The 72089-nt window shown below is 39.0% G+C and overlaps 1 pseudogene; it reads right to left on the reverse strand.

Moving 5' to 3' along the window:
* Positions 1-24967: 24967 nt before the first annotated feature.
* LOC120247370 lies at positions 24968-33769 on the reverse strand (annotated as a pseudogene).
* Between the last annotated feature and the right edge of the window lie 38320 nt (positions 33770-72089).

A 72089-nucleotide genomic window follows, 5' to 3' on the forward strand; every position in this document is an offset into this window, starting at 1 on the left:
AGGTGCTGGTTTGAACTCTTTTACACTACACAGAAAGCCTTTGTTTTTCTTATTGACTATTTGAAACCCAATTCCTAGAGTCTTCTGTTTCCTCTTCTGAAAGATTAACTGCAAAAGGAATTTCTCTCCTGCCATAAACAACTATAATTGGGAAAAATTATATGAACTAATGACTTCCAGACATTGGGCAACAGGCAATACCGGACTGTGATGCCTTAGAGAAGGGAAATAGACATGGGAAGCCCAATGATTGTCCCAGTTTACTCTCTGAAAAGAGTAGCAGAAACAGGATTGGTGGCCTTACTGAGTTGAAGAGACAGAGACTGAAGTTCAGGGTAGTTGGGGCAGCTAAAATTTGAGGAATAGAGATGAAGGAGTAAGCAAGTGAGAGAGAGAGAGAGAAAGAGAAAGAGAGAATGAGAGACTGAGATCTACAGAGGAGTCTCTCTAATTTTTTTACTAAGTACTAATAGGTACGTGTATGAAAGGAAAATATTTGAGGCTAGGAAAGAACCACTAGAAAGCAATAGGTTGAAAAATTTCTGATGCTCACACAGGACTGAGAATAGTTCATATTTCCACATACCGTAGCTTGTCATTTTGGGCATTTGATAGAATTCTTAGAAGGGTTGTACTTTAGTAGTGGGATTAAATTGGACCAAGGTGACTCTGGATCTGCCATAATAAAATTTAAAGGCAAGGATTGTAAGGATTGAATTTGCTCTTTAAGCACTTAAAAGGGCACTGTATAATGGTTCCCAAAGATATACATGCCTTGATCCTTAGAAACTGTCTAAATACTACCTTATATGAAAAAAGGGACTTTGAAGATATATTAAAGGTCTTGAATGAGAACATTATCCTGGATTATCTAGATGATGCCTAAGAGGGAGATTTCACTTTAGAAGAGGAGAAGGCAAGGTACTGATGGAAGCAGAGATTGGAGTGATGCAGCCACAAACTAAAGAATTCTGGCAGCTACCAGAAACTAGAAGAGGCAAGAAATGGATTCTCTAGGAGGAGCTAGACTTGCCAACACCTTGACTTTAGCTTTGTAAGACTCATTATGGACTCTGTCCGCCAGAACTGTAAGAGAATAAGATTTTGTTGTTGTAGCCACTAAGTTTGTGATGATTTATTATAGCACCAATAGGAAATTAAGGGCTAAAACAAATTTCAACAGTATTTAAGGAACACAACATAATTAAGCACCCAACAATGTAAAAATTTCAGTCTGCCATCTAAAAAAATTACTAGACACGTGAAGGCACATTGATATATGACCCATAATCAGGAAAAAACATCAATCAATAGAAACAATTTTCTAAAATGAGTAGTGGAATTAGACAAAAACTTTAAACCAGCTCTTATAGATATTCTAAATATGCTCAAGGATGTAAACATTTTATCTTATTTTATTTTTTAAAGTTTATAAAAATTCTTTTTATTTATTTTTAAGAGAGAGAGACAGCATGAGCAGGGGAGGGTTAGAGAGAGAGGGAGATACAGAATCTGAGGCAGGCTTCAGGCTCTGAGCCAGCTGTCAGCACAGAGCCCGACGCTGGGCTTGAGCCCACGAACCGTGAGATCATGACCTGAGCAGACGTCAGATGTTTAACCAACTGAGCCACCCAGGCGCCCCAAGTATGTAAACATTTTAAAAGCCTGGGTATGGTGAGCAGAGAAATGAAAGTAATAGAAGAGACACAAATGGAACGTTTAGAGATGAAAATACAATACATAAAATAAAATATTCACTAGATAGGATGAAGAAATTAGGTTAGATATTACAGAAGAAAGTATCAGTGAATTTGAAGACATAGCAAAAAAATGATTTAAACTAAAGCATAATGGGAAAAATGACAAGGGAAAAAGTCTCAGTGGATAGTAGGACAATTTCAGTTTAATTAACATATCTGTTATTGAAGTCTCAGAAGGATTCAAGATCAGAAAAACTATTCATGGAAATGATGGCAAAACATTTCCCAAATTTGATGGAAACTATACACCTGTAGACTCAAGGAACTCAACAAATCCCAAGTAGAAGAAACATAGAGAACTATACCAAGCTACATCATAATCAAATTAAATAAAACCAGTGAAAGAAGAATTTCAAAACAGACAAGGAGAAGGACATATTATATACAGAGATACAAAGATAAAAGTGATAGAGGACCTCTTGTCACAAACATGCAGTGTTGAAAGGAAAAACTGTCACCTAGAATTCTATACCCAGTGACAGATAGCATCTTTATTTTTTTATTTTTTTTTAAGATGCTTCCTTCTCTCTTTTTTTTTTAATGTTTTTTTTTTAATTTATTTCTAGGAGAGAGAGAGAGAGAGAGAGACAGCATGAGCAGGGGAGGGTCAGAGAGAGAGGGAGTCACAGACTGAAACAGGCTCCAGGCTCTGAGCTGGCAGTCAGCACAGAGCCCGATGCGGGGCTCGAACCCACTAACCGCGAGATCATGACCTAAGTGAAAGTCGGACGCTTAACTGACTAAGCCACCCAGGCGCCCCCAGATAGCATCTTTAAAGAATGAAGGCAAATGAATGACTTTGTCAGACCATCAAAATATGAGAAAATTTATTATTAGGTCTATACTACAAAGAAATGTTGAAGTTCTTCAGGCAGAAGGAAAATGAAGACAAATGGAAATCTGTATCTACAGAAAGGAATGAAGTACTAGAAATGGCAGATATATGAGTAAATATTAAAGATATTTTAAAATTATTTAAAAATCTTTCAGAATGATAATTGATTTTAGGACTATGAAACTATTCTGTATGATAATAATGTGGTGGATATACATCATTATATATTTGTCCAAACTCACAGAATGTACAGTACTGAGAGTGAACCCTAAAGTAAACTATGGACTTTGGGTCATTGTGATGTGTTAATATAGATTCATCAATTGTTATCACACGTACCACTCTGAAAGGGGATGTTGATAATAAGGGAGTCTGTGCTTAGGGAAAGGAGATATTTGGGAAATCTCTGTAACTTTTGTTCAATTTTCTATAGACCTGAAACTACTCAAAGTCTATTAAAAGTAAATAAAAAGTTCTGGAAATGGATAGTGATGATGGTTGTACAACAAGATGAATGTAACCTGATACCTGTGTATTTATACACTTACAGTGGTTAAAATAGTAAATTTCACATTATGTATATTTTACCAACATTTAAAAATTTTTAAATATAAAAACAAAAAAATAATTATGAAGTTAAAAACATAAAAACAAAATAAAACAAACCAGAAACAAAACTCTAGCCAACTACCAACTTGAGCAACTTAAGACTATGTTACTAGTACATATCAGCAAGGGAAGGTGGTCTAGCTTGCTCCCCTGGTTGAACCGGCTCAAGGTCAGTAATTATAAAATTGCTATATGAGTTGCGTGTGAGGAGAATTAGGTCCTGCGTTTCCTGGAACCTGTGGTTATTGGGGTCACTACAGTATACCATCAGGTCCATATCTTGATTGGGCTCCTCATCAAAAATCCATTATCTAGTACTTTTCAGCCCCACTTTCTGAACAAGTGGTAGCTGTGATGGCACCATCTCTCTTTGGAAGGCATGGAAGTGGTCATCGGGGTGAGAGAGCACAATGAGAAGTGGTAAGCTGATGAAGACCAGATTGGGATAGCTTGTCTGAGATGAAGTCACTAAACATCACACATGAGCAAGTAAAGGGCAGTTAATAAAAATATAGATTCACAATGGACTTCAAATATGAACTTGGCAGAACTCCTGTTGGGAAGAGTAGATAACTATGGTGACTTTATTTGGTTCCTGTGCTTCAGCTCAGTGCCAGGAGAATTGAGAAGTACACCTTCAGCTCTAGAAATGCAAATTATCTTATGGTGATAGAAAGGAAATGAGTGGTTGCCTGGGGATGGTGGTGGGTGGCAGGGAAATATCAGAGGGAGGGATTTCAAAAGGGCATGAGGAAACCTTTGGGAGAGATGGGTATGTTCATTATCTTGATTGTGGTGATCGTTTCAGAAAAGTATACATTTATCAAAACCCATCAAGTGTACACTGTTAACACATGTAGTTTACAGTATGTTAATCATATGTCAATGAAGCCATTTACTTTGTTATCATAGTTGCTTAACCAATTGATATTGCGGATGTGACTGTTGATGCTTTCATTTCATCTTAATTCTTCTGGAGTTAAACTTGGAAAGTTGCAGGTAGGGAGATCATTTAAATGGCACAAGAGGCAAAACAGTAATTCAATTTAGGAATGTCTCAAGTTTCAAAAGGTAGGGGGACTTTTTTTTTTTTGAGAGAGATAGGGTGCAAGTGTGTGAGGGGCAGAGAGATTGAGAGAGAGAGAGAGAGAGAATCGCACAAGGGGCAGAGAGGGATGGGGAGAGGGAGAGAGAGAGAAGTGGGGCTTACCTGAAGCAGGGCTCGTGCTCAAAGCAAGGCTTGAGCCCACCAGATGTGGGACTTGAACTCACAAACTGTGAGATCATGACTTGAGTCATGACCTGAGCCGAAGTCAGAAGCTTAACCAACTGAGCCAGTCAGGCGCCCTGAAGTTTGATTTGAGTTGCTCACAAGGAAGGCAGCTTCTGTTATCAAATTTTCTGCTTACGTCTCTATCTAGGACTCTGGGCACTCACACTCGTGTTTCTGGCATCTAGCTGGCTGGGTCTCCCCTCCCAGTCTCTACCCTTTGTTGACCTAGAATGAACACATGAAAATCACATGGAAATTAAGAATATTCACACATTTAATTATTTTCCAGTGAAATATGGAGTTGTTTAATTTTTGATAAGACTATTTATTATAGTAATAAAAATTCTCATTCTTGAATTTGAAATTTATTATTTGCCAGAATACTGTCCTTTCATTGAAACATTCATTGAAACAAGGATGGAAAAAATGTTTAAGTTAATATCCCTTGGCCCCTTCAGAACGTGAAACATTGGAAAAGGCAGGGACTTTTAAATCAGACAGAGGTTCAAATCATTCACAGAATAAATTTATAACAGTAGGTAAATTGTTTAAATTTTGTATACTGCAGCTTCCTTCAATATAAAATGGAGATAATAATAGCTTTCTTATAGGTTTTTGTGTGTGTTTGTGAGGTGTAATAATGTTTGTAAAGTGCCTAGCATAATGCCTGAATGAACACTCCATAAACAATAAATAATAGTGGACCACTTTGTAAACACAACCAGATTTCTTTAGTGTTTTGAAGGTCCTTTTTAATGATAAAATTAAGGCCAGGTATTTTGATTCTGTTTTTCACCCTCCACACTCACATCTATATGCATACCTATTTACAATATCCTCAGCTCTTTTTCACTTTGCAAGTGGAACATCAATTTTAGCTTTCCTAAAGTTTCTGGTAAATTCCCCTTGTCCTCCTCCCCCACCCAGGTCTCCTTTTCCTTTGTTTCCAAGCCAAGACAAAAATGTTGGCTATGGGAAATATTTATTGGGTGCCATTTAGACAAATATAAGAAGCTGATTGAATACTCTCCACAACTGTCGGTTGAAGCTAAACATGGAGTTGCCATGGATACTGGTTGCTTGGCCTCTGCTCTAACACATTAGAGCCTTTTTAGTTCAACAATGTGCAAACCACAGATGTTGCCATGCCATTGTATTCATAATCAGCTTGGATCTCTTCGCAGAGGAATATCTTGGTCTGCTTTAGCAGAGAAGGATCTAAATACTCAGAAGGAAATCAGAATGTCCTGTGCCCTTCATTGTGCTTTCGGGATAGGCAGTAACCTCTGCACACGCCATTTTTACCCTTCTCTGCTTCATTAAATCTAAATAGACTATTCCTCTTTTGATATTTATTTGGAAATAAGCATCTCTACTGCATATATTGTGAAACACCACAAGAGCATCTGCTAGGAAAATTTTCCACAGCTTTTGGTATAGGACTAAAAACAAGAAATAATCAAAAGAGAAAGAATACAAGAAATTCCCAGGTTGTATTTCAGAGCTGGAATGGAGACACAGAAGAGAGGTCCCAGGTTGATTCAGAAAGTTTAGGCTTTGCCCCTCACTGGCTCTGTGTCCTTGGCCAACTTTAACAATGTAAACCTTAGTTTCTTCATTTCATGGCCCTTCAACTTGTAAGGACTTTTGTGATTACATTGGGCCCATCTGGATAATCCAGTATAATTCAATATTTTAAGGACAGCTGATTATCAACCTTAATTCCATCTCTACCCTTAATTTCTCTTTGCTGTATAACATATTCACCCACATGCTCTGGGGATCCAAAGATGTGTGTAGATATCTTAGAGAGGGGGACATTATTCAGTAATCCTGTGGTACAAAAGCATTTTTGCTTTCTTTATATCCCATAAATGTCTATATCTTGTTCCTGAATTCCCTTTCCACTGTTAGCAAAAGGAAGCAATTTTAACTATCTGTTTTAGATTTCCCTAGCCTCTTTTTGATAAATATTCAGCTTAATTCCTATCCAGGGCCGTTTGTCTCCCTTCAAAGATTCATTCCTTTCCTCTCTCCCTCTCAAGTTGGTATCTGGGCATGTAAAAGCTTAAGTGATTTCATGATGATGGTGTGGGCATTTGAGTGCCAAAGAAGGCTGGGGAGCACTCTCTACTGCCCTATCTGTGTACAGTCCTCACTATGATCTTTACTCTGCTGAGACTGCCTCCCCTTATTACAACTGAGAAGCATTTTCTCTTCTAATGCATATGGTGTGTAAAAACTACTTTATATTGTTGAGCATCAACTTCTAAAAAATGATTCCAAAAATAATATGCTCTTAGCAACAAGGCATTAGACCCAGAAATATTTTGTGCAAGAAATATTTCCCTTGCCCACTCCCATCCAGATGGAATTTGATGTCTACAGTCCAAAATTACAGTCTTGTCCGAAGCCTGCTCTAAATCACTAGACGTGGCATAGCGAAAACAATGATAAGATTTTCCACCTTGTTGAGGCAGTAGACAATTAGGCAAATAGAATTCCAAACTGAACAGTATTTACAGTAAAAACTGATTGCTCTCCTGAAGAAATATTTGTGGTTATTATAAGGAGAAGGGACAGCCAGTTCCCTTCACTGAAGTCAAGTGGTCACAAGCATACTGGAAACAACATGATCCAAACATCTTCTTTTTCCACAAATTTCTGGTTGTCAAGAATAATTACAAATAAAAGAGTTGCCTCAATAGCACTGTGAGCCACTTTCATTTGATTTTTCTTCCCCATCAAGCTGCCTCACAGTGAATAGTGCATCATTTCTTGTTAGCCATAGGCAGAGCTCATTGTTGAGGAGAGGTAAATAAATCCAATTTGTAAGTAAGCCCTGGGTAAAATATGTGGTGAGCCAAGTTTTGTGATTAGTGACTCAGGCTCTCCTAATCTGGTCCCCCACAATGATGAGACAATGGTATAATTTGAAGAAAATGTAATTGTCGATTTCAGCCTTAGGACAGTGTGGCAGAGACGATGTTGAAGATAGAGGGGAAAGGAAAACGGGAGCTGACTTTGAACCCTGAGAGGGTAATGTGCTAGATTCTTTCACAGAAAAGCTTTAATTTCCCCTACAACTCTGTGAGTTGGTAGTACCATTATGGATACAGAGATAGTAACTGACTCTCTTTTTCATACTCCCCACACTCATCCATTGCACATTTTTAAAAGTTTATTTACTTATTTTGAGAGAGAGAGGGAGAGAGTCAGGGAAGGGCAGAGAGAGAGTTGAGTGCTGTCAGCACAGAGCCCAATGAGAGCTTGATATTACATAGTGTGAGATCATGACCTGAGCTGAAATCAAGAGCCCGATGCTCAGCCACCTGAGCCACCCAGGCACCCCTCATCCATTGCAAGTTTTAATGATTTCTGTCCATTTCTACTTTACCATTGTAGTCCAAGCCGCCATTAACTCTTGTCTGGATATCTGTAACTACTCTTCCAACAGTTCTCTCTCCCTTTGCTGCTCTTCTTTGCTCTTTCAAAACATTTTCACATTTTAAAAAGTGTACGTTGGGGCTCCTGGGTGGCTCAGTCAGTTGAGTGTCTGACTCCCGATTTTGGTTCATGTCATGATCTCACAGTTTGTGAGGTTGAGCCCTGCATTGGACTCTGTGCTGAGCATGACTCTTGCCTGGGATTCTGTCTTCCTCCCTCTCTCCCTGCCTTTCCCCTGCTCACAAGTGCTCTTTCTTTCTCAAAATAAATAAACACTAAAAAACATACATTATTGTCATGTCAACCCCAGATTAAATCCCCATGATGTCTTTTCAGATATCTTAGAATAAAATATTTCATCAATCAATATGGGTTAATCTCTTGTGTGGTAACAAAAATAGCATTTATTTTCTTGCATGTTGCATATCCATCGTGAGTCTGTATTGTGGACTGAATTGTGTCCCCCCAAATTCATATGTTGAAGTCCTAAAGATGGGGCCTTTGAGAGGTAATTAGGTTTAGATGAAGATCATGAAAATTAGACTCCATGATAAAATTAATAGCATTATAGGAAGAGACACCAGAGGGCTTGCTTCCTCTCTCTCTCTCTCCCCACACCATTTAAGAAACGGTGAGAAAGTGGCCATCTACAGGCCAGGAAGAGCTGTGTGGAAACCTTGATCTTGGACTTTGCAGCCTTCAAATGCTGAGAAAGAAGTATCTGGTGGTTAAGTCACTCAGTGTATTCACTAGTCTGTGGTATTTTGTTAAGGCAGCCTGAGCAGATTAATACAGTCTGCTTAGGGGCTTTGGATATCAGAGGCTGACAGAGTCTCTGTTTTATCCTGGGCTTCCATAATCATGGAGGCAAGGCAAAAAGATGCATTTAATCCTATGCTGGTTCTTTATATTTCCATGGAGAAGTGACCCTTTTCTTTGGCCCCTCAACTTTTATGGGTCAGAGCAAGTAATATGGCCTTTCTTGCATTCAACTGGGTAGAGAACAGCTATTGTATCACATTTCACTGAATGAGAGAACCGAACATTTCAAGCAGTCCCAATGACCACCACAGATAGAAACCTTTATCGGTATTGATAGGGTTTTGTTTGATTTGATGCTCATCACTTCTTGGATATCATCTCTGTTTATCATTTTTGTTCTTGCTATGTGTTGAAGTATTTGCACAGCTCTTTCTTCTTTTCCTCTGCTTAGGTGCCCTTCTCCTCAATGGTTTGCTTAGTTGTCTCTTACTGCTCATTAAAATATCAGTCAAAATGTTCATTTTTAGATGATCCAATCTTAACAGAGCTTTCTTTCCTTTGTCTAAATTTTTGCCACTGTGTTACTAGTTTTGTTTTCTTTCTGTAAATTTCCTTTTACTTAATTAATGAGTTAACTTATTTATGTATTTATGTATGTATTAATTTTTTTAGCAATGTGGACTTTTAGGATTCCTCAAGTCTTGTATCCTTTTGTTAGCTTGTTCACTCATTTATTTATTTCAGTTTCTGGAGATTCAAAGGCAAATGACACTGTATTTACTCTTGAGGAACTCATAATGTAGGGGAAAGACAGATATAAACACAAGTCATTTTACAACGTGAAAAATAAGAAGTAAGCACAAGCACATCCAAAGTGGTTGACATCATTAGTCATTAGGAAAATGTCAATCAGAGTCACAGTGAGATATCACTTCATATCCACTAGCATGGCTACAATAAAAACAATGGAGGGGTGCTTGGGTGGCTCAGTCTGCTCAGCGTCCAACTTCGGCTCAGGTCATGATCTCACAGTTTGTGGGTTCGAGCCCCACGTCGGACTCTGTGCTGACAGCTGGCTCAGAGCCTGAAGCCTGCTTCTGATTCTGTGTTCCTCTCTCTCTGTGACCCTCTCCTGCTCATGCTGCCTCTCTTTCTCTCTCTCAGAAATAAGTAACACATTAAAAATATTAATTAATAACAAACAAAAACAACAATGGGCAATAGCAAGGCATGGTGAGAATATGGCAAAATTAGAACTCTCATTACTGCTGGTGGAGATGGAACAGCCAACTTAGCAAACAGTTTCACAGTTTCTTAAAAAGGTAAACAAAGAGTTACCATATGGTCCAGCAATTCCACTCTTAGGTATATATCTAAGAGAAATAAAAACATAAATTCACATACAGACTTGTACTTGAGCATTCATAGCAGATTTATTCATTGTAGCCAAAAAGTGGAAACAGGCCACATATCTACCAGCCCATGAATGGAAAAGCAAAATGTGGCATATCTGTACAATGGGATGTTATTCAGCGGTAAAAAGAGATAAAGTGTTGATATAATCTACGGTATGGGTGAACCTTAAAAATTTACCATATGCTAAGTGAAAGAAGTCAAACACAAAAAGTCACATACTACGTGATTCCATTGGTATGAAATATCCAGAAAAGGCAAATCCATAGAAACAGAAAATAGATTGGTGATTGCCAGGAGCTGGGGTGAGGTAGGAATAGGGAGGGGTTGCTAATGGGGGTAAGGTTCTTTCTGGGATGATGAAAAGGTTTTGCAATCAGATAGTGGTGGTAGTTGCTGTTAGAGGAAGTCATTAAGAGGCCATGACTACCAGTTGACCCTGGAGCTGGACCCAGGTAAATCAGAGGCTTGTGACCCTCACTTCTGTGCTTAGAATATATGTTCTGTGCACCGTTCCCACAGTGGGGGTCCTTTTCAGGGATGCAGCCTTGAGAAAGTAAGGTGTTGTTGAAACCTTCTGAATGATCTATCTGACTAAGCCTCACTAAGTTCTCTGTATAAGCTTTACAGATTCTAGCACATGATGAGTCCATTGCGGCCGCCCAAGGCAAGCCAAGTATGTAAATTCCCATGCTCATTAAAACTGCCACCTACCAGTCTGGAGTGGCCTCTTTGTTTGGTCTCTCCTTGCTCTTCAAGTATAGGGATCAGTTTGCAAACAGTTGCGGAATTCATGAAACCCACCAAGTTATACAGTGAATTTCTACATGTGAATTATAGCTCATGAAGAAAGGAAAGAAAGGAAGGAAGGTAGGAAGGAAGGAAGCAGAGGCAAGCAAAGAGTTGCTAATGCCCTGCACGCTGTAGTGTGAGGCATCTTGCACTTTGGGAAACCATTGGTGTTTATATGTCCGCACAGTATTTACCTCTCCCAACAGTCTATCTGATAGCGGTGCTTTGTAATGTGGAAAAATAGTACTCTCAACAAATGTTAGCTTCCTTTTAACTTAAAGCTCTATTTGCATAAGAGCAGTAGGAGGATTATATTTATGTATGTTTTCATTTTTCTCAGTGTTTTGTCAGGGAATTATAAAACTTTTATCATAAAAATGTACACAATTAATAAGAAATCTCCAAAGCGCAGAATGGAGTAACTGGGCCTGGGGATGAGGGCAGAGGTGATACTGGTCAGAATCTTAGATAATAGGACTTGACCAGCAGGGCGAAGAGAGTTACGAAGCAGAGTGGGAGCTCCAGGCGAGTTAACAGCATGTGCAAAGAAAGGCCCAGAGGTGAGAAGGGCCACGGTGTATCTGAGAACTGACGTCATCTTGTGTGATTGAGGCAGAGTGTAAGAGAGAAGTGCCAGCCAGGTGAGTTGGAAAATTAAGTGGCCTGGTTGTTGGTTGGCTCACTCAGCTAGTAAGTGGTGGAGTAAATACGGAGAAGGAGAGTGCGGCCAGGAGATTATTATAAAAAACATGAAAAAAATTCTGCTTAATCCTCCAATGACATCTCATTACCGCTGGAATAAAATCCAAGGACTTGAATAAATAGTGATGCATCAGCGTTTCTTTTAAATTTATTTTAAATATAGTGATAATATCAAAAAGTCCTCAGTGAATTTGTAAATTAAAGCCCAGTGATTGGATGAGTTAGCTGACATATGGTGGTAATCATATTGCACTGTATAAAAGTATCAAATCAACATGTTGTACACCTTACAGTTGTAAGATGTTACATGCCAATTTTATCTCCATAAAGTTGGAGGTGGGGCAGCAAGCAGAGACTTACTTTAAGTTTTTAATGGTCCCCACATAGCTAATAGCTCAAGCCAAAACTGATTTACAGTGCTGAAAAGGATATTTTTTCTCATCTGAATGTAAAAATGCAGTAATCATATTATACTGATATGCAGACTAAATCATTCCCTTATAAGGCCTTTGACATAAATATCTTTTAGTCTGTAACTCTTGGCAGTGTTTGCATTAGGGTAGTGGGTTCTTTATGACCATATGTTTTACTTTTTACGTGACAGCGTGCTGTCATGGGAATGGGTCTTGTCTGTCTTCAACCTCGACTCCAACCACGCTCCCCTTCCCATGCTGTGCTCCGGCTGCCCTTACTTTGCTTCTGTTCCTCTGACCTCACAGCAGGTCTCCAGGACATGGCTTTTCAGAAGACACCGCCTCCAGGCCCCTCTTGACAGGTGGCTTTCTTGTTCAGGACCTGGTTTCAATGTCACCTCCCCAGTGCGGTTTTCAAGAACTGTGCATGGGAATTGTCAGCCGCCTTTATCTCTTACTCCTTGGCTCATCATCCTGTTCTGAGAGCACTTATCACCATCTGCAGTGATCTTGTTCATAGTTCACGTATTGATTTTCCATCTGCTCCCAAAAGAATGTCTGAGGGCAGAGATTGCGCCTTTCTTGCTTAGTCCTGTTATCACCAGAATCTTGAACTCCACTCAGTGCTTCAGAGGTCTCAATAAACACTTGCAGATGAAATTGCGGAAGAATACAGTTAGGAGTATGTAGTTTTGAAAACAGTCATAGAGATATGGGCTTAAGTTCTCTATTGTACCACTTACTTGAAGTGAGATTCTTACCCTTAGCCACTAACTTAATCTCTCTACAACTCAGTTTCCTATATTTAAAATGGGCACAAGAGTAATGCAGTTGTGCATTTAAAAAGGACCAGTGTACTGTAACGGGCTTAGTACTAACCTTGGCAAATAATAAACCTTTAGTAAGTGTTATCAATACGGTAAATAATATTAGGCTATTTCATCTCCCTATAACTTTTAGCCCTGACCAGTGGGATGTCTTGTTCAACAGTTCATGTATAATATATAATTTTGCCAAATGTTCATCTGGGGGCTTAGAAACATGATCAGAAAATTACATTAAAGTGTAATATTTAGATTTTTACCTTTTTAATATTACGTAAACCATAAAAAATTTACTTTAGTTTGAGTACAGCTACTTAATTGATTTCTATTTTGATTAAATCAAAGCATATTAAAGATGCTAGATACATGTGTTTACTAATTGGTTTCATCAAAGTTTTTTTTAACACCTAAAATTTTTCAGCTTGAAATAAATCTCTGAGATCAGACCCATGCCAAGATAATGATAAATACCTTTTAACATATGGTTGTCTAATTGTACGTATTTTTTTTTTTTTAATACTAGAAACATTCCTTGGAAGGAATTGTGAGATGGGGGATATTTTGAAGGGAAATAGAAATTTACATTAGCACTTGTGTTAATCATTTCTCTCTAAATAAATTATGGAGGGGACATAATATATGCACAAAGAAGAATCAAGTTGTGAATAAACACAAGAAAATGGAAGAGAAAACACGTGGGACCTGAGTAGCTAGGAGATTTGTCCAGCTGGAAACGTGTTTGGGTATAAAGTCAGAAAGACTTACAGGAGGCTGAGAGGAGAATAGACAGGATATCAAAAGATGAAAATCTAGCTCGGCTTTGTCACCAGCTGGCTTGCCCTCGGGCGACTCTAAATAACCTCTCTGCCTAGTTTTCCCATGTTAAATAGGCCTAATTTTATCAATCTACTTCACAGGGTTGTGACGATAAAGTAAAATAATAATAACGAAAAGGTTTGGGAAAAGGTAATGCATGTCATAGATGCAAAATACATCCACTTTAAGTTCTAATATTTAGAATAAAAGTAACATTTATTGATTCAGAGTTGATTTATGCTAATTTAATCTCTACACAATCCTGGGAGATAGGTGTAACTCGCTCCTTTTACCTTTGGCAAAACTGAGGCTCAGGCAGTGAAGGCAACCCCCAGCAGCTACTAAATGGCTGAGTCAGAATTTAAGTGTAAGTCTGTCTGACCTCAAGGCCCTGCCCTTCGCAAGACATCATTCAGCCTCATAATATGAAACAGCAGCGGGGGGAAGTGGTCACCTGTGCGTCAGAGAGCCAGCCCTGCATATATATATAAAACATTAGAATGAATGATCTAATAATTTTTAACAATTTATAATCAAGTCACGTTCTAGTTTTCTCAGGGCTTATGCCAGGCGTGGCTGGATTCTGGTGTAGTGTGAAAAGGGAGAATATTTTATTCTCCTTTATTTCAGAACCCTAATGCTGCCTGGATTTTGCCCATCTGGGTTTATTCAGTAGTTGAATTGTTTTCCCATGTGATGACATACGCGTCCTCAATTTCTGACGTGTTGCATTCATGTCTCTTGGCTGAGCTTCTTTACTAAGTTACTTTCATGAATCTATGGCTCATGGTTATGTTTTGTTAACTTAGATGAAGAATCTAATGTTGAGTGACAGTAGCTCTTAGGCAAAGAAGTCCTACCTCACCCAGCAAGGAGTAAATGTGAAGAATTAATGAACAAGGTCACACAAAAATAGAAATTTGAAAAGTTCTTAAATACAGACATGGGAAACATGTCCCTAACAGGACACTAAGGAAAAAAAAGATGCTGGAGATGTTCCCAGCTAAGGGTGGCTCTCATTGGAGGATAACACCTATGACCTAGATTGGGCCCAGAGCAGAATCTTTTACCTTCTTTACTGATCATAGTAGATTTAAGAATAAATACGAAACAGCAAGAGAGTATGTGTATAAAAGCCAGCAGGAAGTTGGGTAGAAAATATAAGGTGCAGAGATATAATGGAAAATGATCTGTATTTGGAATCGAAAAAGGATTTAAGCCTTTGTTGCTGCCTATGATCTTGGAAGTTACTTTATTTCTCCAGGTTGTCCTTTGTAAAATGAAGATAATAATAATTATTCTTTATTTAATATTTACTACATGGCAGGTACTGTGCTGAGTTCCCATAATAGCCTACGAAGTTAACACCATTATTTTCCCCATTTTACAGACGGAGAAGATGAGGCTTAGAGAGGTTAAGTAACTTTCTCCGAGATAATCTGTTAATAGGTTGCCAAGCAAAGATTCCAGCCTGTTATTAGTATTTTTTAATTTGTTTTTTTTTAACATTTATTCATTTTTGAGAAACAGAGAAAGACAGAGCCTGAGCAGGGTAGGGGCACAGAGAGAGGGAGACACACACACACACACACACACACACACACAGAGAACTGGAAACAGGCTCCAGGCTCTGAGCTATCAACACAGAGCCCAATGTGGAGCTTAAATCCATGAACCTCAAGATCAAACTCACGAACCGAGAGATCATGACCTGAGCCGAAGAGGGATGCTTAACTGACTGTGCCACCCAGCACCCCGTAGCCTGGCTTTTATTTTTAATCTTTATACTTTATTATTCTACCCTGCCTGGAGGGTTGGAGAAAAAATATTTGTAATTGTTTGTGAAAGGTTTTTAGATGTGAAATTCAAATTTATTATTTACTCCACTGTCCAGCTCCATATGAATAAAAATTGTTGAAATACTCAGAAATAAAACACACAATGAGTAATTTCTATTATTGTTTTGAATGTCACTGGCTTGCAGGGAGGAAAAATTTGCAAGGAGGGCACAAAGCCTTTTCTGATCAGTATCCTCCTCTGGTCAAACTGGTCTCCATTGGTGCTTGGCAGATAGGAATCATAAATATTCATGGTACAGAGAGGTTCAGCATCTTGGGCAGTGAGGTTCAGACAGCACAGAGACAATGCTGCACATTCTCCTCCTTCAAGGGTGGGGTACAGCTTGTACAGCAGTGGGCAGTGTGCATGCATGCTCATGTGAGATGATGCTGTTCCCCACTTTTCTTCTGTATGAGGCACAGGAAGAGACACCATGTGTTGATTTCACAGAGGAAAAGGGAGACCCTGATTTTATTTCTCATCAGTGTCTTCCTCTTGTGTTGGTTTACAAGGTTTTTTGTTGTTGTTGTTTATTTTTTTGTTTTTTGTGTATTTTTGAGAGATAGAGAGCACAAGTTGAGAAGAGGGACACAGGGAGAGAGAATCTTAAGCAGGCACCGTGCTTATGGCTCCAGCATGGAGCCCAACTCGGAGCTCGATCCCACAACTCTGGGATCATGACCTGAGCCGAAATCAAGAATCAGATGCTCTTGGACTGAGCCACCGACGTGCCCCTACAAGATCTTTTCTTATTTGTTATTTCATTCAGCCCTGGGCTCAGTGGTTAAACCAATTTATATTGCAGCCAGCTGAATGGTGTAGAAAGATCAAGCCAGACAGACCTGGCTTATAGTACTTAGGACATGTGTAATCTTTGAAAATGGCGCTGAGTCATGTGTAATCTTTGTAAAAGGAGCTGAGTCTCAGTTTCCTGATCTGTAACAGTGAGCATAAAAACTCTTCATCTTTCCAGGTGGCTATGAGGATTAAGCAAACTGAGATATAAAAAGTCTCTGGCATATGGGCCACACCCAGTGGCTAGCCTCAATAGAGTTAACATTTCTGGCTGCTCAGCATCTAATCCTTTCTATTTTGAAAACACCTTACTTGCTTATCTCTGTCCACAGAATCTACAGAGAAAGTGGTCTCTCTTTCCATCAGCTGGTAGCCAGGGCTTGGGCAGAGAACCTAGTGGGAGCCAATCTGATGCTTCCATACAGGACTGTGCATTGGGAGCAAGTGCCGCTGAGGCCAGGAGAAGTCGGGAGGGTGTCACGGTGGGAGAGAACAACAGTTCCTGTTCACAGGTGTTCTTGATCCTGCACTGCCTCCTTCTTTCATGTATTAAAGTTGTTCTCTGACACTTGTTAAAAGGTTAAGGGAGGCTCTATTCAAGATTATTGCATCAGGGGTCATGGCTATTGCAATAGAGGAGAGAGATGGGGCTGGACTCTGAATACAACAAAGACAGCTGGGGATTTGTAGCCAAGGAGCAGGATCACATGGGGTCAGTGGATGGCAAATTACAAAGACATCAAGGATCAGGAGTTTTTCTTGCTAAACTGACTTACTAGGATTCCTGCCATAGGCAGACCAAAGACGGGACAGGCATCAAGGCTGAGGACTCGTTGACAACAGAATTTAGAGGAGCCTTATTAAAGTTTGGTCAAGGAGAGTCTGTCACCTGTCACATCTGATGTCTGATTTTGACACTTTAAACTTTGTGTTCCTTGATAAACTTCTAGCACATCTTTTTGTTTTGCAGATAGCCAGTTTCTTTCTGCCCCAAAACACAGATAAATATACTGTACTCTCTAATAGTATTATATTGAGTAAACTGCAGACCAACTAATGGGATTATTTAGTGAATCAGAATATATTTTATCCACTCTGTAGTCTGGCTTCTTTTGAATACAGGATCAATTTATGATGCAAAAATTCCATTTCATGATTTTATGTAATTATCATTATTATTTTTTATTAAGGTACCATCAGGGTAATCCTGGTTTGAGCCTCCATTCCGTAAAGTATCAGTTTGCTTCATGTTTTCCAGTGTGTTTGAAATACACTGCTTAGGCTGATGCCTGTGCGATTCCTGTGAGGTAGGTCCTCTCCTCTTTATCTCTATGCTTGGAGATTAGGTTCCACAGCTTGGGTGACTGGCCCAGAGTCCTTCAGTTTCTGGTGGAACTGGGATTCAAATGCAGGTTTCCTGATAGCAAGTCCCAATCCATCTAGGAATATTTTTAATGGCAAATCTAGGACTCTGCAAAATTGAAATCATAAGCCTAAAATTTTATTTAACTGGGACTGTCCCTCTCAGGGAGCTGGTTCGTGGTGAGCCTTGTTTTCTTTTTCTTTTTTTCTTTTTAATACCATCTACTCAGGAGTGCATCTAATACATTATAGAGATCAGGCCCAGGTCTAGATGGGGACCATCTAATATTGCAGTTTAGAAGTGGTTCTTGTCCTACACTGTATGACTGTCAGCTTAGACAAAATGAATCTGACTGGTGAAATGCTTGCTAAAGCTCACAGTTGACTGATGGCTTTCCACCCTCCTCCCCCAGCCATTAACCCTGCCTAGGGGAGTTTGCTCATGGAAGTACATGTAAGTGACTGGTAGGCTGGGGAATAGAATGGAGACATCCAGAGAACCAGGCACCACGGGGTAATTTTTCTCATCACGACATGACTCTGACAGGTGCAGGGTGGATGTGTTTTTATCTCAATAATTTCCCATGTCATTCTGCTCTGCAGAGAGAAAATACCAGACGTACACACTCCTCCCATGGCATGCACACAGCGTTGCAAACCCAGGTTAACTGTTTCCTAAGATTTCTGTGTCAGGGTAACTCTGTTGTTTGAATTGATCTGGGAAGAAATCCCTAGTGGTGCTCTTGTTAATTCCAGCTAATCACCCTCTCCAGCAGGAGAACCGAAGGCAGGCTTGTTCCCTTGGTGGGTCTTAGATCTTTAAATGCTTGTGACTTCAAGTACTAACAAGCTAAAAGAAATCTTCCGCACACAGTTTAACCTACCGCTTCTTGAATGACAATCCTCGGGGTCTTTCCTTCACATTCAGTCTCTGATAAGCTATTTTATAATTTCCTGATGACAGTTAAATTGAGTCTCGTTAGCGTAGTTACCCAATTTGCTTTCAATAATTCTGCCTTAAGAAACTTCTGATGAGGAGGTTGTAGAAGTGCCACCTCAAGCAATCTCTGTGGGGAGGGTGGAGGCGGGAATGGGGGCGTGTAGATGAAAAAGTTGGTTTTTAAAACAAAATGGAAAGAAGTAGAGGAAATCCTTTAAAAAAAAAAAAAAAGAAGAAGAAGCGTATCTCTAAACGCAGGGACCGTTTCCCAGGATTTTATATGGTTAATGAAAAGTCAGACAGCAGATGACATTTACCCTGCTAAATGTTGATGATTAAGAAGGGAAAGGTTATACCCTGCTTTTTCCCTTCTGGAGCGTCTATACGAGGAGGTCAACACAAACGTCTGCACAAAAGGAATTGCCTGTTTGTGAACAACTGGAGCCCAACTCTAGTATTGTTGCAATTGTTCTTGATGATGGTAATTACTTTGTGTCCCTCCCTGGGTATTCCCTTTTCTGAATCTGGCCGGTGGAAAGCCTTGCTCCAGCCTCCCAGCCTCTGATAGCCAGCTCCCTCCTGGACACATGCCAGCAGCTGATAATTAAAGTGTTTTCTGGAGGGAGCGTCTCCTTGTACTACCCATTGTGAATGATGTCCTTGGAGTCTGGCTATAGTAATTGAAAAGAAATGAGACCTTTCCCATTTGTTCCTCTCTTCACAGCTCCTGCCCCACCCCTTTCCCAGGACGAAAACATTGTGAAATGCCACACATGAAAGGGAGGATCCGTGTCTGTGGATTTGAAAGCCGAAACATAATACATCCCCATCCCCCACCCCCAGGACTGGATGTTTCAAGTGTAACCTTCCTATTACAATGATTCTTGCATGATTAAATAGAAACTCTCCTCCTATTATTCTCTTTGTTGATCGATTAAACGTTCCAATGAGACATTAGACTGTATTATAATGAAGCATTTCTGGAGCATCAAATTAAAAATTAGGTATGTCTTTGAAGATTACCTTCAATGATTATGTGACTGCTAATTCTAAATAATAAACATTATCAGCATTTTCATATATATATATATATATATATATATATATATCATCTCACTCGATACTGATAATAATTTTATGATGTATTCAGCCCTGGTATTATAAATCCATTTTTTTTTACCAGTCAGAAAACCTCAACTCAGAGAAATTAAATAGCTTCCCCTAGGTCCTCCAGCTAGTAAGTGGCACTGAGACATGAATTCAAGCTTTTGATTTCCAAAGTGAGGTTCTTTTCATCATACCATAAGACTATAAAGTCAGTGTTCAGAAAGTATATTTTGATTTTCTCAAAATTCTACAAATGTATCTCCAAATGTTAAGGAAATAAGATTGAAAAATGATAATGGTTTTCAGAAGATAGAATTTTGATTGAGTTGTATTTTGTCCTACCAAGTGGCCCAAACACACAGAGGGAGAGCAATTATATTACCAAACCTTGTTCTCAACAATGCAACTCATATACGGAACTTGGAAAGGAATTAAAGAGGCTTGTTGGCTTCTGTTCCACAATAAACATGGGAAAAGAGATCAGTGTTTGCTTAATGGAAACCTTAATTCAAATTTCTAATTGAGTATAATGAACAAAGGAGAATGTCCCCAATGCTTGAGAACTGTAAACAGTACAGTGTTCTTTTAATGATCACACACTGATTATCTTACTGAATCTAAATTACACGGGTCCAAATGCTTCTGTGGGAGGCAGAGCCCCTCCTTTGCGTTTCCAATAAGCTCTGGGCTGTCATGGCAAGGGAATATGGGGATGGGCAGTGCTCTTGCTTAGCTGTCATCATGATAGAGTCACAGACAAAAGGACATCACTTTTCAAAGAATTCTAGTAAAGGAATCCCTGAGCCATGACATTGATTTCAGGATATTGGCTTTTGAAACTCATATATTGGAAATAACTATAGATCATGTTTAAATGAATAGCCTCCAGAGACTAAGCCACCAATTCTAAAGATGCTCAGGAGTGTTATCGGAACCTATGCTGTGGCTTGTCTACTTGGAGTTTATACGGACTTCCTTTCATTTCCTCAGGAGTTGCAAATCTTTGTCCACAAGAGACAATTTGATTTTGGAAAAAAAGTAATAATGTTTGGAATCAGAGCAGGTCTGTACAATTAAATGAAGGGATGAGTGGGGGCAAAGACATTTGGGGTCAAAATGAAGTGTGACAAAGTATGGAGAATAATTTTCTTGTGTGCCTTGTTTACTCTCTCTGAGTGCAATTCCAGAGGAGATGATCTTAAGTATTTTTGGTGGTAGAAGCATCACTGAAATAAGTCCACTTCTTATATTTTTTAAAAATAAAATTTTTCTCATTATAAAAAAATATATCTATGTACTTATATATACAAACCCATAGATATATGTATATATGTATGTACATGCATATATATACATATGCAAAATATGTATATATGTATTTTTTGGTAGAAAATTTAGAAAGTATAGGTCTGTAGAAAGAAGAAAACAATCATTGGGATTACCAAGTAGCCAGCACCCACCTGCTGGTATCTACTCTCTGCTCTTCTCTTCACAGACATATAGTAGAACATAGTGATTATAAGTTTAGATGGGAGAATCAGAGACTTAGGTTCAAATATCATCTTTACAATTTCCTAGCTCTGTGATTACTGCCGAGTTACCAAACCCACTCAGCCTCTTGTTTTTTCATCTATAAAAGAGAGTTGAGTTGTTCTGAACTTATTGGGTTATTATTCGTTTCATTTTTTGGTATTTATTATTCATTCATTCAACAAATGTTTAGTGAGTACCTATTATGTACCTGACCCTGTTTTAAGTCCTGGGAACAAAAGAGGAGTGAGCACAGTAGGAGTCCTGGAATGTACTGGGAGGGAGATGAAGACAAAAACCTAATAAATAAATAAAAATGTGTAATATATGTTAAGTCCCTATATCAATCCCTGGGCCTTAATTCTCACAGGACAATGTCGGGAGGGCCAGATAATGCCTGCACAAGAAGTGGCTGTCATTAGAGGAGAAGAAACATGAGCTTACGGAATTCTGATCATTTATAATGGACAGTAAGTTTGCCTGAACTTTGCCCTGGAGAACAGTATTATTATCTTTATTAAACAGGATGTAAATAAACCTGCTTTCTTCTGTCTCTATATCCTAAGGCTGTTCACTCTACAAAATCCTTGAAAAGTAGTCCAGAAGAAAGGAAGGCAGTGACTCCGCTTGCAAGATGTGAGGAAACGCTAGACTGTGGAGAATTATCTCACAACACTTTCTAGAAATACAAATTCTTGGGTGCATGTAGACCTTCTGAATCTGAAACTCTGGGGCTGGAGCTGAACAATTTGTGTTTTAACAGGCATCCAGGTGATTTTGATGCAGCTGGAGCTGGAGATCACTGCCGAGGGAATGGACTGAGAACTGACTGGAGAATTTGGGTAGAAGTGGATGGTGAATCTGTAGGGCACTGCCTGCAGTAGACAGAGCAGGATGTGCCCAGCGCCCCTTGTCATGGTAACGCACAAGGTGGAAAGGGATGGGAGTGAGACCTGCAGAGCCATTATCAATTAATGTGACTTGATCTAGAAATCAGGATACTGGGCTTCCACCATTACCTTTGCCGGGTAAACCTGAGCAAATAATCTAGTTTTAACAACTTTTTTACATCTGAAAAAGGTTTTGAAGATCACCCAGTCCTAGGATTGCAAATAGGGATTTTCTTATGTGACAACTCTAATCTCCTGATCCACAGGCTTTAGGGATTTATAGGTGTCTGCCAGGATGACAGCTGGGATGTGGGGATACTTTTACAGCTGACATCACTGATCTATCCAAATTTCTTATTTTTCTTCAGGAAGAAAGAAGGCAAATTATCTCTCCTTTGGTATTCGCTAGTTTCTCTGTTCTTTCTTCTCTTCAGGGATCATGCCAGTGCTGGCTTTCTTTTACAAGCTTAATTTCTGTTACAATTTTGCATTGGCTTTGGTGAATCATCATTGAGGTGCCTGGAGAAGTGTGGGGCATTTGGGTTCTTGGCCTGTGACTTTGTACTAAAATTCAGCCTAGATTGAGGATTTCTGGGGCAAAAGTGTTTGTCAGGTTACTTTTTGTTGAAGTGTTGCTTGTTCCCAAACCAAATGGGTTTTCTTCGTGCTCCTGCAATCAGTAGCAACTAGAGAAAGAGGGGAAAAAATGCATTTTGAAGTAGTTTCTTGGAAATCAGTTCAAAGGTTTTAACAAGTTCGATATATTATTAACCACCATGTGAATTCTCAAAAACAGCTTTAGAACTCTTAGAATCTTGTCTATTTTGACATTTTTTAATTAAATATTCTTAGTCAGCCAGGCACACTGGAAAAAATAACATTTTCATTTGAATTGTAGCTATTTCTTTAAGGTGAATCTTTAATTTTAAGTGCGACTAATACTTCAAAATGAAATTAAACAACATTATCAGTAATGGTTTTGATCTGTTTCCAAGAAAAAGGAATACTTCATAGCTGCAGATTTGTTACAGTACTAATTAGTAACTGCACCAGCAAGGACAATATTCAGAAAGATGAAAAATATGAAACAGTAATAGGGTAGCCAGGGGAGAACAAGAGAGAAGATGAGATAGGAGACAGGAGAGAAGAGAAAAGGAGTAAAGAGAGAAAAAGGAGTGAGAGCAAGAGAGAGAAGGAAGGAGAGCGAGTGAGAATATGTGAAAGGCAGTTGTCAGGCTCTGCTCTCTCTACCCCACCCTTATTAAAAGTGTGTCATTTCCAAGGGATGAGAAGCTACTCTTCAGTTTCAAGCTAATGCTTTCCCAGAAAATATTTCCTTTGTTCCCTAAATTATTGATTGGGCTATTAAGGGTCTAAAATGAAATTTTAATTCATTGTAAGATTCTTCCCAAAGTGTGACCTCCTGGAACACATTGATTGAGTTGCTGTGCTGCCATCTGAGTAACTGAAGAGAGGGGGGAAGTTCCTGAGAGCAGAAAATAGATGTCCATGGACAGCCCCAGGATAACTGCTGCAGGGTCCCCTGTGCAAGCCTGGCTCCAGGGGGGTTGAAGAGTCCAATCGAAGGTTGGAAATTGTTCTACACCGTCCTTTCTGAGAAAGAGTGTAGGGTCTTCCTGCCAGTCCCTGTTCGCAGGGTGGACATTGTCATTGAACTCTGTTTAGGAGTCAAGAGCACCTACCTTCTACTCATCTGTCACACTTGAACACAGAAATTATTGACCCAGAAGCAGATATTATCCAGTCATGAATCTGTCAAGGCATAGACAAGTTCTTAGAGTCTGGGAGGTGCAGTGGTATTGCTGTGGGAAGGGCAATATTTAGCATCATAAAGCCCTGGCTTTAAATCTTTTCACCACCACTTAATGGAAATAATCTTGGAAAAGGTAATTAGTGTCGCTGTTTCTCAGTGTTTTTATCCGTAAAATGGAGATGATGAGAAAAAAAAATGGGGCCAATACATGGATAATAGGATGTAATATATGTAAAAGGCTTATTAGTATCATGCCCAGTAAGTATCTCCATAATATTTAACTGTTAATTCATTTTACAGCTATATTTATGGTGTCCTTTCTATCGTTGTCAGAGGCAGGATGATAAGGGGCAAATTGGAGTATTGGTTCACCAGATAAGGAGTAAATCAAAGAATCTGGGAACCAGTGATATGTGCTAGGAAAGAAAACAACCAGGTCTTGAGAAAAAGATACACAGAGTATGGAGACCAGAAACTTAAGCAAACACTTAACTAGTATATTACCAATACTAGTATCCATCATTTATTGATTATATGCCAAATGCTTCTCTTCCATTATACTATTATATACAATACTATAATATTGTATAATCCTCATATCTACTCTATGAAGAAGAGAGTATTATTTTCTTATTTTAACTAGTGAGAATAAAGAGCTCAGACTATTTACATAGCACTGAGAACTGAAGTTCTCATTTCAAGGTCTGTAGTTTTTCCATTGTTCCCACACTTCGGGTGAATGCTCTTCAGGCCATTGGAAATATCTGTGGGTTCTGGTCTCTTTTCTACTTTTTTTCTTTTGTATATAGTAATGGCTAGGATTTTTGGCTCTTTGGAGCAGAAGTCTGCTCCTCCCCTCTATCTTTCTCCTCTCATCTCTTTAATTTCCTGACTCCTGTTTTATTTTGTGTTGTTGATGGGTTTTATTGTACCTGTGATTTTATTATGAGCAAAATATCTTGAAGGTGGGACTATATCAGTCAGACATTTTTGTTTTTTTTCCACATTGCCTTCGATCAGGTCTTTATTCAAAATTAGCAGTTCAAAATGCTTTAACTCTTATGGAATACACACATTTAAGTTTTTATGTAGCAGGCTTCTTTTGTTCCGTGGTGAGTTTCTTTTCTACAGGCTTCTACTCCACTGCTGATTTCTTGGGAGCTGCAGTCTTTTTACCTACCAAAGTTTTCTTCTACTGTTTTAGAAACTTTTTCCAAGATTTTATTCAAGTTAGTTAATCTTCAGTGTAGTATTGGTTTTAGGAGTAGAATTTAGTGATTTATCACTTATGTATAACACCCAGTGCTTATCCCAACAAGTGCCCTCTTTAATGCCTATCACCCATTTCTCCATTCCTCACCCATCTTTCCTCCACCAACCCTCAGTTTGTTCTCTATAGTGAAGAGTTTCTTATGATTTGCCTCCCTCTCTGTTTTTATTTTATTTTTCCTTCCCTTCCCCCATGTTCATCTGTTTTGTTTCTTAAATTCCACATATGAGTGAAATCATATGATATTTGTCTTTCTTTAATTGACTTATTTCACTTAGCATAATACACTCTAGTTCCATTCACATTGTTGCAAATGACAAGATTTCATTGTTTTTGATTGCCAAGTAATATTCCATTGTATATTCTTTATCCATTCATCAGTCAAAGGACATTTGGTCTCTTTCCATAACTTGGCTATTGTTGATAGTGCTGCTATAAACATTGGGGTGCACGTGTCCATTCAAATCAGTATTTTTGTATTCTTTAGATAAATACTTAGTAGTGCAATTGCTGGGTCATATGGTAGTTCTCTTTTTAACTTTTTATAGAACCTCCATATTGTTTTTCAGACTGGCTGCACCAGATTGCATTTTTACCAACAGTATGAGAGGGTTCCCTTTTCTCTGCATCCTTGCCAACATCTGTTGTTTCCTGAGTTGTTAACTTTAGCCATTCTGGCAGGTGTGACAAGGTATCTCATTGTGGTTCTGTTCTGTTTTTGTTTTGTTTGTTTCATTTTTTAGAGAGAGAGAGAGCAAGAGAGTGAATGAATAAGCCGGGGAGAGAGGCAGGGTAGGGGGTGGCAGGGAGAAAATCACTTGGCCATTGGATCATGCCCTGAGCCAAAATCAAGAGTCAGATGTTCAACTGACTGAGCCACCTAGGTGCCCCCTCATTGTGATTTTGATTTGTATTTCCCTGATGATGAGTGATATTGAGCATTTTTTCATGTATCTATTAGCCTTTAAAAAAATTTGTTTTTGTTTAATGTTTTATTTATTTCCGAGAGAGAGACAGCATGAGCAGGGGAGGGTCAGAGAGAGAGGGAGACACAGAATCTGAAGCAGCTCCAGGCTCTGAATGAGCTGTTAGCACAGAGCCTGACACGGGGCTCAAACCCACAAACCATGAGATTGTGACCTGAGCCGAAGTTGGACGCTTAACTGACTGAACCTCCCAGGTGCTCCACAGTTAACCTTTTGTATGTCATCTTTGGAGAAGTGTCTGTTCATGTCTTCTGCCCATATTTTAACTTGATTATTTATTTTTTGGGTATTGAGTTTGGTAAGTTCTTTATAGATTTTGGGTACTGGCCCTTTATCTGATATATCATTTGCAAATATTTTCTTCCATTCTGTAGGCTGCCTTCTAGGTTTGTTGATTGTTTCCTTCACTGTGCGGAAGTTTTTGTCTTGAGGAAGTCCCCATGGTTCATTTTTGCTCTTGTTATCCTTGCCTCCAGTAACATGTCTAGTAAGAAGATGATGCAGCCAAGGTCAAAGAGGTGAGATTACTGCCTGGGTTCTCATCCAGGGATTTTAATCATTTCCTGTCTCACATTTAGGTCTAACATCTGTTTTTAATTTATTTTTGTGTATGGTGTAAGAAAATGGTCCAATTTCATTCTTTTGCATGCCATTGTCCACTTTCCCCAGCACCACTTGCTGAAGAGACTGTCTTTTTTCCATTGGATATTCTTTCTTGCTTTGTTGAATATTAGTTGACCATATAGTTGTGGGCTCATTTCTGGGTTCTCTATTTTGTTCCATTGATCTTTGTTTCTTTTTTTGTGCCAGTACCATACTATCCTAATGATTACAGTTTTGCAATACAGTTTAAAGTCTGGAATTGTGATGCCTCCCACTTTGCTTTCCTTTTTCAATGTTACTTTTAGGATATTTTCTGATTTCATACAAATTTTAGGATTGTTTGTTCTGGCTCCGTGAAGAATGCTGGTGTTATTTTGATAGGGATTGCATTGAATGTGTAGATGGCTTTGGCTAATATAGACATTTTAACAATATTTAATCTTCCAATCAATAAACATGAAATATTTTTCCATTTCTTTGTGTCTTCTTTAATTTCTTTCATAAGTGTTCTGTAGTTTTCAGAGCACAGATCTTTTACCTCTTTGGTTATGTTTATTCCCAGCTATCTAATGGTTTTTGGTGCAATTGTAAATGGGATCAATTCCCTGATTTCTCTATCTGCTGCTTCATTATTGGTGTATAGAACTGCAACAGATTTCTGTACATTGATTTCATATCCTGAGACTTTGCTGAATTCATGTATTAGTTCTAGCAAATTTTTTGGTGTAGTCTTTTGGGTTTTCTACATAGACTATCATGTCATCTACAAAGAGTGAAAGTTTGAGCTCCTTCTTGACAATTTGGGTGCCTTTTGTTTCATTTTGTTGTCTGATTGCTGAGGCTAATATTTCTATTACAGTGGTAAATAGTAATGGTGAGAGTGGACATCCTTGTCATGTTCCTGACCTTGGGGGATAAGGTTCTCAGTGTTTCCTTATTGAGGGTGATATTAACTGTGGGTCTTTTGCTTATGGCCTGTATGATATTGAGATATGTTCCATCTATCCCTGATTTTGAAGATTTTGTTATCAAGAATGGATGCTGTTTTGTGTCAACTTCTTTTTCTGTATCAATTGAAAGAATCATATGGTTCTTATCCTTTGTTTTATTAAGGTGGTGTATCACGGTTATTGATTTGTGAATGTTGAACCAACCCTGCAGCCCAGGAATAAGTTCCAGTTGATCATGGTTAATAATTGTTTTATTGTACTGTTGGATTTGATTTGCTAGTTTCTTGTTCAGATTTTTAACATTCATCAGGGATATTGGTGGGGTCTTTGGTTTTGCAATCAAGGTAATTTTGGCCCCACAGAATGAGTTTGGCAATTTTCCTTCCATTTTTATTTGTTGGAACAGTTTCAAAAGAATAGGTATTAATTACACTTTAAAATGTCTGGTAAAATTCCACTGGTAAGCCATCTGGCCCTGGACTCTTGTTTGTTGGGAGACTTTTTGGTTATTTATTCAATTTATTTGCTGGTTATGGATCTGTTCAAATTTTCTATTTCTTCCTGTTTCAGTTTTGGTAGTTTCTAATCTTTCTAGGAATTTATCCACTTTTTCTAGCTTGCCCAATTTGTTGACATATAATTGCTCATAATATTCTATTATAATTTTATTTCTGTGGTGTTGGTTTTGATCTCTCCTCTTTCATTCATGATTTTAATTATTTGAGTCCTTTCTCTTTCTTTTTAATAACTCTGGCTAGGGGTTTATCAATTTTGTTAATTCTTATAAAGAACCAGCTCCTAGTTTTGTTGATCTACAATTTTTAAAAAATTTCTATGCCATTTATTTCTGCTCTCAGTTTTATTTTTTCCCATCTTCTTCTGGTTTCAGGCTTTATTTGCTGTTCTTTTTTTCAGCTCCTTTATTTGTAAGGTTAGGTTGTGTATTTGAGACCTTTCTTGCTTCTTGATATAGGCCTTATTTATTGCTGTATACTTCTTTTTATGCCCTTTTTTGTTCCATCCCAAAAGTTTTAGATTGTCATGTTTTCATTTTTGTTTGCCTCTTTTAATTTCTTCTTTAATTTCCTGGTTAATCCATTCACTCTTAGTAGGATCATCTTTAACCTCCATGTATTTGTGGTCTGTTCAGTTGTTTTTGTGTGTGTGTGTGTGTGTGTGTGTGTGTGTGTGTGTTTTGTGGTTGACTTCAAGTTTCATAGCATTGTAGTCTGAAAATATGCATGGTATGATCTCAATCTTTTTGTCCTGTTAAAGGCCTGATTTGTGACCCAGTGTATGATCTATTTTGGAGAAGGTTCCACGTGCACTTTAAAAGAATGTGTATTCAGCTTCTTTAGGATTAAATGCTTTGAATATATGTTAAGTCCATCTGGTCTAGTGTATCATTCAAAGCCATTGTTTCCTTGTTGATCTTCTGCTTAGATGATCTGTCCTTTGCTGTAAATGAGGTGTTAAAGTCCCCTAGTATTATTATATTATTATCAATGAGTTTCTTTGTTAGTTGATTTGTATATTTGGGTGCTTCCAAGTTTGGCACATAAATATTTACAATTATTATATCTTCTTGTTGGGTAGATCCTTTATTATGATATAGTACCTTTCCTCTCTTATTACAGTCTTGGGTTTAAAATTTAGTTTGTCTGATGTAAGTATGGTTACTCCAGCGTTCTTTTGATGTCCGTTGGTATGATAAATTGTTCTCCTTTCCCTCACTTTCAATCTGTCAGTGTCTTTGGGTCTCATATGAATCTCTCGTAAGCAGCATATTTGATGGGTCTTTTTTTTTTTAATTTTTTATTTATTTCTAGGAGAGAGAGAGACAGCGTGAGCAGGAGAGGGTCAGAGAGAGAGGGAATCATAGACTGAAACAGGCTCCAGGCTCTGAGCTGGCAGTCAGCACAGAGCCCGACGCGGGGCCCGAACACACGAACCGTGAGATCATGACCCAAGAGAAAGTCGGATGCTCAACCAACTAAGCCATCCAGGCGCCCCTGATGGGTCTTGTTTTTTTATTCGTTCTGCTACCTTATGTGTTTTAGTCCATTTACATTTGTAGTAATTATTGATCAATATGAGTTTAGTGCCATTGTATTACCTGTAAAGTTGCTGTCCCTGTAGATTGTCTCTGTTCCTTTCTAGTCCTTGCTGCTTTTGGTCTCTCTTTCCTGATCAGAGTGTCCACTTAACATTTATTGCAGAGCTGGTTTATTGTTCACAAACTTCTTTAGTTTTTGATTTTCTTGGAAACTCTATCTCTCCTTCTATTCTGAATGATAGCCCTGCTGAATAAAGTATTGGCTGTGGGGTGTCTGGGTGCCTCAGTCAGTTAAGCGTCAGATTTCGGCTCAGGTCATGATCTCACAGTTCTTGAATTAGAGCCCCACATTGGGCTCTCTGCTGACAACTCAGAGCCTAGAGTCGGTTTAGGATTCTGTGTCTCCCTCTATCTCTGTCCCTCCTCTGCTCGTACTCTCTCTCTCTCTCAAAAATAAATAAAAACATTAAAAAAAATTAAAAGTATTCTTGGCTAAATATTTTTCCCATTTAGCTCATTGAATGTATCATCCCACTCATTTCTGACCTGCCAACTCCCTGGACAGGTCTGCTGCTAACCTAATGTGTCTACCTTTGTAGATTAAGCATTTTTTGTTCCTAGCAACTTTCAGAATTCTCTCTTTTTTTGATTTTTGCAAGTTTTACTATGATATGATATGGTATTGACCTGTTTTGGTTGATTTTGATGGTAAATCTCTGTGCCTTTTGGACTTGGATGAGTGTTTCCTTCCCCAGATTATGGAAGTTCTCAGCTATGATTTGTTCAAATAAACCTTCTGCACCTTCCCCCACTCTTCTGGTACTCCTGTGATTCAGATATTACTGTGTTTTAGAGAATGACTTCATTCCCTGAGTCTATAGTCATGATCTAATTGTTTCCTTTCTTTCTTCAGCTTCAATACTTTCCATAACTTTATCTTTTATATCACCTATTCATTCCTCAGCTTCTTCCATCCCCATTGTGATTACAGTCAGCTTTGTATCTTAGGTAAAGGATTTTTTTTTATTTCAACCTATTTTTTAGGTCTTTTATTTCTTCAGTAAGGGTTTCTCTGGTGTCTTCTATGCTTCTTTCAAGCCCAGCTAGTATTCTTATAACTGTTGTTTTAAATTCTTGTTTAGATATATTGCTTATATCTTTTTATGAGTAAATCCATGGCTGTGATTTCTTTTTGATCTTTCTTTTGGGGAGAATTATTTCATCTTGTCATTTTGTCTGGGTTTCTGTGTTTTGTGTACTATGAAGGACTGTTATGTTTCCTCATCCTGAAAGTAATGCTGTATTGAGAAAGGGTGATAACACTGTCCAAAGCCTGGTGTTTCAGGAAATGGTTAAGGTGTATGCTGTGTATACTCTACTGTTGTGATTTGGCTGCTCTTTCCCCCAGGTAAGTCCTGTGCAGAGTTTCTCTTTGGTTGCAGGGGAGAGTGTTTGGACCTTTAACCAGGTGTGTTTTAATTTGTTTGTTTAAATAAGCCTGATTAAAAAAAATTTAAAAAGGTTGATTGAAAGAGAGAGAAGAGGAAAAGGAACAAAAAAACCTCAGATGAACAGATAAACAAAAAAGTATAAGCCTGATTTCAAAGAAAAAGAAAGAAAGGAAAAATAAGAAAGCCTGGTCCTATTTCCACCAGAACTGAAGCTGACATTTTGGAGCACTCTATGATCAATAGATTTGGTGCATGCTGGGGGCCTGTGCTTATCCTCTGGGGGAGAGGCCTGCCATGCTGGCTCACAGTCAGACCTGCCTTAGTAAAGATGCCCCTGCATGCACAGCATGGTGAGGACTGCTGTAAGCCACTCCACCCTCCACTGAGGGTGCTATGTCACTTACTGAAGTCCAACCATGGCAAGGGAAGATGGTGTCACCCCACTCTTTTATTACTGTCTAGGGAAGCTCATGTCCACTGCTGTTCAGGAAACTCTCATAGAAAAGCGAAGTCTCCCTTTTTGTGTCCTAGGCTTCTGTCAGATCCCTGCCCTCAACCTGTCTGTGCCTGGGGCCAATGAATACCCAGTACCACAGTTCTCCTGTGTTTTATCTCTGGCCTGCAGCTGGGATTCAGCACTCTAAATCATAAAGGACTGGCAAGGCGCAGACCCGCTCCCTTCCTTCAGAGGAGGAGATCTGTGCTGTGTCTGATGCTGGCTTTTTCCCAGTGAAGTAGTTGTGTAGCTGTATAGGCACTTGGAGTTTATGGTGTAGCACAGCAAAAAGCTGCCATCAGGTTATCTGCCCTCTGTGTGCACTTCTGTCCCTTACAGGTGAATGGCTGCTTGTTGGCACCCACTTTGTTTTTTGTCCTTGGAGAGGCAATATACCCTCTTCCAAATGTACTCCAGGAAGGGGAACATTCCTTCCTAGTGCGACCCAGGGGATCCCTACACCACACTGTCCTCTGTCCACTCTGTCCAGCATTTGCCCTTCTTCCCAGGAGCACTGCTGCCCACTGGGCTTGACTCCAGCAAATGGTGCTGACTTCTAAAACCTCAGAATTTGAGCTCCACTGTTTGTAAAAATGTGCGATAATCAGTTCCTCTTGATTCCTCAGTCAGTGGTTTTGAGGAAGTGTATTTCTTGTGTGAACTTGACACACTGCTCTCTCCCACCCTCTCTCCTTCTCTCTCTGTTTTTTCTCTGTGAAATGGGCTTCCTCCTCACTGCGGCACCACAGCTTTTCTCTCCCCCATTTTACATCTCCGCACCTTGTATCTGCCACCTTCTCTTCTCTAACTGTGAAGCTTGTTCTCTCTTAATCCTCAGATCAATTTGGTAGGTGTTCCAAATGATTTGATGTTGATCTAGTTGTGTTTGAGGGATGAGGCAAGCTCAGGGTCCCCCTACTACACCAGCATTGTAGCTCCTCCTCCTCTTCTGCTTCTGAACACTAATAATAGCTTTCTTTCCTTTGTCCCCTACCACAGGCTTCTGGCCTGGAACCCTCTTCTTCTGTGATTTGGCTTCTAACACTGCTACTGACTTATCCATCTGGAATTTGTGATTCTTGGCCCAGTGAAGAATGGTGTTGGGTGCATGGTCTCTGCACATGGGTAAGCTTCAATATGATTCTCAGGTTTTTCAGTGAATCCTTCTTCAGAACGCTGCAATGAATCTTCTTATGTGGTACTTGAAGGTCTCTTTGGATCTCTGGGCTCTTGCAGGTTCTGCTAAGGTCTTAAGCATCTCTTGCACGGGAAGGTTGTAGTTACTCCTGAGGGATGCAGCCTTATCTTAGTGCCATACAGAGTGTCTGACTTGCAGAAGGCACTTTCAATCCAAATGCAGGAAGGCCCCACATGTCCAGCAGGAGTAAGTTTCAAAACATTCAATATGCTTATATTAGGTAAAGTAATTCCAGGGATATTTCTGAAGGCCTTAATGATACCGTTTTCTTCATTCGAGATGACATAGGGGCCCCTGTTCTGGATTTGATGACAGTTGATCATTTTGCCCTTGCCAGCATTTATCGGCTGAGAGGCATAGACCGTTTTGATATCATTCCTCTGGGGTCTTCTTGTAGCTTTCAACCAGCAAGGAAATTTCAGGACCTTCCTCAATACGAAGACCTTTTGACACGACCAGCACTGGTAAGGCTGAGGCAGCCAGGGAAGAGCAGATGGCATATTGCTTCTGTGTTGTGTTCATTCTGTGGTGCCAATGGCACCGGGTTTTGGTTGGCGCAAACATGTGGCCCCTATGACACATATTTCCAAAAGCACCCTGGACAGAATGGTGAATCCCACCACTTCAAACTCTGGAAATTTGAGTCATGGCTCTGCCAGTCCCACCCCCTCTGCCCAAGACTCAGCACTTGTTTGATGACTTGCCAATTCACTGACACCATATGGCTCTTTGCTGTTTTCATGCAAGCTGGTGTGAACAAAATTCATAGTATCAGGTCGAATGGGAGCCTTGAGCACTGAAGGCAGAGTAACATTAATTTCCAGATGACTCCCTCTTCTCAGAGTATACTAATATCAGTGGAGGAACATACTCCATCATAGGGAGAGGAGAGGGCCATGCTCCTGTATCAGTTGGATAATGTGTGTAGCAATTCATCTTCAGACACACATTTATTATTTCTCCCAGTCTATGAGTTGGGTGAGGGTTGACTGATCTTGGCTGGGCTAGCCTTGCAGGTGGCTGTGCTCTGTCCTCCTGCTAGGATCATCAGCCCAGCTCCAGTTTGTTCTTGACAGTGGCCATGGCAGAGGTTCAAAAGAGCAAGTGGAAGCATACAAGACTTTTTTGAAGGCATCTTATTCTGTCGGTCAAAGAAAATCACATGGTTGAGTCCAAAGTCAGGTAGTAGGGGTGCCCCAACCTACAGTGGATGAAACTACAAAAGTATATGGCAAAGGATATAGAATTAGGGAGGGGCAGGGAATTACAACTATTGATATAATTTATCACAGAGATGTATCAACCAACCAATCATTTTGCAACCTATTGTTACCTGTTGGTTTCTCTTACTCTGAGTCCGACTTAAGGAAGAGTTAACAGGGAACCTGGGTGGCTCAGTAGGTTGAACATTCGCCTTCAGCTCAGGTCACAATCTCATGGTTTGTGGGTTTGGGCCCCGCATAGAGTTCTGTGCTGACAGCTTGCTCAGAGCCTGGAGCCTGCTTCAGATTCTGTCTCCTTCTCTTTCTGCCTCTCACCTGTTTGTGCTCTGACTCTCTCTGTCTCTCAATAATAAATAAATGTAAAACAATGCTTAGAGAAAATAAGACAACTGAGAATTCAAAAAAAAAAAAAAAAAAAGGAAGGGGTTAGCTTCCTTCTAAATCCTGACAATCATGGGAATCTGATGTCTTCTTGGAAGTGGTTGACTCTGAGTGTTGCTTTTTCCAGTTTCTCACTCTGCTTCCTCTCCCCTGTGAAATTGTAAGCTCTGGAGTATCTTCAAACTTGCATCATTAAGTAGGGCACATTTGTGAATTAACAGTTTTTTCTCAAACATCTTCCTTAAAAAGTGCCTATTTCCTTCAATAGGTAGAGACAACACAAGTGTATACATTCATAGTATAATCTGGCATTCTCGTATTTTAACTGGCATTGTATCTCTGTAACATTTTCCCTGATATTATTGTATTTTACTGAAACCTTGTAAGACATAATACCTTTTGTTTGATAATGCAGAATTTTAAGCAAGAAATAATACTTAGTAATGGAGGGGCTGTGGAATTGAAATCAGCTCCTGTATTTGAGCATGAATCCTGATTATTGCACAGAATGGATGTTCGCACATGACCCTGATGGGCTATATGAATAACACTCTTATTTTTGTTCTGCAAAATTCACCCATCTAAGGTAGAAATCTGAAATTTTTTGACCTTGTTCTTGGAGGGGTTATAACATGCTACTTAAATGAATATTAACCTTGCCTCCAAAACCATGTGTAATCTTGGCTTTTCATTCTTTGCATCTTGCATTATTCTTCCTCCTTTCCAACAACATTCTTACCAAACAAGCCTCTTATTTCTTTCTTAAATACCAAGCTACTCCATGTCTCAGTTTTTTGTACCACCCTTTCCATCTGCCTGGAATGTTCTTTCCCCAGTCATCTTTCTTTCATCTACCTAAATTCCTGCACATGTGTTGGGACAAGTTAAATCCTAATTTATTTGAGAAGCTCTCCTGACCTCACATTTGTTATTACCCAATTTGTCACTCTGTGCTAGAACTTTACATTTTCCTTCCTAGAACTTTTCACATTTCTAGTGACTGAATGAATCATTGCATGTTTTTTGTTTTACTTTGTTTTGTTTTGTGTGTGTTTTGCTTTCCACTCTTTTAGTTCCTTGAGGGTTAGTATACCTTGTTTCCCTAGCCCCTGGCCTATGGTGTTTGGCACGGAGTAGGTTGTCAGTTCCCATTTGTTGAATGACTGACTGAATGAATGAATGAAGCAAGCTTTGCAGAGACATAGATACTCAGAACTATAATAGACTGTAAAAGTTCCCACCTTATCGCTTCTACAGCAACTCTCCTGGTATCCAGGTAGCTGATTGCTTCTGCTTGAATGCTTCCCCCAAATAGGAACTCATTCTTCTTGATGCTGTCAATTTCATCTTTTTAACAGTTATAAAATTTTCATGTTTACATTTCCATTAAACTGAAATGTGTCATCTCATAACTCTTATCTATTGATTTTATGTCAAGCCCCTTGAGATTTTACAAAACAACCTTAATTTATCCATTATTTGGCAGTATTTTGTGTATTTTAAGATAATGATTATAATTCCTATGCATTTTTAATTAAAATACCCAATCTTTGATATGCACACTTTATCAACTCTATCTCATTTAATTGTCAACATGATCCTCAGTGGGTTGTATTATTATCCCCATTTTATGGATGAGAATACTGAGGCTGAAAGAGTTTAAACAGTAACCCAAGAATGTGGAATTAGTGACAGAACCTGGATTTGCAACCAAGAATCATAATTTGTGTAACCCAGATTCTTGTTATGCTGAGGGGACTAATATAGACAATATATTTAACAAATGTGAAGGACTCTGTAGAAATTAACACACTGGGTTGCTGTTCCCTTACTTTTTGACCTTTATACTCTTATTAATAGTGCTGCAAGATGCTTTTGTTCATATTTCATTAGTAATGGTTATCTTTGTTCTCTTTCTGCATTTACCTGATGGCCACAATATAGGGTTGCATGTTTAACTAGAAATCCATCCCTGTATGATAAATTCAGTACCCTGAACTTTGATAATGGCAATAACAAATATTTTTTAACCCTAAGACATTTTTTTACTCCATTTTGGCATTTATTTTGGTGTTTTTCAGTACTTGATCTCTGGTTTCATCCAACTATCTTTGGCCATATACTTATTTTCTCCCTTCTGTAGGATCTAACACTAGTTTTGTACTGACATTGACTCTCCTTTAATCTTTTTCATTCATACCTACAGCATCTACCTCATGTACCGCTGGGGAACATCCTAAAATAATCCCTGTGTCAGTTTAGTTACATTATGCTGGTGTAACAAACAACACCCAAATATTAGTGGCTTTCATAGAAAAGGCTTATTTTTAATTCATGTTAAATGTCGTTAGTAAATTAATAAGCAGACTGTTGATCACAGTGCCTCAGAGGCTCAAGCTAATAGAGCAACCACTATCTTGAACATGACCTGTTGTTGTGACATAAAAAAAAAAAAATGACGAGCTCTGTTGTCTCTTACCAACAATTGAATGCTTAGCCTGGAAGTGACATTATCCTGGAAGTGACATTAATCATATGGCCCACTCAGTCATAAGGGTACCAGAGAGGACATTTCTGCCATATGTGCATACATTGAGGAACTAAGAAACATTTGGTTTATATTTGATAACTTAGTCTATAACACTAAGATTTGTCTTAGAGATAATTTGGTTATATTAAATAGAAAACTACTCAGTGTGGCTCATTGGGAATTTAAAATAGAATTTTATTATAAGGAACCAAAGAATTTTAATGGAATCCAAGAGTTGAAGCACAGTAACTCTGCACTTAATAAAGTATGAAGTATATAAACTATGGATCTTCATAGCTATCATAAGCTATGGATATCGAGAACTGGAAGGCTTCCAAATGCTAGGCAGCAATTCCATTGCTCTCTCTGTCTTTAGAAACAAATGGCCTCCCATCTCTGTTTCCTTGAACATTGGAACTATCCTCTCTTTCTTTTTTCCTGCAAACTAGTCTTCCCTATTTATTTTTTAGCACATGTGATCCTGAAATTGACCATCAAAATGGGAGGCTTAATTCTTAAGTCGGTTTGACTTTATAATTTCAGAGCCTACAGCTTACTAACCCAGACTCTCTCTTATCCTTGGGTTGGCATTCTTTGATAGTTCAATTAATAACTATCATTGGCAGGGCAAAGATGATGTCAGATAGTAGTAAGTAGTCCTGTCTTTAAGGAGTACAGAAGAGGGATTGATTGGAATGTTTATCATATTAGACTTTTCTTTTTTTTTTAATTTTTAATGTTTTATTTATTTCTGAGAGACAGAGAGACAGCATGAGCAGGGGAGGGTCAGAGAGAGAGGGAGACACAGAATCTGAAACAAGCTCCAGGCTCTGAGCTAGCTGTTAGCATAGAACCCGATGCGGGGCTCGAACCCACAAACTGTGAGATCATGACCTGAGCCGAAGTCGGACACTTAACCAACTGAGCCACCCAGGCGCCACCATATTAGACTCTTCTAGTGCTAGTTTAAATAACCAATAATACAGTTCCTGAGAAAATGGATTAGATGTCATTTTTTCAAATAGTGTAAAACATCAGGAAAACCCCAGTGTTCTTTTGTCTTTTCTGAATGTCTTCTCTTTTCTGATGACTTCTGAAATCAGACCTTATAGTTTTACCTCTTAAATATTAAGATTTAAATCTCAGTTACATTTAACATTAGAGAGACCCTAACCACTCCATATATTCTTGTCAACCAGTTAACTGATTAGTTAAACAAATGATTACTGAGTGTGCCTATTAGGTAGAAGGTGTGCTTTGTGTTGGATGTAACCAAAAGGAACTGTCCTCAAATTGCATACAGTTAAATATTAAAAGGTTTATATGAATTAGGATTTTAAGGTCAGGTTCCCAAGACTAACAGATCACACACACTTGTGGATGGAAAGATGTTAACTGACTTTTATAGAATAACCACTGTGTGCCATGTATCATGTGCTGGGCCCTCTAAGAATAATTTCTTGTAAATCCTTACATTACACCAAAAGAGATTAACATCGTCATTCTAATTTAAAGAGAAGTAAGAATTAAACTTAGGTCTTTTAGATTCTAAAGGCTATTTTCTTTCTAGGTCAAGCACTTTCAGGAATGAGGTGGTGGCATCAGCCAGAGTTGACTACATTGGGTTGTTCTTTGACTCTGTTCATTCTCTTTCTGGCTCGTAGCACTACCTTAACAATCTCTCTTCTAAATCACCTCATGAGGAAACTTGATTCTCATAGTAAATGACTGGGTAGTTTTGATTTAGGTTCTTTGTTCAAATCCAAGTAAAGCTTCATGATAAGAGGAAGATCCTGAACAAGTGTGAGTTGATCATTAAAGCTGGAAGTGATGATTTCAGACCCTGTCATGGTGGGAAATAAATTCTTATTAGCAACTAAGTTAACAACTGACCAGGTTATCCCAGTAGGAATGCCTCTCTTGTGAGAAAGCTAACCCTTTGGGAGGATGTAAGACCTGTTCACATTGTTTTCATCTCAGAATTGATCATTGTCTTTTTCCATTTCAAGGGGTTCAAGTAGTATATTAAATGGTGCCCTCGTGGCCTCAAAGAGCTCTGTCTTCTTCTATGAGTTCCTATCTCATTCTAGGAAAATTGCTTAAATCTTGGTGGGATATTGCAAACTGTGAAAGATTCTCAACTTTCTCTGCTCTAAAAGGTATTCACTAACAATCAATAAACTAAGAAGAGGCACAGTGGAATGGTGGAAAAAGCATGGAGCAAGGCAAACCTGGGTTTGAATCTTGGCTCCTCTACTTAGTAATTTTGTAGATATGGGAAAGTTATTTAACCTCACTGTTAGTCAGCTTCCAGATTTGGATAGAAGAAGGTAACAAAATCTACCTCAGAAGCTTGTTGCTGGAATCAAATGACATAGAACCTGCAGAAAATATTCAGTGCAACAATGCAATTATGATATATTTACACAGGCCTGCCATGAATGACTGTGTAGACTGAATCCTGCATGACTCTAGGGAGTACCATTCAAATGTGGTGAGTACTGTGTACCTAACAACCTTTATGACCATAGTCACCCTACTGAAGGACTTAGCATACTGCCCAGTAGAAAGAAAGTGTTTTTAAAAAGGCAATTATCATTCTTATTACTCCTCCTGTGGAATTTTCAAACCTGGTGCTCACTCTTGACTTCTTCTTTTTGGACTATTGGTTTGGTTGAGCGACCTATCTGACTTCAGCTTTTTTTCACTCCAGCTGGACATTGCTTCCTCAATAACCTACTTCCATTTTGGAAACAGCAGACAGTAGGCAAATTCTAACCTGGAATCTTGCGATTCTTTCCCCATCCTGGAGCTAGAGCTTAGCTTTTCTGTTTGCCTGCGAAGTGGAATCAGAGACCATGGACAGAAAGAGTAGGGGCTGGGTTTATGAGACAGAGAACCTGCTTTTGTGGGTGAGGGTAGTGGCTTCAGACTATTAGAACTTGAATTTGAAAGCTGGGGTGATCTTCTTAAACATATGTTTCACTGTCAAGAAGCATAAAAAGGCCTCCAAAAGTGGTGACAAAAAGAGAGGATTAGAAAAACTGTGTGACTGGAAAAATTGGCACTTTAAAGAATTTCTATGGCACAATTTAGAATTGGATTGTCAAGCATTAATATAAATTTGTGAATACTAAATGATAGGTGCAGTGAAATTCCATTGTTACCTGAAGGGAAGGTATTTGTGGACCTTAAACTGTATTGGTTTTGAATAACTTGGTGCCACACGTACATTTTTAACATGCTGATTTGCTTTCACATTATAACGCAATGTCTTACCCAAACTTGTAGACGTGCAGATTGCTCCATTCCTTTGGAAGTGCATCAGGAGAAAGAAAGGGGAGGAAAAAATTGAGAAATTATGCATATTTGAGGATCATATGAAGCCTTGGTTTTTATCCTTTACATGCCAGTGAATTTATTTGGAATAAATATTTTGTAGATTGAAACTGTACTGCTCGAGAGAAAGGGAATGGGTTGTGTATAGTGGCACGGGAGGAAGAATGCAAACATTAATATTTGTGAGGTATACTTTGTTCCAAATTCTTTGCACATTTGTTTAATCCTCATAATATCTCCATGAGTCTGTGGTTATTGTTTCCAGTTAAGAATGCGAAAAGCCAGGTTCAGAGATTATTTGTTCCTTTGGTAAAGTTTGGGATCTAACCTATATCTGCTGACTCCAAGGCAGTTCCCCTTTCATTAGACCAAAAGCAGCATACATTTTTGGAAAAGAACTTTAGTAAATAGGTTTTGTGGACCGTAAGATCTCTGTTGCTGCTACTTATTGTGCTCAAAACCAGCCATTGAGCATATATAAACATAAACGACCACTGCTGTGTTACAGTAAAGCTTAATTTGCAACAAGTGGCAGGGTGGGATTTGATCCACAAGCCCAGTTTGCCAAACCTTGAAAACCTCAGAATGAAAACCAAAGCAACAAATCTCTAAATGAAAAGAACAAAAAACAGTTAAATTAAGGTAGAATTTGGACAATGACAGTTTTGTAAGGGGCATCATAAAATTTACATTTAGTTTTACTCATATAGTAAGAGCAAAGGCCATTTCGTATACACTTTGCATCTGTATCAGCTACATGACTTTGTCAGTCCCTGGAAGGCAATGAAACTCGTCTTTAATGAGGTATGTGACTTATGTTTCATGTATTACATCTCAGTTAACCACACGAGACTGGGTCGGAGCATTCTTCAATAACCATGAACTGTTACAGTCTCTCTGTCTCAGTTTAGTGACTGGTTCCTTCCCTTGTCATTGACTAGATTTTAATGTAATTCTTAGATTTCTATAAACAAACAGATCATCATGTTGTTGGAACAATTCTAATATTAGAAAACTGGATAGGTAAAATTTAAGGTAAAACTATAATGTTATTTTCTCTACTGTGAAGGTAGAATGAATGACACATTTCTTTCAAAAATCTTGTAATTTATTTATTTACTTTTACAAGTTAAACAGAGACTGGGAGGCCCCAAAACAGGATGCTAAGTAAAAAATGATAAAAAGATACTTCTCTACGAACACCAACATAAGTATTTGAAAAAAGATGAAAAGAACAGCTTCTCAACTCTCACTAAATTCCATAGAAAATCACCAACTTGTTCTACTGTTAAAAGTTGAGGGACACCTAATACTTGGAAATTACCAAAAACAATAAGTAAACCAAATAATAGTAACTGAAGATGACTAAAGACTCAAAACCATGTTGACATGAGGCTCTGGTCTGGTGACTAGGTACTTTGGTTCATAAGTCCTCTTGTAGTGGTTCAGGCTGGGAAAGATAGAAGTCCAGGGTGAGACAGTAACTCCAGATGTGGCAAGGAAAGGATGAATACAAGAAATGTTTGTACCCAGAATTGACAACATGTGGTGTACTATTTAGAACTCACTATATTTGGTGATGATGGTGATGATTTTCAATGGCAGATAAAGGAAACTGGCTGGTGGACTTAAGCTGAAATCGTGATTTATTGGCAGGATTCTGGGGTAGATTACATCAATGAAGAAAGGTAGCACATATAATTGATCAAATCTTGGGAAGGCATAAATCAGGGAATCTCTGGGGACATCAGCATTGAGCCCCCATATATCTTCTTTCTGGTGTGTTACCATAGTGTTATTAACCTCCAACCTGTGGTTAGTGGCATTGATAGTCCTAATTAAAGACCTTGTTGCATCCACACTCTTTGCTCTGTAACTGGCCTCTCTCATTCTGGTTCTGAAAAATGGCCCTGGAAGAGTAGCAAATGTGATGTAATAAGAAACCTGAATAGGCAGATTTCTGCTTCCTTGTTTGTTTTTACTATGAGAATGTGCCTGGGCTAGCCTACTGGACAGTATGGCACATGGAGAAGAGCTGAGTGATCTCAGCCATCTGGGCTGAGTCCCCAGCTATGAGAGAAAGCACATTTGAGAACTGCCTTTCCTACCTGCAGCTGACTGAGATGCATAAATAAATCTAGCATAGATCAGCAGAACTGTCTACCTGACCCATAGACTAATGAGAAATGCTAAGCTGTTGCTTTAGGTAAATTTTAAATTTTGTGAGTATTTGTTACACAGCAATAGCTAATTAATACATAACAATGTGTCTCATGGTTCAAGTTTTAATTTTTTTTCAAGTTTTAATTTCTTGAATAAGAGGACCTGTTTGATTCAGCTTGGTTCTTGTGTTATGCCTTGAATCACTTAGCTGTGACGAGGAGGCATGTGGTATGGCTGAAAGGAGAAACATGGTGAGCTGTAAAAATACCACAATTGGTAATATAAATTATGTATGGATAGCGTGGGGGAGGGACTGGGATTAAAAATGGAGGGTCAAAAACATTTGGAATACATGTAAATATTCTCAGAGTTTCATCAAACTCCAGAAAGGAAGGGCTTTTGGATTCCCACTGATTGTAGCTGTGAATCAGCTTTGGGGAAATCGCTTGTTTATAAAGAGTCAAAAAGTGGTCAAATCCATGAAGAACTTGACTGAGTGGGCAACATAAAATGGACCTGTTTTTCACCTCTGTATCCTCGTACCTAACAAAGGATGATGCACAGAAAAAGCAATATTTTTTTTTAGAGAGAGATTGAGTATCAAAAGAATGGTCCAGAATAAAATATCAGCTGTTGATATTAAAAAGACAGTGGCCAAATTCTGCTGGTTTTAGATGTGTCAATATCTGATAATGTGGTGCCTATATAATATTATAAAAAAAGTAATAATTTGTGCCAGAAACAAAAACATGAATATCATCATGTAATAAATGTGTTTTTCAGACAACCAGCTCATTAACTGCCTGCGTGTGGTGTTTATGGTTGTACTTTTCTTCCTCGCCATAATCATATCTAGAACTATGGGGAAACTGAGACTCTCTGGTCTAGAGAGAGCCTATGCCATGGTATGACACCTCTTGATTCAGTGCCTTGGCACAGCCTCACATATTCTTCCTTTGTAGAATGTCCTCAATTGGCTTGTCTGAACCCCCATTCACTAAGCCATTCATTCATCTTCTGCTGAGTCAGCACATAGTTACTGAGCTCTAGCCATACTCCTGTGCACACAGAAGGTGCAAGTAACCAGGGGCCGGGTGCTTCCAGCTCTGGTCAGTCTGAGATAAACATGATCCTAATCACAAGGAACACATTCATTTCCCCATTTTTATTTCTCGTACTTTATAACCTTTGCATGCACATCTAGGCTGTCTATGTATCCTAGTGGCTGAGCTGCGAGGAATGTATTGGGAGGAATGGCATGTGGGAGTGCTTTTCCTTATGTGAGTTCTAGAAGTTACTTGTATTTTAACTGTCATTCCCCTTCCTTCCTTCCTCTCTTCTTCCTTCCCTCCTACTTCCTTCCTTCCTTCCTTCCTTCCTTCCTTCCTTCCTTCCTTCCTTCCTTCCTTCCTTCCTTCTCTCCCACCCTACCTCCCTCCCTTCCTTCCCTCCTTATTCTTTTCCTTCTTTTCTGTTTTTGCCCTTTGAACAAATACTGATTAAGTCCTGGTATTCAAAAAGTGGCACATAGAACTAAAGACAGTTTGCTAACCTCAAGTTGCCCACAATCTAACTGTGTTGTGGGGAAAAAAGCAAAAAAAAAAAAAAAAAAAAAAATAGTAGAGGTTTTACTTAGTTGTTGGCATGAAAGACCTCACTTAATCTATAGAACTATTCTATAAACTAGGTATTCTTATTCCTATTATTAGGTAAAATAAGGCTCAGACTGTCCAGTAATTTTCTCAAAGTCACACAGCTAAGACATGACAGAAGTGGTATTTGAATCCTATTTCTTCAAGTTGGGACTTCAAAGCCTGTGCTCATATCTCTGCACATTGTGACAATCCCATCACCCTTCAGCCACATTCCCTTTCCCCAAATCAGACATAGTCCCTGTACTATTCAGCTGTTGTCAGAATATTGCTGCATAACAAACAACCTCAAAATTCATTGGCTTACAGCAGGAAGTATTTAGTTTTTTCACTCATGGGTCTGCAAGTTGGCTGGACTTTGACTGATCTCAACTGGATCTGGATGGATTCATCCATATTTGGCTTCTTCATGCAGGTTGGATATAAGTCTAGCCCAAATGTCTTCTCAAACTCCAGGGTCCTGGGCGTCTTCACATGGTAAACGATGGGAAGAGAGCCTTTCAAGCCATGCAAACACTTTAAAGCTATTGTCCATATTATGTTCTTTAACATTCATTGGCCAAAGTAGTTTACACGGTCAGCCAGACATCAAGGATGCAGGAAATGATAGCCCTCTCATAGTGGGAGGAACTATAAAAAGTTATATGGCAAAGTGTTCAGGTATATAATTTTATAATGGAGGGCAGGTGAAAAATTTGGAACAACAATTCAGTCTACCACATCCCCAGATAAGAAAGATGGCCAAGCAGGTGTGTGTCAGTAGTCTATCATTTAATGGTGGTTAGAGTTTGAAGTCCTGACTTTGTCACTCCCTTCCCATGAAGCATTTGGCCTGTCACTCAACTCTTCTGAGCCCTCACCAGTGCTAGAATGGTAATTATATTCCAAGTCCTATATTCCTTTTAGACTTATATAGATTTCAGAGAGCAAACGTGAACTTCTTTATAAACTTTACTGCAGTATTCGAATTGTTCGTATTGTTATTGATTATTTTTATTCATATTATTACCAACTTAATTAGAATATTCTTAAAGTCTTTTGGGGGACCACCTGGCATTCCACAGTTGGAGAACCAGGTGGTCTGTGGGCTGTGGCATTAGTGCTTATTTATTTTATTATTGTATCCATGGCTTGGTTTCTGGTATTATTAAGTCATTTGTTTATGATATTTAATAAAAGCAGGCACTGTCTCGTCTGAAACTCATCAGAGGCAGTACAGCCTTTCATTTCCTGGGGTGTGGTTTTCATTTGGGGCAGCCCCAAGTGGGACTGAGGATGGTTGGTGGTTCGTGGGCATCCTCTGTTTCACCAAAGTGGTCTGGAGTCTGCAGGAGCTTGAGAGCCCTACTTCCCATAAGTGCACTGTTTCTTGTGCTGAAAGCATTCACACAATTTCTATTGCTCCATAATGGGATGAATTCTCTCTCCATCAGACAAACACATACAGTGCTTAAAGCAAGAAAGGGCAGGAGGTAAACTCTGCCAGAACCAGCTAGCTGTAAGTGTGGATGCAAAATAAGATTTCCCTGAAGAAGGAAACCATAGCAATGAAGCGAGGAGGGGGAGGCAGAAGTTGCTATTATAAACCAAATATAAAATTCCTAAGATAAATCTAAACATATTTTTATAAGGTTTGCATGTTTGCTCAGTTCAGCTCAAATCTATGAAATTCGATTCTCTGCAACTCAAGTCAGTCAATATTTCTGGACATCATAGTACCAGCAATCCAGGGATAAGCTCTAACTCAGAGATGAATAAAATATAGACTCTGCCCTTAAAAAATCCTGCTAGTGGTGAACACACACACACACACACACACACACACACACACACACACACAACATTAGCGGGTAGCAGCTAGGGTTTGGGAGTCAGGCAAAGCTAGGTTAGAGTCCTGAAAAAAGTCTTGATCTTGCTGAATCTTCATTTCCTTACCTTTAAAAAAGGGACAATAATAAGTATTTCATAGAGTTCAGTCTATATCCATTATTTATTTTAAAAATATTAATTAAGTAGGGGCACCTGGGTGGCTCAGTTGGGCTAAGCATCTGACCTCGGCTCAGGTAATGATCTCACGGTTTGTGAGTTTGAGCCCTGTGTCGTGCTGCGTGTTGACAGCTAAGAGCCTGGAGCCTGCTTCGTATTCTCTCTCTCTCTCTCTCTCTCTCTTTCTCTTTCTCTCAAAAATAAATTTAAAAAAATTTAAAAATTAAGCCTTCTTTTGGAGTTGGGAGGTAGTGGTTTTCAAGAAGCCAACAGACATACAAGGGAGGCAGATATTAAACAGTCCAATAATTTTGAAAAGTTTTACCAAAATCAAATTCAGGATATGTGAGATATGGGGTAATGGAGGAGTAGGGTATGGGGTGTGGAGTATTTAGGGGACTTAACTCAGGCTAGACAATCATGGACTGTTTCCCTTTCTTATTTTATTTTATTTTTAATTTTTTAAAAGATTTTAATGTTTTTATTTTTGAGAGAGAGAGAGAGCAGGTGAGGGACAGAGAGAGGGAGACACAGAATCCAAAGCAGGCTCTAGGCTCTGAGCTGTCAGCACAGAGCCTGATGCCAAGCTTGAACTCACGGACCATGAGACCATGACCTGAGCTGAAGTTGGATGCTCAATGGACTAGCCACCTAGGTGCCCCAATTTTTTCAAAATTTTTAATATCTTATTTATTTTTGAGAGAGAGACAGAGTGCGAGTGGGGGAGGAGCACAGAGGGGGGAAACACAAAATCCAAAGCAGGCTTTAGGCTCTGAGCTGTCAGCACAGAGTCTGACATGGGGCTCAAACTCACAAACTGTGAGATCATGACCTGAGTCGAAGTCAGACGCTTAACTCACTGAGCCACACAGGACCCTGTTTCCCTTTTAAACAGAAGGAGGGAGGATACTTGTGACATAGCAAGACACAAGCATGTGTATATGCATGCACACATACAGCTCACATGGTGGGTTTCAGGAAGCAGAATGTTTCAGAGAGAGAATTACATATGAAAAGACTTTTTGGTGGGAGGGAGAGTAGCAATCCAGGGAGAAGGCCAGCATGGTGGGAGGGGAGGGGGTATGGTGTTGAAAAGAGTTAGAGGCCACGTGTGTAGAGATCATATTAAGGGTTTGAACTTTGTCCTGAGGGCCATGTGAAGGTATTGTAGGGCTTTAAATGGGATGGTGATGATGGTGGTGAGGATTAGACATGCTTAATTGTGGGCTAAGGTGTGAGGAGGCCAGTTGTAAGTATACTGCAATCTCCCAGGATAGGAGTGGTGTTAGCCTCCCAGTGGTAAGAGTAGAGATGAAGTTAAAGACAGTCTAGAAACAACCTTAGGAGGTCACCAGTGTCAAGGTCACTAATGATTTCCATGTTGCCAAATTCAGTGGGCAATTTTCTGTCCTCATTTTGCTCTACATTTGACACAAATTGATCATACTGATCATGCCCTTCTTAAATCACCTCTTCTCTTTGTTTCTGGGATGCCATCCTCTCTTGAATCCCCCTCATGCACTGGTCACTTCCTAGTCTGTTTCGTTACGTCTTTCTAATCCTCGGGGCTTATAAATTATGTTCTCTTCTTCAGTGGACTTAATGTTTATGTCCCACCCTCCAAATTCATGTATTGAAGTCCTAACTCCCAATGGGATGGTATTAGGAGGTGGAGCCTTTGAGAGGTGATTAGGTCATGAGGTCATGAGGGTGGAGCCCTCATGAATGGGTTTAATGATCTAATAAAAGGGACCCTAGAGCACTCTCTCATCTTCTTTCCACCATTTGAGGATATAATGAAAAGTCTACAAACCAGGAAAAAGGCTCTCACCAAAACCTAATCATTTTGACACATTGGTCTCAGATTTCTGGTCTCCAGGACTGTGAGAGATAAATTTCTGTTCATAAGCCACTCAGTCTGATACATTGTTATAGCAGCCTGAGATGACTAAGACATCTCCTTTTAATCACATACTTTCAAATTATTATTTCCAATTTAACTCCCCCCTGCCCTGATTTGTACATCCAATTGCTATCTCTACCTGAATATCTAATAGTCTTGCAAGGTATCAAATCCAACATGGAATTGTTAATTTTATCTCTTATACATTTTATGATGCTGTTCTTAAAGTTACTTTGAGGAAAAGCACTTGTAGTCATTCTTTGCTCATACTTTACATTCAGTCCTTTAGCACATTCTGGAAGCTTGTTTTTGGTTGACTGCCTTAATGAACTCAGTTAATGATGATCCTGTTTCCACATCCTTTACAATAGAGACTTGCAGCTTCTCCTGTGAAAATATAATCTATTTCCCCACCCTTTACTATGGACTAATTTTATCAAAAGAAATGAAGGACTGAATATACAAATGGACAATGGCCAGATTATGTATAAAAACAGAACTCTGACCCACAACTGGCAGCAACCAGCCCAAGAAGCCAACCTACTATAAATAGTAACCAGAAATTCAAACTACTATTTGGAACAAAGAGTCTTGAAAGCCTGAACAATAACCTCTACAACAGTTGGCCCCAAATGGCAAGATTTAATTAAGAACTGACAGATTTTCTAATCTTTGCCCCCATTTCCAAATTAGGACCAACCAGAGAAATCTAAATAGGTACCCCTAAACAATCACATAGGTTGTCCCCCTTATAGTTATCCCACCTACACGACACCTGTCCTATGCCAACAGCCCCCAGTCAGGACATACCTGAAACCTTCTATTATTTCCCCCACTATAATGCTTTCTTCCTCTTCTGCCTGTCATTGAATCTCTACCAAATGCAAGTGATAGTGGCTGACTTCCCTGCTATATCAATCTCTGAAAAAGCCTTTCTTGCTGTCATTTAGGGTCTTCATTTATTTCCACAACAATATGGTAGAAGTTACAAAGTGATCATTCTATGTCTGTGTCTCAAGAGGCCTTCCACAATTCTGTTCTCTCTAGCCTTTCTGCTATCACCATGAAAACGAGCCTGGGATAACCTCCTGGGAATTCAAGGGCCTCGTATAATTTGAAAGACTTTGTGGAGCAGAGCTCAGGTGTTCTTTTGAAATCATGTACACTTTGCAATGGAGCTGATTTCATTTGGGGGTTATTTGGATGATGAAGAAAGGCAAAGGATTTAGCTTTCCAGTCAAGTAACAAGCTGGCTGGGAACAGTGCTAACTTGGGTTGTTCTTTGGTGAATACAGGAACTTCACTAGAGGAGGCAGGCTCATTCCAGGAGGCTGAGCTTTGACATTGTTCCCAGTAATCAGTTAGCTGGGCAGGAGCTGATGTCGAAGCTCTGAGTCCATCAGCTTCTACTTGATGCTGACCTTTTGAGGGTGGAACCCTTTCAAGAGCAGCATAAGCAAAGCTACCATATTTCCTGGGTCATTTAAAAACATGCTTTAAATATGATATGTTTCATACAGATCTGTGAATGAGGACTTTGTGTGTTTATTAATGCTTATGTTATGAAAAAGAAAAGCAGATACACATTTATTCTGGGAAATACGCTAGGTGTGATGAGCTTAACAACCTCTCTAGGTTGGGGTTTCTGTTGTGGGCAGGTAATGCAAATGAACCCTCAGGAGCACTTTCAAAGGTTTACAGCTATGGCCACAATTTGCATTAACTAGACCACAGCTTACACCTTACCCTGAGAGCCCAGCAACCAAAGAAATACTTATGAAATGGAATTTGAACCACATGGCCTAGGTTTTCAGCTGCGCGTGCTTTTCTTTTTATTCTTCTCTTTGTACAAAGAATACTTTGATTTCTAACGTAACATTTCTTTTTCTTTGCAATTTGCATTAAACACAGGTGCCATATGCATGTTCTCTGTTTAGAGTCTCAGGGTTTCTATCTCCTTATAAGTCAGACCATGAGGACAGCACAGCCCCCAGTGAGTGTCAGAGTTGCTTCTTTCTAAGCAGCTCAGTAAGAAGTACCCAAGGACCTGTGTGCAGTTCCTTATTACCCAGTAGTGTCTGGTAACCTTTGCCTCTGGCCTGTGGGTCCAACTCCAGTATTGTTTCTAGGGAGTTCTCAACAACTTGGGGATCCTCAGAACTTTGGCTTTAGTTTCTCTCTAGCAATTGAATACACAAGAGATAATGTTTATGTCATGTGAAAGACTTTGTGCTGGCTTTTATTGTTTTATTATTAAACATCTGTGTCTAAGATTCTGTGACCTAATATACAAAATAACTAAGGAATAACCAAAATATAGCAGAAATTGAAGGTTCAAATCCTATCTGGGTGACTCAAGGCAAATCATTCCTGGGCTACAGTTCCTTTAGCTGAATGAAACACAGCCTCCAAAGTCTTTCTTCCACTACCGTTGGAAAACCTCAACTATACGCAACTTCTGAATTCTGAATTAATCCTAAATCCCGTTTATTGTGCACTTATTACACTGTACTTATTACATTGTGATTTCAAGATATTCACTTGACAAGCACTAATCGCCCCGTCCTATGTACCAGGCATCCTTCCCTGTGCTGGGATGGAGTGATAAGCAAGACAGAAACAGTTCCTGGAACAGATGTCCTGGTGGTGAAACTAGCCTCACTGTGATGAAATAATGAAGTCAGGGTTGAACCTAGGTCTGTGTGACTCCAGTATGCTTGGTTTTATTTCCTAGACTTTCTTGTCTCTAGATAATAGAAAGACCAGTCTTTAGAATCCTGGCTTTGTCTTGTACGGCACCCAAGTGTTACCATCAGAAGATTTTATATGTGTCTACCTCAAATGAGATGTAACCTGTCAATACCATTATGGTGTCCAGTAAATATTAGTTCCTTTCTTCCTCTGGAAATGAATACATGTCTACACATGTTATTATCACCAGTACCCCAGAGGCTTAGTACTAGGAGGGCTGAGCTGAGGGAAGCCTGTAGCCTAAGGGAATATCTTGGTAAAGCTAAAAGTAGTTTAACTTCAGGGTGATGATCTTCTATCTATTTCTTCACATCTTTATACCATACCCATTTTATAGATGGGGAACACTAAAGAACAGAGGAAATTGATTTATCAAGCATCATCCTGGAATGGGAATTATTATTAAGAATTATTAAGCCCTAGGGGCGTCTTGGTGACTCAGTGAATTAAGTGTCCAACCTCAGCTCAGTGAGAACTGTGGTTTGTGAGTCTGAGTGCCGTGTCAGTCTCTGTGCTGACAGCTCAGAGCCTGGAGCCTGCCTCAGATTCTATGTCTCCCTTTCTCTCTGCCTCTCCCCTGCTCGCACTCTGTCTCTCTCTCAAAAACAAATAAACATTAAAAAAATTATTAAGTCCTAGGATAATGAATAGGATGAAAGGTTTGTGGTCCTCACTGATGATTTCTTTATTGTAGACAGCTACACTCAAAGGGGAAAATGTGTTTATCGTGAGCTTTCCATCCCTTTATTAGATGTCACTAGAGAGGGTATCTAAAAGGTTATGGACAGTTCTTCAGAATCAAGTGTTAACAGAACAAAGCCAACTGTGTCTTTTCTTGGCCAAAGGTCACGGAGGAGGTGTGCTTTTGTGATCAAGACACCAAGGAATAGACTAAGGTAAATGTACTAAGCAGAGGCCAGGAGACCTTTGATTCTCCTTCCTACTATTGGCAATGTATGGTTTATTTATTATTATTCTTATTTGTAAAAAGCTTTATTGAGGTATTGATATACAAAATGCTACATATTTTAAGTATGTACTTTGAACATATGCAGGCAACCATGAAACCATCACCACAGTTAAGACAATAAACAGAGAAGAATGGTTTCAATTGTGAAAAAAGGGCATTTGCTGAAATTGACACCAGCCCTCAGCAGATGTCATTTATGTTTATCCATTTCTCCATTCATTGAAGCATGTGAACAAAGTTTGATCACTAGCTTTGGTCCGTGCACTATGCTAGACACCAAGTGGGACACGGAGATGAATTGGACACGTGCCTCAATTTCACAGAGCTGAGAGTTTAGCCGAGAAGTAAGCCATATGCTCACGTAGCTCTCAGGTAAAGTAAGGTGTGTAAGTGGGGAGGCATGGACACGCTTTCCCAGCATTGCCAAAGGAGGTGAGTCATCATGAGCTGTGGTAATTGTGAACTAAAGAACAACGTAGGCCTGAGAAATGCCAAACTTTTTAACTTAGCTGGAGGCATAAGGTGCTTTGATAATATTATTACCTACCATATTGAACATTTAATATGTCCTGGCCAACATGCTGTACTTTATATACTCTGTCCCATTTAGTCAGAACAACTACATAGTAAATATTAATGTTTTCTGAAAATGAGCAAACTCTGATGACAAGAGGTCAAATAATAGTTTTTCTGATCTAGAAGCCTGTGCTGTTAATGGCTGCTTCATGGTTACTCTCCCATGCTGGGGGTGTGAAGGGAGCCAAGTTGTGAAGGATCTCTTATGCCCTCCATTAGGCAATAGGGAGCCACAGAAGGTAGAGGAGGGTGTCAACCTTCTGGTCAACATTAAGATTTAATAAAGAATGTAGTTTATGAGGGATTTGAAGGGGGCAAGATTTTAAGAGGGAAGCATGAATTTTACCAAATAAAGATGAATTAAGGGGAGGCAGATGCTTAAAAATAGAGATTAGTTGTAATTCCTTATAAACAAAGTATTTCTGTAGCTGACAAGTTGTGGCCACAGTGGCTGTCTTAGCTAAGGTCATACTGTATCTTGTAATAAGCATGTTTTGTGAAAGACACATTTCCAAAAGCCACAGGAAAATTAATCTCCTTACCTAAGAGTCACATTTGTCTTAGCGCCAGCTGCCATAACAAAATACAATAGACTGGGTGGCTTAAACAACAGAATTTTACTTCCCCACAGTTCTGGGGCCTGGGAAGTTCAAGGTTAAGGTATAGGCAGAGTCAGTTCTTGGTGGTGTTCTGCTTCCTTGCTTGTATGTCCACCTTCTCACTGTGTCTTCACAAGGCTAACAGAGGAAGCTCTGGTGTCTTTTCTTTTTTTTATAAGGGCAATATCCCCATCATGGGGTCCCTACCCTCATGACCTCATTACCTCTGAAGGCTTCACTTTCAAATAATATCACATGGGTATTAGGGTTTCACCAGATGATTTTTGAGGAGACACAAATATTTAGTTCACAACACGGGCGTATTCAGGGTTTTAGATTTATGGAATGCCCCGCAGATGTATCCGGTTTATGCTTTGTCAGAAGTTGGTTTATTATATATTTGGATTTAAAGAGCATCAGGAAGGTTGCTAGGTTGTGGCATTGATTTGAGTTGCAACTCAGGGCAGATGGCAATAAGTAATTTATGTGCTTCTTTATGCTTAGTAAAACACTCTTTTTTTGGTGGGATATTTAAGATCCACTCTACATAAGAGAAAGCTAAAGGTCTGAGAAGTTCTATACATTTCCCAAAGTCACATACCTACTAAGAAGCTGGAAAGGAAATTGAAATCAGCTCTTATAAAGAATCCGGCATTCCTTTCTAAGTTGTCAGAAATTCCTCTAGTGACCCCAAACTCCAAGTGGACTGACCAATATCCTTGGAACATAAAATATTTGATACAAGGGAATACAAGACCATCTAGTCTCAACTCCATTTTGAGGTCCAGAGAAATAAAGTGATCGATCTCAAATTTAGGACATAGTAAAGATGAGAACTTTTATCTTTTGATTACTGATCCAAGATCTCCTTGACCCCAAAACCTGATCAACAGTTTCCACTCTATCAAATACCTTCACTTAAATTACTACCTTTATTCTTCAAGCCAATCTTATAAAATAAAATAAGGCAGGTAACCATTTTTATGATCAGAAAAAAGATGCTTTGATAGATTAGGTAACTTGCCCCAAATTGTCCAGTTCCTAAGAGGTAAGCTAGGTATTATGAACTTCCTTGTAATTATAAGTTAACTAATTTTAGATGAGTTAAGTGATGTCTCCACAAAGTCAAACACAAACCCAGACCTCCTGACTACAAATCCAGTGCCATCATATCCTTCTTGCTCTGTACCCCTTCTCACTAAGGCAGAGAGAAGGTGTCTCCTCTCATTTTTCCTGTGATTGTCTGAGTCTGATTGCTTCCCCAGAGTTGCCATGACAGCTGTGGCTATAAACCTGCTTCCCTCAACCTCAGACACCCGTTAACCCTCTGACTTTCCCCATACATTTGCTCCATGGATCCTACTGTTCAGACAATCCATTTATAGAGGAGGGCATCTCTTTATTGTTTGTATCATGAACTGCCAGCTATGTCCCATCTTCCCTCACTTCTCATCTGTCATGTAGGCTTGTGTCAGAAGCAGGGTCAATTAACTTCCTACAGAGATGTTAACTTGGCAGACACAACTTGATTGATTTGTTTTAATCTGACCTGTTTTTGCAATGAACATCCCAGGTAGGAGGGATAGCCAAGCCCAGGAAGTGGAATGAATGTGAAGATTGATTGCTCTTTTATTTTAGAAGAAACACAAAGTAAATAGTAGATGTGGGCAGATGGCAGATTTGTCTGATAGATTGGTGTCATCAAAAGCCTGAATGGATTGTTCCTCTTTATAGTATTCCTGCTTTACAACATCAGCCTCCACTTCTCCATGTCATCATCGTTCTCTTGGAGACAGCACCTGCTCTATCTTGGTTATGTCCTCACTATTCATCTAATGCCTGAATCCAGAAACTAGAAATTATGCTTATCAACCTTCTTGCACTCCCTACTTTAGAGAGTCATTACATCACATTGGATCTACCTCTGAAATATTCTCAATCTTGCCCCTTTTGCCACCTCCTAATTCATTTAAGTATTTCAGGCTACCATCTTATCACTGCCGTTACCTCCTAAAAGGTCCTCCAATCTTAACTTCTCCAATCTATCCTCCAGTCTAGTTTTGATTGGAGACCAAATTTAATCATGTTGGATTTCTACTTAAAAGCTTGAGTGGCTCCCAATGCCTGCTGAATTAAGCACATCTGCAATGTTCTGTTCCTCCATTCCCTTCTTTGAAGCCATGCTAAATTCCTACTTTTCCATAAATTTTCTATTATGTTTCATACAGTTATATCTTTCTGCATGCTCCCTTTGCCTGAAAGAAACTTTCCTTTTTTGTCACTTTTCCTTATTCATCTTCAAGGCCCAATTCTAATATCACACTTTAAACCAGTCTTCCCTAATCTCTAGGTAGAATTGAATGGTGTCAACCTGTACTTTATACTAACTAGACCTTTATTATAGCAGGTATTCTGCTGACTGACAGCTATTTACTAATATATTTGTTTCTCCAACCAGCTTTGAGCTCTTCAGGAAGAGAAATCCTGTCTTATAGATCATTGTATCCCAATTACTTTGCAAGGTAGTGGTGCCCAAGAAGTTCTCAGTAAATTGTTTTGGAATTAAATACATTGATTGGCCCTCAAATTCTGTTGCAAGAAAAGACTTAATGAGAGCTCTTTAGATGCAGAGCACAGTTATTCCTTTCTGATATTTTATGTCTGATCTTTTGCACATGCTTCCTCTGCTTTAAGTGACCCTCCACACTGTCACACACACACACACAAAAATATGTACTCCTTAAATCTCAGCTCAAACATCACCCCTCATTGAAGCTTTTCCTTACTTCCCCAGGCAAAATCAATCACCTTTACCTTAGAATTATCTCAGTTAGACCCATATATTTATTTCATTCTTTCTTTTATTGTAGTTAGCTGAATGTTTTAAAAATTATTGGAAAAATTATTTAAAAGCAAACAGATACCCATTCCCTCAACTCTACTAGAATTAGTTGTGGCTTCTTTTGTGTTTGCATACCATTTGTTTCTAATTCTGGTCCATCATTTGTCTTAGCATATAATAGTCATTTGTTTACATATCTGGAAGATTTTAAGCTCCTTGAAGGAGGGCTTGTGATTTATTTGTCTTGCTTGTAGATTTACTCATGACCCTTTCTTGCTGTTTTCCCATCATCTAGCTGTGTAATTTCTGGTCATTGTTTCCAGGTTTTAAATAATTTGTACATATTCAGTTTCTACATAACTTTATCATTTACCAAAAATTTAAAAATCTCTGTTCAGCTGTTAAGGCTTGGATCCATATTTAGTTCAATAAGCTTTTCCCTGGATTTAGTTTTGTTTTGGGTGTTTTAGTTCATGAGTTTTATTTCTGTGTGTTGATAAGATATATAAGAGTGGAATGTTAATCAATTTCAGTTTTGTTCTATAATGTCAAGAATTTAAAAATTATAAAATTAGGGGGAAATGAAATAAAACAAAACACTTTGGTTGTACCTATATGACAACTCAAAACATTTCTGAAAGAAAAAAATAAAAAGCCTATATTATTGTGTTTCTCTACAATGTCCCCAAAGTATTAATAAATATATTTCCTTGTTATAGAGTTCATGTGCTAGAGCTACATATTCCTTGTGATGGGAACTTACAAAAAGACCTTGCTTATACATTTCTTGTAGAGTGGGTGGATCATTATGAAAACAGTGTTCAAATATGCCAAGCTACTTTCCCAGGGTGTAGAATACTCTGGAGGTGATCCTAGTGTGTATCATATCAAAATTAACCTGCATCTTTTTTTTTTTTTTTTTACCTAGGATAGTCCAAACACTTCAATAACCCATCAAGAATCAAAATGATTTAAGGTTAAGCATAATTCATAAAATATAATCATAGTAGATTATTGCCACAAAGAGACAGCATAGTATAGTAGTTAAAAACATGGGCCCTGGAAGTGGAGGCTCTGTGTTCAGATATCAGTGCTGCTGCTTTCTAGGAGAGTAAGCTTTTAGGTCACTTAACTACTTTTCTTCATCTGCGAAGATGGGCTACTTTAATCAGTTGGCATAAAGCTTAAGTGAGTTACCCTTTTTGAAAAGTCCGTTGAACAGTGCCTTGATCATACTAAGTGCTATGTAAATATATATTAAATTATTTCTTGCTTGTAAGGTTTTGTTTGTTTGTTTTGGTCTAGCTATTTTGCCTGAAATACTCTTCTTCATCCTGTTTCTCTACTAAGGGATTATTTCAGGTTCACTTCTGTTTTAATTTTGAAGACTTTGATGACCAAGGCTGCCCTCATTCATATCTTCCACATTTGAACTGTACTCTAAATCATGGTAACTCCATGAGACCCTTCATCTCATAACTCTCTACTGAGTGCCAAACAGTGAGTCAAGAGATACCATTGGGTATCTAACCATGTGTCAAGTCAAACACATGGTATTTTCTAACTTAAAAATCTTGTGTGTAGAGACGTTATATAGGTAGTTTGTTCAAACAAAGACAGAACTTTAAAAATGCCTTAAGAAAGGTTATACTTAAATACTACAGATATAGGTGTGTGCTTAATCCTCCCCCATTCACAAAGTGTCTGGAAGGCTATGAGAGCTCATTAATAATGTAGGCTAACCCAGTAAGGTTACTTTGGATTAAAAAAAGCTTTGTTCGATAGTCTTATGTGGACTTTGTCTAAGGCAGTGAAGAACTAAAAGAAGCATGAATCTCAGAGGATTGCAAAAGGAACCAATTACCTAGTATGGAGAGTGGAGCCATTGTCTGAATGTAGTGGAAGCACTTAGTTGAGATTGAGAGTGTGTGTTGTCTATTTGGACTATTTAAGTTGACTTCTGCAAAGCAGAATGGGTGATATACCTTTTAGTTTCTGTTTACAGTCCGTATTCCTTTCACCTGCACTGTCCAATATAGTAGCCAGTAACCACAGTGGCCAGTGAGCACTTGAAATGTGGCCATTTTGAATTAAAATATCTTGTAAGTGCAAAGGATAGGCTGGATTTTTTTTTTTTTAATTGAAAGCGCCCGGCTCTCCATGGTTCCAGCGGACTTGCTTGTTCTCTTCCCAAGCTGTGGTCACCACTTCTGACCCAACGTGTTCACCAGGGGGATATCCAGAGGAGTCTTCTAGACCTGCCTGCTGTTTCTCTGAAAGTTGCAGTTGCAACTTTCAGAGAGATACCTGAGGAGAGATACCTGAGGAGAAGGATTAAGAGTTGGGAATTTGTTTGTCTTGGATGTGTGACCTGTTATTAGGGTTAGTCATGTGCACTATATAACATGAAAGTCCTTTTCAGTGTTTCTAGTTGGGGCCTTGCATTCAGAGCTGGGGGTCCTTTTCCTTGTTGCCCTGTGCTCCTCTGGGGCCTTAAAGTCTTTTCCACTAAGCTGGTGGGTAAGTTAGCTAGTGGATTGTAGGTGGGAGGCTTCCTTCACAGTGGTTTCCTGAGCAGCTTTTTGTAAATTCCTCTCTGGAAACAAATGAAGACAGATAACCAAGATGTACTGAGAATGTCCAGTGAATTCCCACCCTTCACTTCCTTGGGTTGCCAGGATGAGCTAGATTTGAAGACTTAGTCTAAAAAAAGAAGACAGAATATCTCATTAACATTTTTAACATCTTTTTGATAACATGTTAAAATGATTATATTGCAAGTACATTGAGTTAAATAAAACATTAAAATTAAATTTACTTGTGGGGTGCTTGGGTGGCTCAGTCGGTTAGGCATCTAACTTTTGATTTCAGCTTAGGTCATGATCTCACAGTTTGTGAGTTCAAGCCCTGGATCAGGATCTGTGCTAACAGGCCAGAGCTTGCTTGGGATTCTGTCTCCCTCTCTTTCTGCCTCTTTGTCTCTCTTTCTCTCACTATCTCTTTCTTGAAAATAAATATATAAACATATACAAATTAATTTACTTCTTTTTTTGAGAGAGAGAAATAGAGAGAACTGAGGAATTGGGAAGGGCAGAGAGAGAGGGAGAGAGAGAATGCCAAGTAGGCTCCATGCTGTCAGTGTGGAGCCTGGCATGGGGCTCGATCCCACAAACTGTGACTTGATCCTATATGAAGAGTGTTGCGAACAAAATGACACAAAGAGAAGACACACAAAAGACAGACACAGACACAACTCCGGCCGGAGGAAAAATTCTACGCAAGCCCCCTTGCGGTTTATTTTTATACCCCGGTAGCTGGATACATACTGAAATCTACAAGATGCATTCTTTTACCAAATAAGGGCAAGAAGCCAAGCACATTACAAGGACGGGGGGGGGGAGCAAAGGGAGGAAGCGACCACAACATGTTTACTAAGAGGCCTGCCCACAACTCAAGCCTCCTCCTTATTTATAAGGAGAGCATGTTCCCTAGTATGAGAGAAGATCATTAACCTTGGATATTGTGTGCAGGCCTCTTGGCAGAACATCCTGTTTGAGGCATGATCTGCCCAAGCAGAGAGTCCCGTTTGCAGGCACATCCCCGCTTCCCTAACCACTCTTTCTCGTGGTCACTGTCGGGCTCCCACAGAAGAGTCAGATACTTAACTGACTGAGCCATTCAGGTGTCCCTTCCTGTTTCTTTCTATCATTTAAAAAAATTTTTTTAATGTTTTATTTATTTCTAGGAGAGAGAGAGAGACAGCGTGAGCAGGGGAGGGTCAGAGAGAGAGGGAGTCACAGACTCTGAAACAGGCTCCAGGCTCTCAGCTGGCAGTCAGCACAAAGCCCGACGAGGGGCTCGAACCCACGAACCACGAGATCATGACCTAAGCGAAAGTCGGACGCTTAACCGACTAAGCCACCCAGGTGCCCCTCTTTCTATCATTTTTTAGATAGCTACTAGAAAATTAAAAATTGCCCATGTGGCTCACACTATATTTCTGTTGAACATTACTCCCTTAGAGTGTAGTTTTGAAAGGTCATACGCACTTATTGAGCACATGCAATGTGCTGGGCCTTATACAGATTGCTGTGATAGAAAAGAAAGAAATGAGATGAAGATTATAGTCCAGAGCAAGAAACAGCTGTATATGCACCTGTCTTTCATGCAGAGTATGAGTCTTACACTTGGGTAGCATATTGTATAGATTAAAGATAATAGCTTTGGGTCATGTTAGGCTGAATTTGAATTCTAATTCTTCTACCTTCTGGTTGAATAAGTTCATTTACAACTGTGATTCTCAGTCTCCTTATCTGTATGATGGTGATCATTATCTTTAGCTAATTTATCTGTGATTAGTATTTGTATAACTCATACTAGGTGTTTAATAAAACCAGAGATCATGTCATTTGATTATATGATCCAAGTTTTGTGGTGCTATGGGAGAACAGAAAATGAAGGGTCTATAATATCTAGTGGTGATAAAGTGGGAGAACTGATCCTTAAAAAATGCCATTTGACTAGAGTCACTAATGAAGGGATGGCAAAAGTCAGTAAAAATAATAAAAACAAATATTTTCATACTGTATACCAGCCAGTGTTCTAAGCATTGTGCCTATAATAGCTTTTGAGAAATGCTATGTGCTAGGCACTTTAATTATATTGCCATTTTACAGATGAAAGGACTGGGCACAAAGCAATAACTTCTCTCAGGTTATACAACCAAGAAGAGGTACAGCTGAGGTTGGACTCATGCACTTAGGCTTTAGTGTCCAAAGAGAATCTATTAAGAGCAAGGTTGTAGGAGAGCCTGGTGGACCATCTACCATGGCTGGAATGTACCATCTGGGAGGATAGAGGCTGCAAGAGTGAGTATGGTGATTTCCTAAAGGTGAAATGGAAGGTTAGTGATGGTTTATTATTGAGGGGCCTTGATTGTCAGGCTAAAGATTCCGGACTTAGTCTATCAACAGTGGGGAGCCATAGAGGATTTCTGTGTTGGGAAGTGATGTGATCAGAATGATATTTTAGAAAGAAAATTCTGGTGGCAGAGTGGAAAGTGCACAGGAGCAGTTAAAGGTTGGAAGCAAGGAGACTACTTAGGAGAATACAAGAGTACTGCACCAGTCTAAGCAAAACATGTTTCTGGCTTGAGCTAGGACAGTGGCAGTAGGGATGGATCCAAAGCATAGTCCATGGACTTGGTTGTGGGAATCACACTGTGTAGGTCATTGTAATTTTTATTGCTTCCTTCTCCCCAGTTGACCATGCTTTCATATAGCTGGCATATGCTTCTTAGTTGGTCCAGATTAAGTTATTTTTTTCTTTTTTCTTCCTCTCTCAAATGGTCTATACACTGTTATTTATATTATGGAGATTATAGCACATGATAATTATTATGCTTCAGGTTACAGCTCCATGTAAAATACAGTGTGATTATTGTTCCTCTGTGTTTTTTTCCTTAATGCTTAATAGTATATTTTTACCGGGCACCAATAATCATCTAATTGCTATGTAGTTATTGAAATCAGATACAATGCTCTGTTAAAGATTACCCTAATTATGAGACAAGGTTATTAGATCTTCTCTTTGCCTAGTTTTAAGCCTGTGGAATTTTCAAAAAGCAAAAGATTGAATAGGCATTGAAATCTCAATACTCTACCATTCAATCCCCCACTCATTTGGCTGTTAGAGCAACCTTTGTACACAAACTGGCCGACCCTGGTCACACTCACTGCTTTGATGAGACCAGGCAGCGGGAGAACCTGTAATAATGCCCTGAGGCATCCTGGGAAAACCATTGTTGCCTAAAACGAGCACTGTCTGATAGGACAGAAGACACTTGTGCTTTTGTTTCTAGTTCAAGTTTTAGCCATAAAAATATTTCTTGTTCAAATGTATATCCATGGGTTTTTTAAAAAAAGAACTTATTTAATTAGATTTTTGCTAATGTTTCTGGCACTAGAAATGATAGCAGCAGTTTAACCTTCCATTTATTAAGCAGAAATTTGAATGTAGCTTATTGAGTCAAAATGTAACGGTCCAGAAGAACGAATTTGAAAATAGGCAAAGAAGTACAATACTATTTCTGTGGATGAGATAAAGTGTGTTCCAAATCAGTGTAAAATGTATCTTTTACCCATTCCTGTCCACTCATAAAGCCATGATCACATGGAAGGCACGCATTGTCAAGTCACAGATTACTCACAGCTATAAGGAAAAGGAAATATGGGGGCCATCAGATTAAGGACCCCAAAAGATCTTGATTGCCTGAGGCAGTAATTTCAAACTAAGATATCATTTTCAGATGCCCTTACTTGGTTCCAAAAAACCAATCACACAAGTACATGTTTGGAGAGAAGAGTCTTAGAGGCTGTATGCAAAAGAAGGATACAAATCCCAACCATTGAGTTATAGTAGAGACGACAACTTTAGTATTTTAAGGAATTGGTCGGTAAGGGAAGAGTAAAAGGGGGAGTGGAAGCTCAAGAGAAGGAATTCTGCCTTTCCCCCCTTCCCTGGAAGCATAGAGCTATAGCTACAGGCTAAAGGGAGAGAACTGTTCGATAGTGTGAGATCTAAGATGTTGGGAAAAGAAGAGAATCTGATTACCCCATTCTACTGGGTGAGATGTGAGGCCAATTGAGCATGAAAGAAGGTGGGATTAAGACTGTAGTTGGCAGGATTGGCCTGGGAAGACATGAAGGATACACCTTCTACTAAGACGAGAGGGAAGGAAGTAAGCCCGAGTAAACACAAAGCCATGGTAAAGTTGTGACTATCGCATGACGACAGGAGCAGAGGAGATGAAGATATAATGACGCTGGGAAGCTTCAGCTTTGTTAGAGACAGTAGATGAAGTCATCTGCAAAGTGTAAAAAGGTAGCATTTGGAGCTGGAGAACCATGAGAAAAGGAATTGCAGATCTGGTAAATATCAGTGCAGGGTGAGGGGTAACTTCAAGTTTAAAGACATGAGATCTTGGTATGAGTTTGTTAAATAAAAATTGGATCTTATCTCTCTCCTGACTTAAATGGTACAGTGGACTCCCATTGTTCTGTATGATGAAGGTCAAAATTCTTAACCTGTCACACAGTTCCTTCATGATCCTGCCTGACTTCCTCTGCTGCCTCACCTTGTTCTGATCTCCACTGTGTTAAATGACCTTTGTTTACTCCCACTAGGCCACCATGTGCTTCATGCTCAGGGCTCTGCCTGGGATGTGCTTCTCCCAGTTGGTAGGCCTCCTTAGTATCCATTCATCCTTCAGAATCCAGCTGGAATCTGACCTTCTTTTTTCTTTTTTAATGTTTTATATATTTTTGAGAAAGAGAGCAAGTAGGGGAGGGTCAGAGAGAGAGAAGGGGGCAGAGGATCTAAAGCAGGCTTGGCGCTGACAGCAAGGAGTGCCATGCAGGGCTCAAATTCACCAACTGTGAGATCATGACCCAAGCTGAAGTTGGACACTCAACTGACTGTGAGCCACTCAGGTGCCTCAGGAATCTTATCTTCTTAAGAAGGCTTCCCTAACTCCTCTGACTACACATTTGCCCAGCTCTCCTTTTATTCCTTATAATATGCTACCAATTGTAATTAAATAAATCAGTTTTCAAATAAATCAGGAGAAGGCTGGTTCGAAATTAGAATGAATTTATGTGACCTCAGCACTGGCAGTATAATTTGTGGGGTCCAGTGCAAAATGAAAATGCAGGCACCTTGTTCAAAAATTATTAAGAATTTCAAGACAGTGACAGCAGAGCATTAAACCAAATATGGGGCCCTTCAAGCACGGGCCCCTGTGCAACTGCACATGTCATCCACTCACGAAGCTCCATGTGTGTTTCTCCTGCAGGGAATGGGGAGTGTGAAATCTGGATATATTAATCCAGTGGAATTTTGAGGAATGACACTGTAGTGCTAGTAGGGGCAGTGTTGAAATGATGTACCGCTATGTTTAGAACAGAATGGTCTCCAAAAAGAAGTCAGAATAAGGTTGATGGTCTGATTGAGTAGAGAGTAGCAAAATGTCAGTGCAGTGGGATTTTGGAGTGATAGATGATATAATGGAATGTCTATGCATTATTTATTAATGCATCAAGTCAGCATTTAATTTTTTAGCTCCTGCTTGCTGTTGATGGGAGGAATGATAGAATTTTTCAGTCTTCTCAAAAGGAAGACCTTGAGAAATTTTAGAGAGTGGAAGGTATGGAGTCTGAGTGACTTAAAGAACAGGTTCTAGAGCCAGATAGCTTGTTTCAAGCTGAAGTTTACCAATTATAAGTTCTGTGACCTTGAGAGTTACTAACTTCTCTGTGCTTTAGATTTTTTTTTTTTTTTTGGCGGGTGGGTGGGGGAAGTATAGAGTGGGAATAATGTTAGTATCTCCTGTGGTTGTTTAAGGGACAAATGAGTGAATGAATAGTGCCTGATTCATAGTAAGTTCTTACTATAATTTCACACTAGTGCACTCTTAGTTTCCTCATCAGTTCTATTTTCTTCTAGTAAGATAGTTAAACTCAGTCACAGTGTTACCATATATCATAAACAGCTAAACCTGACTATTGACCGGACTATTGGACTTAGGTGGATGCAAAGAATGAATTAGCATGCTTTGTGAAACTTGTAATAGGATGAATTTAAGCAAAAAGAACATAATACAGAAGCTAATTCATCTCTGTTACAATGTGGGTAAGTGCCAAACACCTACCTAGAACACATCATTAACTTAACATGTAATATATTTCAGTGAATCCCAGCATTTTGTATTTGTATCTCTAGGGTGAGAGAACCTTCTTTTGGGCACCTTCAGATGAGACCCAGTGTTAGAAATTGTGGACAATGAACAAGGTTTAATGAACTATGGTTTTGTCTTCTGTTTTTGTAATTCATATGAAATCAAGTCAGTGTCTTTTTTATTGAACATATACCATTTTTCTTAGCATTTAATTTAGGTTGCTCTGCTCTGGAGAATGTTCTGATCAATTCCCAAATCATTATCCCAGGTATTTTCATTTTATGTAGGGTCATCAACAAGGTCATCTTTGGGTGAGTCCTATAACCACCAGCAGCTTCCCCATCTTCATCTCCAGCCTACTTCTATTTTGTGAGCTCCAGGTCTGAATCTACAATTATCCACTTAATATTTTTACTTAGATATCTCCCAACACCTCAAACTCAATTTGTCCCGAGCCAAACTTATTATCTTTTCTGAAAACCCAGATTCTTCTCTTAAACAACTGATTTTCTGGCTGACTCCTACAAAAAGGTCCCCTGGTGTTATAGAACCCACCTTATTTAGAATTCCTAAATCCATACTTATCTTTTCACTTCTTTTGACTTTGACCTGGCTCAGATCCTCATCATATCTGTCTTTGACCACTGTGGCTGCCTGTCAACCATGCCTTACATTTCAGTTTTCCTTTCCTTGAATATGCTCTTGCCACAGATTAATCAGAGCAATTTCTCTAAATTATGGATCTAATCATGCTTTTAGTTATTCACTCTGTTGTTCATTAGATAAATTCCAAATGTTTTAGTGTGAGATATAAACACTTGCACAATCTACGCCTAACACTTCTTTGCACGCACATCCTGCCTGATGGTGAAGGTGGGTGGAAGAGAGAGATGCAGTGGGGGAAGTGCTGGTGGAATAATCTTTAGTTTTAGAAGCTGTCCATGACTGCTACATGCACAACAGGAGTAGAAGGTGAGCATGGTAACCGGGAGGTCGATTAGAAGGTTCTTGTAATTGCCTGCACCGGAGTTGATAGTGGACTGGGCTATTCAGTCAATAACAAAACATTCAGCACCTACTTTGTCCAGGCCTTTTACTCAAGATTGAAATATGCTAAGATACTATCACTGTACATAAAAGCAAATCCTTTAGTAGAGGAGAAAACTTCAAAACATATCTTATAGGATTGCCACATGCTCTATTAACAGCACGACAAATGAGCTGAGGCAGCTCAGAGAAGGGAATGATCATCCTGTGGTAGGTGCAGTCCGTAAGCTTCACAGAGGTGACAGCAATAGCTAGGTCATGGTTTACAAAAGTTGGCAAAAGTTAACAGAGGGTAAGAAGACCATTCTTTGCTGTTGTCCTCTGTGATAGGTTACTGCAGTAGAGAGTAAGTTCTCAGGTCTTGTTTCTGGACAGAAGAACTGAAAGCAGGAAGCAAAAGTAGACAAATGTAGCTAGTAGTACTTCTTTTCACAGTCACTTCTTATCAGCTCCAAGAGCAACATTTTTTGCCTGCCTTCTGATTTTTTTCTGTTTTCCTTACTTGACATAGACATTGGCAAGGAGACTATTGCTAATGAAGTCGAGCTGACTTCATAACCCCTGATGATTTGGCATGCTATTTTATGGCTGAGATTTCCACTTTGATTGGATAAGACCCAAAACAAAGAGTTGACTGCTTCTGGTGATTAAAAGCTCCCTTGACAATTTTTTAAAGGGATTGTTCAAAGCTTTTAGTGCCACTGGGTAGGGAATTACACTTTGCTTCTCTAAATCTCCTCCCATAACTGCACATGGACACAGCAGACTTCTTTCCTGCTCTATAACACTACTGAGAATTTTCAGAGTAGCAGCCTTTCAGAAGGGGGTTTAAGTGATCCCTGTATATATAATTTATAACACTTGGAGCTTTTTGTATGAAAGCACAATGGAAAAGTAAAATCATTATTACTTATATTGTTATTAGCTTTTTTATTCCTGTTCTCATATGAGACATTAGTTTCTGAGCTAAATATTTAGAGCAGAACTGTTGATCATAAAAACAAGAAGGAATAGATTAGACAACCATGAAAATTAGGGGTGAAGAGTAAAACCAGATTATGATGAGTATTGTATAATGTTTGTTTTCCCTTGAGTTGTATTCTTTGAAAATGCTGTATAAACATTTTTTCTTCAGTTTCTATATGGAAAGGATACTGAGAATGGTGCGAATTTATTGGCATATGTGCACAAACACAACCCCCATACATAAATCTACAAATTGTTTGAAACTTCTGTTTTACTTCTGCCTTCATACATCTGACAAATAAACAGCCAAATTGAATAACTGGAATTGTGTGGAATTGTGGTGCTTCGAATAATATACAGAAAATAAAATAATGAACTTTTGCCTCTCTGCCTCACATCAAAGAGCTTGTCCTAGATATTGGTGTCTTGTTGGACATTAGACATTTAATATGCCCAGGAGGTAGGAATGGGAATGGAAGCATAATATAAAGTTTGATTAATGTTTCAATCCCTTTAGGATAGAAAAATCACAGGTTAAATCAATCTTTTCCCCATTATTAAGTCACATTAATTAAAATATTCTAAGGTTTTTAAGAAATATATTTTGTATATTTGTATTAGTTAGGATTAGACTTTGCTGCATAAATAACACAAGGGCTTAAGTAAGAAAGAAGATTCTTTCTCAAAGTATAATGAAATGTCAGTGGGGTTACATCCCTACCTGGTTACTAAGGCTCCCTGGTTAGTAGGGAACCAAGGCTCTTTCTTTCTTACTGCTCAGCTTTTCCAGCAGATTGTGTCTTGATCCAAAATGGCCATCAGAGTTTTGGCCAATATATCAGCATTCCTGGTAATAGGAAAGAGGAAAGGAAGGTGAAAGGTATACATCCTCTGTTTTAAGGAGACTTTCTACAAGTTTATATTTTTTCTTTCATAGTTTATTGTCAAGTTGGTTTCCATATAACACCTAGTGCTCATCCCAACAAATACCATCCTCCATGCCCATCACCCCCCTTCCCCTCTCCCCTACCCCCATCAGCCCTCAGTTTGTTCTCAGCATGTAAGAATCTCTCATGGTTTGCCTACCTCCCTCTCCCCAACTATTTTCTCCCCTTCTCCTCCTCCATGGTCCTCTGTTAAGTTTCTCCTGATCTACTTATAAGCGAAAGCATATGGTATCTGTCTTCCTCTGCCTGACTTATTTCGCTCAGCATGACACCCTTGAGTTGCATCCACATTGCTACACATGGCCAGATTTCATTGTTTCTCATTGCCATGTAGTATTCCATTGTATAGATAAGCCACATCTTCCTGATCCATTTGTCAGTTGATGGACACTTAGGCTCTTTCCATGATTTGGCTATTGTTGAGAATGCTGCTTTGAATATTGGGGCACATGTGCTTCTATGTATCAGCACTCCTGTATCCCTTGGGTAAATTCCTAGCAGTGCTATTGCTGGGTCATTGGGGAGTTCTACTGTTAATTTTTTTGAGGAACCTCCACAGTGTTTTCCAGAGGCGCTCCACCATTTTACATCCCCACCAACAGTGTAGGAGGGTGCCTGTTTCTCCACATCCTCACCAGCATCTAGAGTCTCCTGATTTGTTCATTTTAGGCACTCTGATTGGCATGAAGTGGTATCTCAGTGTGGTTTTGATTTGTATTTCCCTGATGATGAGGGACACTGAGCATCATTTCATGTTTAACTAACCCTTCCTCTTGATAGTTAATTGTCCATAGATAAGTCACATAAATATAGTTTTTGTGATAATGTAACCAACTGTAAACTTACTTTTCTGTTCCTAACAAAGATAGGAAGAATGGGTATCAGAAGGTAGTTTGCAATTTCTGCCACAGTACTTTCTACAGCTTGATTTCAGTATTTCTTTTCCTAAAGATGGGGAATTTGACTTAATTTAAATTTGGTTGATTTTACCAGCTGTAAGAAGTGTGGTGTGCTGCCGTGGAATGAATACTGGAGTATCAGCTTCTACTTCCAGCTTCATATGACATTTGGCTTCATTATCTCACTCAAAATAAGGAGTTTGTGTTATAGGCATGCTAGGAAGTCTTCCAATTCTTATTCCCTTATCTGATAACCAAAGTTTTACAACAAAGGTAGGTATGTATGTTTATATACACACATATATAATTACATGGTATTTTTTTATAGAAATAAAGATGTACATATATGACCACATTAGCAGAGAGTAGCTTGATCAATATTTTTCAATTTTCATGTTCTTTGCTGTTAATAGAATTGAACCTTGTGTAGGAGTTAAAATCCTTACAGATTGAAAGGAATCATAATTGTTCTCTTTCAAGGTGGAAGTTAAATTTCATCCCAAAGAATAGGTCCTTCTTTTTTGTGTGTTTTGTTTGTTTCCATTACAATTGTGTTTTGCCCATCACCTTTTGTAAAAACCCATGACCTGGCAGAAGTGGAATTTGTGTCCTTAAATATATGATGTGACAACTGCATGGCATATTGAGATGCTTGGGCATATTAATGCTGATCTTCCTGGGGAATAATAATGTGGATAATTACATTCTCTCTGTCTTCTGTCTCCTGCTCAGTTTCATTCGACTGTGGTTCTTTTATTTGGGGCAGCTGTCATGCAGCACCAGGTAAAACTCCCCCAGGGGTAATTGCTTTGTGCTGGTTGGTGACTCCACAAGCCACACAAGGCATCTCCCTTGAGGACACTGGGCAGCTATCCCTTTATAAAGTGTCCCAATGTGTTTTTAACAGATGGAATAATTCTGAAGATAATTATAATTCTAAACAGAACTAATTTTAAAAAAGCAAACCAAAACAACAATAGCAAAAGAATATTACGTGCATTTTCTTCCTAACTCCTGTAATTTTTAATCCTAAGAGGGGAACAAAATTATAAAATGCCATTTCCCTTTTAAGTCCTAAATGGAATAAAATAAAGGTACATACAAACAAAATGAATACAACTACCTTTCTGTGTTGTTGAAGCAAATAGGTTATTGACCAGTTAGATGGTTTAGGTTGTACCCATGAAACTATTTTTGTAGGTCAGAGGGATCGAATACTGGCAATGCCCAGTGATTCAACCTAATAGTAGTTTCTATTCAGGCTACACAACAGAAATCATTGACCTTATAACTAACACCAGCTTAGCGACATGTGTCCATTGTAAAAGTATTTGGCTATTAGACGGTATTTTTAAATTCAAGGAAATATATATTTATTATTGGTATTAAAGGAATTTAATTGAAAAAAATCCATCCATTATCCCACTATTCTTACATACTTATTTTATTCTCTACTTTTATCCTTCCAAAATCTATTCATATATTATAACAGTTATTTTCCAGGATGAAATCAAAAAGTTTAAATCTTACTTTCAAAATGATTGCATGGATTTAAAAAAAAACAGTCCTAATGAAAGGAAGCTTTTTTGGTCCTTGAATTTCTGAATATATAAATGAACACACAATACAGTGGAGCAGAAACAAAGCCTTTGTATAATGAAATCTGTGATGAACTTTCGTGTGGAAAATGACACCCTCTGATAGCCTCCCGTACTCTCCAAAGGCAAAAATATACTTTTACAAATTATCTTAACGAGCTGAGGGACATACATCTCCATCAGGAATGATTTAACACTCACGCAGTTAAGCCTGAGCAATTCAGGAGGAAACAAGATTCCTTCCTCCCTCTCTACTTGGAGATGACCCCCTCCACTGCCCTTGCCCATGGCCTAGAAGTCCCAGAGCAGTTCTTTACCAGGGCCAACTGCATTCAGGCTCAAGGAAGATAAGGGGTGCAGTGCAAAAGGTGACAGGCAGGGCCAGGATAGAGTAATTGTGGGGCTCATTGTGACTTGTTATTTCTTGACACTCCAGGGAATATGGCTGTGTCTGCTTTGGATGGTCCTGATTTCTTTTGGCTGTAGAAGTACTAAAACCTCCAGCTAGCTACTTGCTGGCTACAGAGGGCTGAAATCTGATAAGGAAAATGTTGTGTGCCCTAGGTAGCCAACACCTGACTTGCCTGGTTACTAAGGAACCATTTGCCTAGCTGGTTACTAAGACAGGGAGGAAGAGAGGAAGAAAACCCAGCACAGGATGTAGGCCCCTCCCCCTTTGCTCTGGCTTCATTATGCTTTCAAATTTTCGACACTGACCTGAGAAAAAGAAGCAATTCCCTAAAATCTAGGAATCCTCCAGATGTAAATAAAAGGTTCTGAATGGCATTTTAGTTTTTTTTCCTGAATTGATATGCAAATTCCTAATTTACTTAAAACGCACTGTTATGCATTATAATAAAGTCTAATACATGCTTCCATGTAATTATGTGTAATAACCAGTGATCGGGAGAGGAGGGAAGGAGAGAAGGGAATTGTGTTTCCAGCTGGCCCTCCACACCTGCAAATAACAGACAACTCCTTTCAGTGTAGAGGAAACAAGATAATGACAGTATGATATTAAATACAAACATTAATTCTTAGGAACAAAACATAAGGAAGAGGTCTGTCAATTAAGATGTGTGAAAGTGAGCAACTTAAATTACATTTCTCACCATCTTAAAGAAAAATAAAGACCAAGCAGAACGAAAACCTTAATTTGCTATTTACTGCAATACTCCTGATGCCATTAATTTTATTTTCTCTTTTAAAGAGAGATTTATCTGGGCCACTAAAATCCTATATTGGGACCCACTCTTCATGCTCATTTGGTTTATCAATCAAGTTGTAATAACATTCTCTCTATCTCTGTTTCTCTCTATCCAAAAGGACAAGTCAGATTATAGAAAATTTCAGGAGCTCAGTGGGTCCTCAAGTTATGAGGAAAGAAAACAATACATGGAAATGCTTTGTGAACAGGAACGTGTAATCCTAATGTAAGAGACTGTTATTGTCCTGGTTTCTGTCAATATGAGTTTTGTTATATGAAAGATTCCTGTTAAGTCATCTGCAGAGAGATTTTCTTGACATTTGAACATACATTTCCATGTATGAGGCAGCTTAACATACTGATTAGGATCTTTGCAGTCTTCCGGATCTGTTTTTGCTTCCTAGATCTATTGATTATTAGCCGTGTTATCTTTGGCATGTTACTTAATCTTCTCCAAGCCTCAGTTTCCTCAGACGTAAAATGGGAATAAAAACAACTGTAACCGCTTCATAGCCTTTTAATGAGAATCACGTGAAGTAACATACCTGTTGTATGTCAGGCTTAGTTCATGGGTCTGTAGAAAGTGAAGAATATATTTTATAAGAATAGCCATTTACATGAGAATGTAAGTCCTCCATATTGGTTTATATGCATCAAAAAAAAATGGTGAACTGTAAGACAACAGAATATGCCAACTTCAAAAGTTTTTGGTGAATGTTTTTACATGAATTGTGGTGTGGAGTCATCAGGAATGGATACCCACAGGACAGGAGAGGAGTTAGGTAGGCAAGGGTTCAATCCCAGCTTTTCTGTGTACTAATTCTATGAAATAGGGCAAGCTGGTTAATTTTTCTGGGTTACTCAGAGAAGATGGTCCCTTTGG

The sequence above is a fragment of the Hyaena hyaena genome, unplaced genomic scaffold (genome assembly GCF_003009895.1).
Source record: "Hyaena hyaena isolate Hyena2069 unplaced genomic scaffold, ASM300989v1 scaffold_517, whole genome shotgun sequence".
Lineage (NCBI taxonomy): Eukaryota > Metazoa > Chordata > Mammalia > Carnivora > Hyaenidae > Hyaena > Hyaena hyaena.